The 54576-nt window shown below is 39.1% G+C and overlaps 2 protein-coding genes across 7 annotated transcripts; one reads left to right on the forward strand and one right to left on the reverse strand.

Annotated features, from left to right (window-relative positions):
* The first annotated feature begins 8057 nt into the window (after nt 1-8057).
* On the forward strand, nt 8058-21321 carry CMAS (cytidine monophosphate N-acetylneuraminic acid synthetase). The gene is given in 9 exon segments (XM_080596873.1): nt 8058-8316; nt 11695-11837; nt 12040-12195; nt 14701-14834; nt 16112-16206; nt 16993-17164; nt 19007-19157; nt 19891-20117; nt 20119-21321. Coding segments are annotated over 9 exon segments (1281 nt in total). The 5' UTR covers nt 8058-8155; the 3' UTR covers nt 20161-21321.
* A 2239-nt stretch (nt 21322-23560) lies between these two features.
* LOC308197050 (sulfotransferase 6B1-like) lies at nt 23561-47013 on the reverse strand. 6 transcript variants are annotated; one of them, XR_013952542.1, is made up of 7 exons: nt 41012-47013; nt 39971-40155; nt 38866-38992; nt 35909-36003; nt 34665-34851; nt 29419-32685; nt 23561-28315 (listed from the first exon to the last, which is right to left on the reverse strand). XR_013952542.1 is itself a non-coding variant. In XM_080596905.1 (7 exons), the coding sequence occupies exons 2-7, from the start codon at nt 41154-41156 to the stop codon at nt 32567-32569; spliced, it is 858 nt and encodes a 285-aa protein (XP_080453031.1). In that variant the 5' UTR covers nt 41157-41177; nt 41273-47013; the 3' UTR covers nt 23561-32566. The 6 variants fall into 6 exon arrangements, 3 of the variants coding, with proteins under 3 accessions (XP_080453031.1, XP_080453032.1, XP_080453030.1); XR_013952543.1 differs by having other exon boundaries at nt 23561-27660; nt 27836-32685; XR_013952544.1 differs by having other exon boundaries at nt 23561-27660; nt 27749-32685.
* Between the last annotated feature and the right edge of the window lie 7563 nt (nt 47014-54576).

A 54576-nucleotide genomic window follows, 5' to 3' on the forward strand; every position in this document is an offset into this window, starting at 1 on the left:
ATTCCATCTCTGATGATGATTTTCTCAGCTGGTTTTACTTGCTTCTACACGGCATGGTGTTAATGCTGTTATAATAATGTCACTAGATGGCACTGTTCCCACCAGATGCGACTGCTGCTTTGCGTTCTCAATTGGGTTACACAGGGTCGTGACAGGCTCTATGACAGGAGCAGTTTCAGGAGACATAGCAGAGTATGAGCTATAAGAATCTATAATTAAATCTACTCTGTTAGATAGAGGAAAGTATAAGTTGCTCAAGACTAGATACAAATAAAGCAAGCTATGTTCAGATTATCGATCACGGTTTCAAATAATGGATTTCTCCTCTGCTGAGAAGGAATACGCAAAAGCACTGCACTTGGTAGACCAAAAACATTAGCGGCAGTCAGAGATGGTCAGTGTCAGACAAGAAGGAGGAAATATACACACATTCCTGTGTTTCAAGTGGAAGAATTTGTTAATGTGTAAAATAAACATGTATTTCATAAATAGTTTTGACATATATTGTAGGCAAACAGAGGCTGTAGATTGAGGATGTTTATGGACTCAGGCAGATAAACTGTTTAATGACCCAGCGCACAGATAAAATGAGTGAGTGGGCTGCTAAAGTCGGAGAGATTTGTAACAAAAAAATTTTAAGAGTGTTATGAACACAGTATGAATGGAAACATATGTTTGTGAGAGCACCAGATGAGACAGCAGAGGAAGGAGTAAAGGAATAGACTGTACTGATAATGAAGAACACAATTCCCTGGACACTGCTCCCAGAACAGTGTTCTCAGCAGTAAAATTGAGTAATGTGATGTTTAGGTCAAGCCCAAAAGGCCTGCACTCTGATAAGGACTCAGCACAGATAACTTGGCAGCAGAAGATGCTGCCTTCTAACAACAGGAAGATGGCAACAAGGTTCCATGATATGACATATAGCATTCCTTTTCCTGTTGGCCCATCAGAAAAAGAGAGGTACATTTCAAACAAACAAGAAAAAATGTGCAAAAGCAGCAACTTTGCCTAAGATTTATGGAGACTAGAGTAAGAAAAGTCCTGAAACAAAAGACCACCCTATAACAAGTACTGGTTCCTAAAGGATATGAAAGATCTGTCAAAAAACAAGCTCACTATTGTCAATCAGAGAAATGATGAATATTTGACAGCCAGTGTCCCTTGTTGGCTGTGTTGCACACAAGTGGTCCTTAAGAGTGCTTGTGAGTGAAATCTCTGAGGGAAAGATAGTGCATAACATCAATTTATATAGAAGCACAGAATCTCCGAAGTTGGTAGGGACCCACAAGGATCATGGATTCCAACTCCTGGCTCCACAGAGGACCACCCAAAACTAGACCCTATGTCTGAGAGCGTTGTCCAAATGCTTTTTGAATTCTGGCAGGCTTGGTGCTGTGACCACTGCCCTGGGGAGCCTGTCTAGTGCCCGACCACCCTCTGGGTGCAGAACCTTTCCTTAACACCCAGCCTGACCGTCCCCTGTCACAGCTCCATGCCATTCCCTCGAGCCCTGTTGCTGTCCCCGGAGAAAATACTTACATAGAGATTTTGTAAGCAAATATAAAATTTTCATTTTTTCCAAGAGCTTGCATTGAATTTTGTTATGCTGAATTTTCTTACAACAGCTTTTACTTGTATTCCCATGTCCCTTGATTCCCTCATGTCTTTCAGTTCCTCTCTATGGCAATCTTCTCTGAGACTTCTAGATAATAGAAGGTGTGAGGTTCTTCTCTTCCCATTTTCTTGGTTAGATTGCCTTCATTGCAAGTTATAATTTTTATAAAATAAAAAGAAAGGGGGCTGGAAGGGAACTAAAGAGACCATTCAAAGAGTGCAGATTGTCCCCCTCTACTCTGCCCTTGTGAGGCCCCACCTGGAGTACTGCGTCCAGGCCTGGGGCCCCCAGCACCAGAAGGAGTGGGGCTGTTAGAGTGAGTCCAGAGGAGGGCCACAAAGATGATCAAGGGGCTGGAGTACCTCTCCTATGAAGAAAGGCTGAGAGAGCTGCCTACAGAAGAGAAGGCTCTGGGGTGACCTCATTGCAACCTTTCAATACTTAAAGGGGTCTTATAAAAGGGATGGAGAAGGACTCTGCTTGGGTAGATAATGACAGGACAAGGGGGAATGGTTTTGAAGTAAAAGAGGGGAGATTTAGATTAGAGGTTACGAGGAAATTTTTCACTCAGAGGGTGGTGAGGCACTGGCACAGGTTGCCCAGAGATGCTGTGGATGCCCCATCCCTGGAGGTGTTCAAGACCAGATTAGATGGGGCCCTGAGCAACCTGGTCTATAGTGCGTGGTGTTCCTGACCATGGAAGGGGGGCTGGAACTTGATCTTTAAGGTCCCTTCCAACCCAAGCCATTCTATGATTCTATGATTTGACATATAATATTTGTTAGATCATTAAGTGAATATTTAAGTCATCCGTTGTAATCCAAAGCAATGGCAACTGTGCCTAGAGCAAATCCTAACACTGTGTCAGTGTTGGCTGCCAATGAGGGAGACGTGACATCACAGAATCATAGAATTAGAATCATTTAGGTTGGAAAAGACCTCTAAGACCAACAAGTCCAACATCCTCCCTAAGCAATGTATTAGACTGTAATTTTCCTTCCAATTATGATTTCTTATAATTAGCCTGAATGACCAGTGATATACCTCAAGCTTATAACTTCTCATCCTAAATATGCTAACGTGGCAAAGAATTTTTCTTTTTCCTTGCAGCAGTCTTTTACTTATTTCAGGCCTACCGCCATGCCTCCTCTCAATTTCTCCTTTTGATTAAAGATCTCCATCTCCCTCACCATTTCTTCACAATTTCAGGCTACAAAGGAAAACCATGCAGGATTTTCAATCCTTTTCAGCTACCCTTCCACAGGCTAGGTGATAGAGTTGTAAGAACAATAGGCTAGAAAGAATCACCTGGGCATGCATGTGATAGTTGCTTAGTTCAAAAAGTCTCAAAATGCCAAACCATGACATTTTCTGACATTGTAACAAGACACAAGAGTTAGAGTGAAAAGAGTGAAAGTCACCAACAATAGGAAAAAATACCATTTGTGTACTTTAAAGGACATTTAAGTCTTTACGTTTGAAGAGTTTAGGGAGGGCCATAACTAAACTATACTACAGAATAAAATAAAATAAAATAAAATAAAATAAAATAAAATAAAATAAAATAAAATAAAATAAAATAAAATAAAATAAAATAAAATAAAATAAAATAAAATAAGATAAAACAAAACAAAACAAAACAAAACAAAATAAAATAAAATAAAATAAAATAAAATAAAAACAACATCAACGAACCAATTTAACAAAGATCTTTACAAGTCTCAATTAGAGGAAAATTTCTTTCTGCCTGCACATCTGGCCATGAGCTTAATCTCGCCTATACAATCAGGACACACTAACCTGGCATCTGAAAAAGCTAAGTATCATGGGATAATGAGCATCACTAAAACTCATTTTCCAGCTGAGGCAACCTTCTGATGTACCCTTTGTAGAGAGCAATTCAAAGTTTAGGTGCTTTCGAGCATTCTTTAAAGATACCTTTTGAAGGATACTTGAAATTATGGTGGTTTTTTTTTGGCCATACAAAGAAGGTATATATCTGAGGTATGCAGCCTGCTAGTTTATTGCCTCAGTTAGAGGCCCGGATTTAGGCAGGGTGAATCTAAGTCACAAAACTGAAAAATAAGTGTAAGTACAAACATCTGCAACATAAAAGATTTGATTTGCAAAATGGTTTGGGTTCTCTTAAAGTAAAAATTAAATATAAATTAGTGTTGTTATTACAATAATTAATATTCATAGGCAGGCAGGTAGCATCAACACCATTTGTCAAATAACGTAATAGTCATAGCAACGATAATGAAAAAGTCAAAGCAATAACAATGAAGACTTCACTTAAGCATTTTGAAATTACTGTTAATTATACACATTTCAGGTCTCTCTGATTTCTTCTGTGTACATCAGATGGCCATAGGGAACCTAATCCACCTAGCCAGTATTTAATTAAACACAGTGCATTTCAGTATGCTGCAGCAGAGTAATTTGCTCCGTTTTCTCTTCAGAAAGTCTAAGTAATACACCAAGTCAAGTGTAAGCTCCGAGCAATTGTATTCCTTTCAGTCTGTTTTTCAGAGGTGACTTAGAGAACTCTTAGACCCCTGAGAGTTGGCTTTTTTAATAAACACATGTTAATAGTTATTTATCTAGCTCTTATGTATGGACAGCCCAAAACTTTCATGAAACTTCCAATAGCAAGAACAGGGGATTTGCTCGTCATCCTGTGGCCCATTTCTTACTTCCTTTGCAGTGTTTTGACCCTAGCATTAGTGATTGACTCCACAGACTCCACTGGAGGTATCCACAGTTCAGTGCAGGGAAGGCAAGATCTGAGCCTCTCAGCTTTCCTGTACCTGAGAAAGGCAAAGAAAGAGTAACTTCCAGATGACCCAGATGTAGCAGAATCTCCCCAAATCTCTGTCAGAGATTTCCAATACATGCTTTCATTGAGTCTTTGTGATCTGTTTCTGTAGTACTCATTAAGTTAGGTATGTCCCAGAAAAAATAGGAGCCTGCAATTGGAGCCACCTGCACGGATCATTTTGGGGCCCTACTGACATAAACAGAACTACACTTCATGCACACAAATTTACTCCTGACCCCAGTTAGGTCAATGGCAGTCTTACCATTGTTATTAAGGAGTCAGGCTTTCACCAACATACCACAAAGGCTCTGACTCACGAAGCTCCTATGTAAGCTTCAGAGAACCACTGTTAGACACTTTTCCCATCTTACAGACTAAGAACAGTGTTGCAATCACTGTGAACAGACTCATGACTGGCAATTCAGAAGATGGAGGGCAAGGTAGATGTCACAACTGGCCGTTCAGAGGATGTTAGTTTGAATGCAGACCCCGGCACTCATTAGGATGAGGTTTCTTGTTCAGCCATGCTTGACACACGTTGTTTTTAACAGTTACATACTGCATAACAAAGTATTGCCCTAAACACCCAAGAGATTAATAGCCATTGTGCTAAGGTCCACAACGTACTGCCTGTTAGTAGACCATAACCTTTGAACAGTGATCACAGTAACAGCTCGGCACAGATCTACCTAATACCTTCAATTTTGTTCATTTGTCTCCCTGCTCTTGCACAGACATGAATGAACGGACTTCTTTCTTGAGCAAAACTACAGTGTGATAGTTTATAGCAACTGAACTATGGCCAGAAAGGAAATTTGCAGATTTTATTATCCCCAGTGGAATAGCATGACATGGAACATGCTTTTAAAATAGATTTATTCCCCCTACTTTTGCTAGCTTATCAGTATTTCCTTGAAATGAGCCAGTTCGGGGCTCATTGTTCAAGGATAGTTGGACATGATAGGAGTAGGGGTGGGCAGGCTGTACAGTCACAAGACCATAACCACATCATGTGATGTGGGAATATGTGCTGCACTAGCTAGCAGTAATGGGAGAGCTGAAACCCTTTCCTCCATTCTGGGAAACCTGTGCCTGCAGGACATTTCATGATTACATAAAACAGAGTACATGCTCCAAAGAAACAGAAAGCATAGCATTGTATTCTTTGTTTTGTTCTCCACTGCTCTATTATTAGAATAGCAAATGTTCTTATCTCAGAGTGCTATAACCCACACAGTCCCTTCAGGAGCAAGATGCCAGTACAAATACAGAAGAAACAAGTCAAAATGTATTTAGGTTAGTAATATATACTCAGACTACCTCAGAGTTTCTTCTCTGGATACTAAATCAGCTGTCTGACGAAATCTCAGTGTTATCAAGCTCATAAAGCATAAAATGCCACATATGTTAAAAATGGGGGGGAAAGGAATAGCCTGGAAACTATCCACGTCTGCTTTAGCAAGTAGTGTGACACAGTAATAGTTTGTGCTTTGAGATTCAGTTCAGAAGTGTACTCTTGTTTTGAACAAAAATGTTGATATAGATGCATTTGGACCATTAGTCTAACAATCAATAATAGCTTAATTGGAACAAGTCAAATAATTATAAATTAAATCTACAAAACTAGGCTTGTGGCTACAGGAGGATGGATATCTTTAGTTAAATGTCATGACAATGTCGTACATGCCTTTCACATAAACTAGGGGAACATGGTTTACATGAAAATATTTTAAGGTGGGGACAGAACTGGTTGCTGTAGGAACAAATGCAAGATACTGCATTTGGGCAGGTATTGCCAGATGCAAAGACACAGCTTGGAAGCATCTGGCTATGTATCAGCTCTTGCAGGAGCAAAACTTAGGCCAAAGTGAATCACTGGCTGAATTACGTCAATATTGTGCAAGAAAAGGAAAACTAGAGATGTACAAATGGGAATACAACCTTCAAGGTACATGAGGTACTGGTACTTTTGCTTCTCTCACTTGCAGTGTTCTGTTTAATTTTGAGTCCTACATTATAAGCATTCTTGAGGAGAATAATGGGGATGTTCAGAAGCCTGAAGATTTGAACTAGGTGAAGGTAACTTGCTCCTAAAAAGGAAAAGTCTAAGAATTGAGATGGTGCCTATTTTCAAATATGCATATGCCTGCTAGAAAGATAGGAAATAAAACCGTTCTGAATATCTGTTCTAGATAAGACAGGAATTAATGGGCTAACATTGCAGAAAGGAAGATTCAGTAAAGATTAGGAAAAGCTTTGCTATCATATGTTTCTCAAGATTGCCTGGAGTACTGATAGTCTAAAAGACTGGGTTAGGTACATGTCTATGAAGAAGGACAACGGTATTTAAGATATCAACTTGAGGACCATTCCAGCCCCATGAGTAAAAGACATGCTTTTGGTGTGAAGGGAAAAAATGCAAACAGGTTTTAATTATGTACAGACCTGTAATAAAAATTCTTACTAGATGCACCCCATCTAGAAAATCTATGATGTGTGCTAGATCTTCTAATGTCATTTATTTTCTTTGTAAATAAAAGGTGAACCCAAATCAGCTCCCTGTTTAGGATATCCCTGGACTATGAGAAAGTACCAAACTGAATTATGAAGTTCAAATATCTTCGTTGTTAAATCATTCAATTTTCACAATGGGATGAACCAAAAGACAAATCTTTTCAACCTATTCCTACTTAACGTGTATGCATTTTGATTATTGTAGCAGCTATCTAAGAAGCTCAGAAAGAGATTTAATATAGCATATGATCTCTTTGCTGTGTTTCTTTGAACAGATGTCCTCTTCAGAAAGAACAAAACCCCAGTGATTATTCTTTTTTAATGTTTTCCTAGAGCTGAATATAACTGGGAGTGTTTCCCCTGGCAGCGGTAGACAAGCTCCATCTGCTCTGCGAGACATCTCAGATAACCTGGGGACAACTCCAGCAAAATGTGGGACACGTTCCCGTGATGGACTGAGAACGCGAGTCTCCAGGACTGACTTTATAATGCTGCTCAAAAGCCTCTACTTCCTATTTTCCAGATTGTATTAAAAAGCAATTTCCTCTGTGGCCTTATAGCATTGGTAGTGCATCACTTTATTTTATCCATCCGGTTTCTATAGGTGAGTTCTTAGAACTCGGGGTGCGTTTTCATGCTTAACGTGGTTTTTAGCAGGTGGAAAACAGAAGCGAGGAGTAGTTTATGTTCTCATGTGAAAAGGCTCCGGTGTGATTACTCTGCCCTCTGCCGGCGCTCTCCCCACGGGAAGGACGTGAAAGTTTTGAGGATTTACGCTGGCAGCTGACGGAAAACTACTGAATCCAGCCAGCTGGGGTCCACGCGGCACTCCTGCCACGGGCTACAGGGCGTGCTCAGCTCCAGGCTGCGAGGGCAGCGGGGCTCAACAGCTGAAAGCCACGTCCTGCGTGCTGACGAGGAACCCAGCCACACCTTCATCTGGCTGTTTTCTTTTTGTTGTTGGTTTCCCTTTTTTTTTTTTTTTTACGTGCAGGAAATACTGAACAGAGAAAACTGGCTACATTTCATACATTGAGACAAGACGCCCCTGCGCGGTTCACCACGCCCTATCCCACCCTCCATACCACCTCCCAGCCTCCCTCACGTCCTCGCCCAACGGCCGCCCCCCTCCCGCACACGCAGGCGCGGAGCAGGACTACACTTCCCATCATGCACGCGCGGTAGCGGGAAGGGCGCCCGACATGGAGGCGGGCGAGGTGCGGCCGCGCGCCCACCTGGCCGCGCTGGTGCTGGCGCGTGGCGGCAGCAAGGGGATCCCGCTGAAGAACATCAAGCTGCTGGCGGGCGTGCCGCTCGTCGGGTGGGTGCTGCGCGCCGCGCTGGACGCCGGCGTCTTCCACAGGTGCGCATGCGCACTCCGCACCCCTCCCCCGGGTGTGTGAGGGTGGGCTGGGGCCGTTACCTGCGGCGCGGGGGCCGTTTCCCGAAGGCAGGGTCGGTACCCACGGGGTGCTGTGCCCTCGGGACCCAGCGTGGGGCTGGGGGGGTTGGGGAGCCGGGAGCAGGAAGGGTGTCAGGGGTGGGGGCCTGCAGCCCGGCAGGGCATCCGTTCCCGAGGCTGGTTGCTCTCGTGGTGACAGAACTGCGACATCTCAAGTGGTGTTTGTGGTCCTGCAGGGTGTCCTAGCGCTGCGCGTGCCCAAAAAATGTTGCTCAGTTTTCCTTGTGCCTTCCTGCTATGTGTGTGAAGACAGCAATAAAATCATCCCCCTGCTTGCGCTGTGTAAGGCTGAGGGAGCGTGCTTTTGTTAGCCTCTCCAAGTCCCCAGAACCGTGGAGGCAGAGAAAGCCCCAGAATTGCCAAAGAGAAGGAAATAATTGTGTGCTCAGAAGCAGGAGCTCACCTTGTGGCAAAGTGTGTGAAACTTTGGCAGCAACGATTAGTCACATAGAAACAAACAGGTCAGTTGTGCTAAGAACATGGGCATTGCAAATTTCTTCCATTCTACCAGAAGAAACGTGAGAATTTTCCTCACACATACTAGTAACTGTAATCAAAACTAGTGCATGGTTAGGATACTCTTGGTACATAGCACACTTAGGTGCAACTTCCTGGTACAAACCTGCTGTGTGTTATGTTAACAGCAGGGACTTGAATCTCAGGTTTTATAGTAAAGTGTACAAATGTAGCCTGACTAGATTCAGAGCTGGAAGTATGCACGAATCTTCTGTATCCCATAGCTACTGTAGTATTATCCCATAAAATCTTACCATGTTCTGAAAAGTACAGTAAGCATCTGTGGCTTTATTTTTAATAAAGAAACAGTTAAAACATTTCAGACCTAGATCATTGATAATAACTTCATGCAGGTGAATCCATATTGTTTAACGACCTGTTATGAATATGAGGGTTTGAGTGACCTCCTCTTTTCTACTTGAATTTTCCTGACAGGAGTGAGGCATAACAGGTGTGTTAGATGGAAGTGTGATGGGTTTTCCAGTCCCCTTTGAAGCAGCTGTGCTGACAGTGTACACATTACACAGCAAAACACTGTTAGTCAAATGGGTAGAGTATGTTTAAACTAGCCATCCTGAAGCAGTTTACGGAAAATACGTCTTCCGCATTCATTTACATGGGTGTGACTTGACGTTGCTGTCACTGTCATACACAGATTCTGATGATCTCATGATGTCTTTGAGTGGAAAAATTTAACTAAAGCACCACTTGCTATGTGCAGTGCACTGAGAATGCCATTATTGCTGAGAAAATAAAGGTTTTTTTCATTTTTGTTTCTGCATCTCCCATGCTTTTTTGTCATAATGATGGCAGCAGCCACCATACAGTATTTAGGCAGTGTTTACCTTCACATAATACTCGGACTTTGTCCTTCCTTTTGTAAATGTTTATTATCTCTGATGCACAACAGTCTTGCCTTGCTAGTATTGAAAGTTTTCAGTGCCACAACACACACGGTTGTGACTCGAACAGTTCTTTCCCTGGGGTTGTATGGAGCCTAACCGATAGATTTTAAAATGCTTGCAGAATAAGCTATTTGTCTAACTGAGTGGCATTTTTACTTATTGTTAGCCTTGTTTCTGAACTCTGCAGTGATTTTGAATACATCATTCAAACTAGTCATAATACAATGATCTTTTAGCATGCCTAACATTGTGGCATGCTGGCAGTAGATTTTTTTCTAGCTACAACTTTGAATTTTATGTTGCTTAAGATACCTACATATGTGGTTTCTACGATTCTATGATTCTGTGATTACATATGCATCATGAAAGTGTGTGACTGACAGATCAGGAGTGGTGCCATATGGAAGTGATCCGCATTACAAGTTCTTACAGATGATACAGTAAAGATATGAAAGCAGTCTGGGGGATGAACTGTTGTCTGGCATCAGTGCCTCAAAGAAGAAAAAGGTCATCAAAATAAATGTGAGAGCAGGTAGCATGTAGTAATGTTCACATTTTATTGTGTTTTAAGGCTAAATGGGACCATTTTGATCACCCAGTCTGGCCAACAAGGTGCTAGTCAGCCATCCTCAAGTAATTTCTTTATCAAACCCATAATTCTTTTCTGGCTGGGTAACCACCTTCTCCAAAGAAATCCAATTTTGAATTAGACTAGAGGAAGCAGGGTAAATTGTCATGGCATCAACACATCATTTATACATATTGCCCACTGTCTTTATCTTTATGTGGAGTATAGAAGCTATACAGAATAGGCAAGCAGGAGAAGAAAAAAAAGTTGCCTGCTGGGTTTGTTGTTGATCTCTGATTTAGAGAGAGACCTCAATCAGCACAGTTTGTACCCACTCGTCCCAGCTGTGCAGCCCCCACCGCCCCTGGAGGTTTCTTCTGGCTGGCTGGTGCTGCATCTTGCCTGAGGAGAAGGGCAATGGGGGGCACCCTTGGTAGCAAGACCCATGTCCCAGCAAGAAGTTTAGGGAATTGCTGGAGCCATTTGCAAGTTCCCTTGAAAAAAATGCTTCCAGTAGACACAAAGGATGTGATTTTTATCCCTCTCCTAACAAACAGTACATTCCAACCCCACAGCAGAGAGGCTTGAAGCACAAGTAGTATAAAATTGGTACATAGGTTCAAAGACCATTAAGTATGCTTTTGCTAATAAATGCATGCTAATCCTCATCATTTGCATTCACAGGTTTGTCTACCAACAAATACAACTTAATGGTCATGTATGTTCCACATTTTTCATTTTCTAGGAGCCACAGAGGATGTGAATCTATTACAGCTTTCACCTGGAGGGTTCAGGCTGTTAGCTTAAGATACTAAGACTTATGAATTTAGCTTTGGAAGTCCCTGGTTTCATCTGCTTTGTGTGTCAGAGGAGATGGCAGGCTGAACACAAACATGATGATGAATGAGATTTAATGTACGAGAATATTTGCAGAAAGCAAAAGCCCGAGTAAAGGAATACAAGAACCGTTCCCGTAGCTGTCTTTGGTGATCTGTTGCACTATTCTCTGTGATTCTGTGGTAGATCAGGCACCCTATAGAATTAAATTGAATTGCAACCCAGGCTTGAGATTTTACAATCTAATGAATGTGTGTGTGTTTTATCCCTGTTGTTGAAAGTGCTTTGTTGGACTGACAAGTAGTTTTACCACACAAATAAAAGAACTAGTTCCTTTCATTGCCAGGTATAGTACAGGGAGTTGTTCAGGTTAGCAGATTACAGCAGACAAGTGGACAGTGCTGGGTGTTGTTTTGTATGTAATCATTCATTTCTGTCACTGTCTGCCAACAGTGTGTGGGTTTCTACAGACCACGATGAAATCGAGAAGGTTGCAAAGCAGTTTGGCGCCCAAGTTCATCGTCGAAGCCCTGAAGTATCTCAAGACTCCTCTACTTCTCTAGAAGCTATCAGAGAGTTTCTTAATCATCATCAGGGTAAATCAGTAATGAAACACGCTGAGCTTTTATGTTGTAGCCCCGTAAGGATGATGCACTAGTGTTTAGAAAAATAAGTAAATCCTACAGTGAGTTAAAGCTGGAAGGATTCTCCTTTTGTGGCATCCACTCATACCACACTTTGGGGTTGTATGTATTAAAATACTCATTGTTTCATAAATGTTTCTTTATTTTTCTTTAGAGGTCGATATTGTAGGAAATATTCAAGCAACATCTCCCTGTTTACATCCCAGTGATCTTATAAAAGTGGCAGATCTGATCCAGAAAGAGGGCTTTGATTCTGTCTTCTCTGTTGTAAGACGGCATCAATTTAGGTGGAGCGAGGTAAAAAAAGGAGGTAATATTTATCTGTTTCTGGTTAAAGTTAAAATTAATCAAAGTTTTATTTATTCAAATGTTTAATGTTTGTACCCATGACGTTTATATCTGGAAGGGCCTTTAGAGACGTAGGCTGGCTTCTTTGAAAGGTTTAAGATCGCTTAAGATTCCTTTTAAGTAGTGCTGTTTTAATATTACTGATCATTGCTCAGCCAATCTTAAGATGCTGAAAATGAAAATACTATTATCATGTCAAGGCTCAAAAAATAACTTCCCCAAACTTTACATGTTAACGTCTGCTTGGTGGGTATTGATGTTTTGTGGACATGACACTGAGGTCCTGTCTTAACTAGGGAATTGTTTAGTCTTACCGTGTAATAGCTAATAAGTAGCAAATAATGTGAGCTAAATCTTAGTCAAGACTGGATGGCAACCTGGTAGCTTGGAGGCTTAGGGTTGTTTTCAGCTTGCCAAATTGTCAGCTGACTCAAGTGAGATTGCAAACTGCCTTTGATTCTTAAGGACTGAACTCAAGTAGCTCATACAGAAAAATACAACTATTTTTCCTAGAGAAATTATTCCTCTTTCCAAGATGACTCAGGACTGACCTTTACTTACAAAGCTTATATGTTATCATAGCTAGATAAGTACCTTCTGTGCTTGTACTAAGAACTATTCCCCACATTGCTTTTATTTCTGTGATTAAAGTAGAAATGTTTCCTTCCCTTTTTTGCACAAAATGGTTAGTTCAGATACTGTCACATCATTATTTTTATTTTCTAAAAACAAATGTTACTCAGATATTAACATTATTCTGTTGAGATCTAAAATGTTTCAGATGTAATTTTTAGTGAGTTTACAAAGTGTCATACTGTAAAAGAGAATGTGAAGTAGATGAATGTTGATACTGGAGGTAAGTTGGAATAAAAATTAGGCCTTTGTTTAGAATAAACACATGACATGAACATATTCCTTTTTCCTCATAAGAGGAGGAAAATTTATTGATAATATGTAAGAGGAATATCAAAATCATGGATGGAAGTATAGGATTCTGTGGTTTGTATTTTAGATGACTAGGTGAAAGTCCACTTCATGTCTTGAGATGCTAGATGGACATCTGAAAATCTAAATCTAATTTGGATGTACCATGTGGCTTTGAAATGAAGGTGTGCCACCACTTCTCCATAGGTATTTGATAACCTGTATCGACCTCTGTAAATAACATCTATCCTCAAACTGTTCCAATAAAAAAGCCTCGAGGCCTACCTAAAAGAGCAAATTGCTCTTTAGTGCAAAATGACACCTGAAGTCTTTTAATGTAGCAAAAGATAAAGAATTACTCAACTGCAAGGCATACATATGAGGAGAACAAGCTAAAAATTTTGAAAACATTCACAACTTAAGGGTAAAAGCAGCTTGCCTTTCAGAAACACTGTTTCAGGTAACACCAATTTGCCTGAGTAGAATCCAGTTTAGTATTGTGCTGTTCTCAGACTAATTTAAAATCCTGAATGCATTAGAAGATTTTTGTACCTCTTCCTGTGTATTTCAGTTGTTCTTTCAGCATTGAGGTTTAATATTAATGTACCCTGAAAGAGACAGATGTCTTCCCGTGCTTAGGAATGTTTACTTCATTGAGCACAAAGTTGTATTGTATTTATTAAACACTAAGTTTATATATATGAAAGTTTCAGGATGTTTTCGGTTTTTGAGAATACCCTATAACTTCTTCATGGGATAGTGAGACCTGATGAATTTTAGCTGCTTTGTGCATGTGAATTGGGGTGGCTTAAAAACAGAAGTCTCTGGTCGCTGGTTCAGTTTCTGCTAACGGTATGAGATCTTACGGGATCTTGCTTGTTCAAAGGCACTGTTCTGTTTATTTGTGGACACTGATTAAACCATATAAGAATTGTTAATATTATGTATATCTCTAAATAGGAAGTATTTTGGGGAAGTACCGAGATATTTCCACAGGCAAAATTTCTTCTATGTTCGTTTTTCACCTTTCATATTTCAAGACGGTCCTCTCAGCTCTCCGTTCTTTTAGGGCATTTTGGTTTTTAGGTGTATGTAGCTGAATGTTTTTTTGTGTTTAGCCTCACTGCAATCTAAACCCCTTCCTATTGTGTACTAGGAGATAGATTATGGAAGGGATATGGTATTTTCTTCACACTAGCAAGGACACTCTAGAAGAATATCCCCTTACTACTTTTAGAAATCAGTTTGGGAGATAATGACATCTCAGGATTTTTTTAATATATATTTTTTTTATGTTGGAAAGTAGAACTTTCTTTTCCTCTGCTAGAAATGCAGGACGGTTCTCCACTTTGTTACCCACAGTTCCAAAAAAGAGTAAGCAATTCAGTGATTCTTTATAAAGCTAAACAATTAGAGATAATAATGAAAGAAGATGGTGAATGAACCTTAATTTTTCAACAGAAAGCTGTTTTACAGGAAGTTATTATGTGATTTTGAACAGGGATTCTGGAAAACTTATTTTGGCATTTCTGTCTGTTAACAGAAAATAAAATGACAGAGCCCCAAAACCTGAATCCAGCAAAACGGTACCGGAGGCAAGATTGGCCTGGGGAGCTGTATGAAAATGGATCATTTTATTTTGCAAAGAGGCATTTGATTGAGAAGGGCTACTTGCAGGTTAGTGCTTTTTTTTTTTTTTTTTTTTTTTTACGGCTGTTTAAAAAAAAATGCATCTTTTACTCTTGTCACGGAGTGTTTTGAATTCAATGATGTATTTCAGTTTCTGATGCCATCAGTATCTACTAACAGCACTTTGACTTCAGGACAGTTAGCATATCATTTGTAACTTAAGAGAGCTGGTTGTAGTTAGGGCAGTACCAGTTACAGCCTCCTTCAAAACAAATTTGTACAAATAATATTGAACAGTATATACTTATAAGCCTAAAATCCTGAGTTTCACGTAAATTTACTGCTATGTAAGTGCATACCTTATAGTTCAGTTTAGTGTTACTGAGGGTGTAAAACTGACCTGCAGTGCCACAGGCTTCTCATATAATCTGTAAGCTTGCATTCTTGGCAACTTTAGACCTTTTGCCTTATGCCTATTTTGTGCTGTAGTTTAAACAGTCTTTTTCCCTTTCCTGATGTTTGTGTCCTTGTGTAGTAATACAGAGCAAATATATTTACTTCAGCTTTAATTTTGTCTATAAAAATAGTCTCTTAACTTTCTCATGCAAGATAAGTTTGCCATCTTACAGATAATTTCCAATATTTGTCATCAGAACTGGAAAAAAGCCTAATGTAGATATTTCCACTTTTGTGATATGAATACCATACTAGTTATGTCAGAATACTAGATTCTTAGCTCTTTTGCAGATACATTACTAATCTAGAGGTAATAGCTTTAGTTCTCTATGCTTTGGATAGACACATGCAGTGCTGGATAGTGCTGTGAGAACTTACAGGCATTGATGTGAAGTTGTACAGTTGTGCTGAATTACACATTTTTTGAAAGTAGGCCACTAACTCTCTGAGGATCAGGGCTTTTAGGTTTTTTTAAATTACACTGGGTTTTGGTGGATGTTTTTCCAGTTGAGGTGAAGTCTTTGCGTAGACAGAAAGCAAAAAATAAACATACATGTATTGATTCAGTGCTAAGGTATTACTGCTTTACTGCATTAAAAGACCTATTGAATCAGTATGACCTAATGAATACTGTCTTTATTGCACACTTCCTCTAGTTGTGCAAGGAAGATACTAACTGTGGCTTATATAAAGTTTCAAATGCTTGGTTCTGTGTAACTGACAAAATACTGTTGTTGATGGCTCACTAGCATCTGAGCTAGTCAGCGTGACTTCCATGTAACCAACTTTCATTACATGATACTAAATTGTAGAGTTTTGTAGCTTTATTAACCCAAGCAGAAAATTGTAATGGGTTCTATTTTATCTAGGGTGGTAAAATGGCCTACTATGAAATGCGTGCTGAGCATAGTGTGGATATTGATATAGACATTGACTGGCCTATTGCAGAGCAAAGAGTACTGAGGTAAAAGCAAGTCTGGTTCCTTCCTTTCTGTAATATCGGTCATTATTTCAAAGAATGATCATGTGAATTTATAAAGTAGTTTTTTTTAACTTACAATTTCAGAAATTAATCAAAATCAAATATAATTGAATAATTTTATTTCCATCCATCATTTTTTCTTTCTTTCTTGAAATCATCTGAATTACCTTTGTGCTGTTTGTATGTGTTTCTTGTTTGCTAGTTCACTTAAGTTCAGCCTGGGAAAAGGGAGATTGTAAGCCTCGCTATACCATAGCAATGTGTTAGTGTCATTTCTGGCCTTTTTAGCTGAGTTGTCTTAGGTTTCCGCAGTCTAGATCATGCTTACTAATTCACATGACTAAGAGTGCTCCAAGTAGAAGGCATGAGTTGATTACATCTTGCCTGCTGCCTTTTCTTTGCAGCTATTCTGTATCTCTACAAATAAATAGCAGCTGTGAATGGAATGTGTTTACTGTACCTTTTTCATCCTTTACTCCATTTTATTTTTTTCCACCATAAGTGTTAATACAACTTAAGCTTTTGTGCTAGGGAAATGAATGCCATCCTAATTTTTAAGTGGGTGACATAACTGAGCTGTCTTGGATGGCTTTATTTTTTTTCATTGAAGGAGAATCTATTTGGAGAGTGAAGGTAATGAGAAAAGACGTTAGGGAAAAAAGGAATTTCAAAGCTAATTCGTCTGTGTGAAGGTCACAATTGTATTTGAAATGTTTGTTTTCAGAGTGTGCAAAAACTTCCATCTAAAAAGATAACTTCTTTGTCTAGCTTTGGGTATTTCGGCAAGGAACCATTAAAGGAAGTGAAGCTATTGGTTTGCAGTATTGATGGATGCCTGACAAATGGTCGCATTTATGTCACAGAAGATCAGAAGGAAATGGTCTCCTACGATTATAGAGATATTGTTGGTATCAATCTGCTAAAGAAAAGGGGAATCGAGGTAAGTGTTGTTCTAAAGCATGATGCTTTATTTATGATGTGATCGAGCAGCATGATACACTGGTTCAGGGTTGGGGCAAACACTTTTCGGAGTCTGTAGAGTAAAATAAATGTGTTTTGATAAACTGATCCATCTCATTCATATCAGCTATGGCATCTTTCTCTTTTTTTCCTGGAAAAATGTGGAAAGAAATTTGTATGGTGTTTTGCTAGCACCAGTCATATTGTGTGCTCTTTAGTCTACATACACATTAGCTAGCAGTCAGTTTCTTGTTTATTGTGACATGTCTCTGCTGTATAAAATGTATGTTTTTGCAAAAGCTTTACCAAGCAGGGATATGTTGTTATCTCTTAGCTATCTAAGAAGGATACCCAGGCAAATTACTTGGCTCATCCTAGATGAGCCATTTTTGTGGCAGAGGGGAAATTAAACCCCAATCACTTTTGTCCACATAGTTGCTTTAACTGTAACTTACGTGCTCCTAAGTTGTAAGAATTCAAATGAAAAAACTTAAATAACACAGACTGTAATATGGATGCTTTCCTGAATTATTATTACTAAATTCTGCTGAACAGAATATTTGCTTGCATTATGTAAAATTAGCCTTCCTGTTATTTTCTCTTTGTGCTGTTGCTTTTGAAGTAGCTAGAAGAATTTCTTGGGGTAAGAACTAAGTCTTGGGGTAAGAACTAAGTACAGATTTGGACTTCATTCAGAGAGCCTTATCCAAGTCCTGTTGCAGATAGAGATGGGCATGGATAAGACAAAGGTAGTTAAACCCTGAGTAGTTTGTTGCAGATTCATTTTGGAGTCTGTTGTAGGTTTTCTGTTGTTGTTGTAACAGGTTAGGCAAGACATTCTTGATATATTTAGGTGCAGCTGGTGCTGCCTTGGGGCAGTGAAATGGAGTAGGTGTTTTTTCAAAACTTCCTCAGCTTCGTTTTCTGTGAGGCAGAAGGGAGGAAGCTTGTAATTGTTTTGTTGCCTCTGGGTGCCCATTCTCATACTTATATGACTTGGAATTTATTATTAAAAACCTCTTGGGCTTTGTGCCGCACTTGCTGTATTTCTAGTGCGTGGTTCTGGTGTACTCTTGCTTTGTGCACTGTTCCCATTCATTCTGTGCTTAATACCAAATACTTGTTAGCATTTAACAGCAATTAACAACAACAAAGATAATCTTGCCCACAACTTGGGCAGAAAACATGGAGTAGCTGTGTCTGAGATCTTTAAAAATCCTGCTGCAGTAATCTGGTTTTAGCGTACATTGTACATCATTTCTAAATTTAAAATTTGGAATGAACTTCCAGAGATTAATGTACCATGCCACTTCTGTCTGTTTAGTGGTCTCTTGACACTCTGAAGTCCTACTGTAACTAATGTGGTAACGTTATTAGGCAGAGGGATCAGGAAAAATACTTAAAAATATTCTACTTCTACAAAAACTGCAGAAACTTTCCTTGGAAATTCTTTTATTCCCTGCTTTGGCTTAGCTTAGATGTTACTGCATTAGATAGTGAGCGTGGCACTGTACCGTGATTTGCAGTATTTTTATTTGGTACATGTTGCTTTTAAAAAGATAAATGTAAACTTGTGTTTTGTGAAGCTCAAGGAAGCCTACAGTTTGTTTCACTTTCCCAAAGCAACTTGTATTTCAAGATTGTAATGTGTTTTTGGACACAAATTACTTCCACTCTGAGTTCTGAACAAAGAAACCAGTCATGCAACACTCTTCTGATATCTGAGAAAGCTTACATCTGAAACATCTACTCTCTTTTTGTAAATCAACTTAAATGGCTTTTTTTCCTTGTGTATAGAATTTATTCTAACTTGATTTAATAGGTTCGACTCATCTCTGAAAGAGATTGTTCAAAAACCCTGCCAGCCATGCAGCTGGGATGTGTAGCAGAAGTTAATGCAACAAATAAATTACAAGTCCTGGAAGACTGGCAAAAATGCATTGGCTTGGGCTGGAAAGAAGTTGCTTACTTAGGTCAGTTTCTTTTTTCTTTTTTTTTTTTTTCTTTTTTTGGTAGTAAAATTTCATGTAGCATACGCATGCAAACTTCGTAGCACTGCTCATCTTCAAAATCACTTTGCCCGTTGCTAATACACTAACCATAGTGGGATTAGAGTACAAATTACAATACAAAATCACCAAAAGCAAATACATATTTGAAGTCCTGTTAGGGTACAATCTAAATATTAAATGCAATGATGAATGAGTGTCTACTTTGGTAAGTAATGTTTTAGCTATTTTTGTAATGTGATTTAGAAAATCTTTTGATATTGAACAAGTAAACAGTTGCGGTTCACGCTTTTGAATTGATTCTGGTTCATTTCAGATTAATATTGTAGAGTTATATATTCTGAAATAGAAACAAAAATCAGCCAGAATTAAAACTGAAAGCTATGTAATCTTGTACAAAATTACTTTTCAGTGGTAACGTAGGTCCTGCAAATGCTTACTCAGCTGCTCAAATAATTTCACTCATCTTAATAGTACCATTCTTTTGCCTGAATATTATGTATAAAGTATGGTCAGTGTTTACATGTCACTGGGATTTTCTAAGAATACATATGCAAAGTGCTGTTGAGCTTCTCAGATGAAAATTGTGGCAAGAATAGAAATTCTAAAAACTATTAATAAGTATGTGGAAAAATGATGATTTTGCTCAGTTTTTTCCCTTTGTGGTATTTTTATATCTCTCATTTTTTCTCAATAGGAAATGAAGAGTCTGATGTGGAATGCTTGAAGAAAGCTGGCATGAGTGGTGTGCCTGCTGATGCTTGTGCAGTTGCTCAGAAGGCTGCTGGTTACATTTGTAAAAGCCATGGTGGTTGTGGAGCTGTCCGGGAGTTTGCAGAACACATATTCCTGTTGTTAGAAAAAGTGAACTCTGCAAGAAAGCAAATGGAAGATGTGAATTCAGCAGGACAGGATACAGGGGGAAAATGAGAGCAGCAGAAGTGGAAATAAGGAACTACTTAAATAACACCGCAGTCATTCTTCCCCGCTTTTCATCTTCTCCATTCCCCCCTCAGTAAGCCTGTATCTCAATGGATGGCTGCCTTTCAAATTGTACACCACTGTAGAGTTAAAAGGATGTCTCCCTCTAATTTAAGATTCCATTCTGATTAAGTGCTAGTATCCGTGATTGTATTCATGATTATTTTAAAAGCCAGTTAAGTGCAATGGAAGGAATACTAGAAAAAGTAGTGTCTTGTAAATCTACTCTAAATCATTACACTTGTCCAAAAGGAATGATGTATCTTTATTTCATAATACAAATATTTTCAGGGAATGGTGATTTTTTTTATGATTTGTGGATATGTAATTCAGACTTCCAAAAAATTTGTTCTGTCAGTTGTGCAGTTATTTACATTTCCTCTATCTTCTATATGATATTGCAGTTGTGGGCTAGCTTTTCATGAGACACTTCTCTAGGAAGGAAGAGTTTTAGCATATGATGGAGAAGTTGGGTGTAAAATAACTACCAAACATTTTCCTATATTTTGAAAAGTTTAGTTACTGTAAAGCCAACTAATACTAACACTAACTAACAAAAGCATTTAAGCATGTGTTCAATTTTGAGATAAGTAATTAAGCAGCATTTGGAATTATGCCATCATAACCTTTGAATCTGTTTATACTGGGTTTTATTTAAGTGCTTAAATTAACATACCTAAATGCTTTGCCAAATTTAGAACTAAATCTCCCATTAACTTTGAAATTTTTCCTTTGCAGAAACTCTGTTTCTTTCTATGAAGTCTTTATTACAATTACTAATGTGTTAAAAGGAAAAAAAAAAGTAAAGAAAATGTTCTTTAATGTTTATTGTATGGAAAAGGAATTGCTGTGGAAGAAAAAATCATAGTTGACATTTCCACAAATTTTTATGTAAAATATGTATTCAGATTATTTTTAGCATGTTAATTTAAAGTTGGTGTATATGTGTGTTTGTATTTATGTAAAATACAACTTTTCCCATTGTGATTTGAAGAATTCAATGAACTGTAAACACTTGTATAACTGACACTAAAAATATGCATCTGTTTTCAATCCTAGTATTTACCAGTGAGTCAGGTTCAGCCTTGAGTTATGCTAAAAAATAAAATAAAAAAATAATGGCAGTGGCACAAAGGCAGTTATTACAGAGATGAATAGTAATGGTTTGTCATTTTATTTTATGACTCTCAACATAAAATTTTCTGTATCTTTTCCCGTTATAAGATCTACTGTTTTACTGCTCTCTGATTAACTTTGTGTTGACTTCCCTTTACAAAGCAAAGTTTTAAATTTGAAATTGTTTTACTGCCTTTAGTAGTAAGGTTAACAGGTGAACAGTTGAAGGTGAATTAGCTGCACTAGTCCCCTCTTAAATTATCGTCCAAATATTTCTTTCATTGAGGTTTTAGGGTTCTGCATGAGATAAATTCCATGGATAACAAGAGCTATTTTGGACAGAACGATGAACTTTGTTATAGGTAGATAAATCATTTTACTCATATAAACTATGTGATAAATTGCAGAAGTCCAGATTTTTTTGAACAATTCAATTTTAATAATGTCATTTAAAATTGGCCAAGTTTTTAGTTACTCTACCTTGTCACGGTCAAGTAACTTGCGAACTTTGGTTTCAGGAGCAGTTTCCTGTGAATAGACAGGCTTAGGGAAATTGTGATGAACTTGATTTCTATTCCTTTTATGTTAGAAAACGCAAAAATATGAGTAAGTGCAACTCTAATAGAAATATGAGCTGTTGATACTATTGCCAGGGTTACTGTTTGAATCAGGAACTCTTGTAATGTTTCAGCTACTTGCTGAATGTTCTGCAAATGCAGTGGGTGTACCCTAAACCTCTACATGTATCAAAAATAAATGCAGAAACTTTAATGTGAGTGTTCATAAGGGGCAGAAAGAAAGGGTAGCTGATACATGTTTTCACTTAGACAAATTCTTGTTAGAAAAATCTGGTATAATCTTACGTCAGACTTGTCAAATGACAATGAATGATGAACTCTACAGACAGTTTGCAAAATAAAGGCTGTCGGAGAATATGGGAAATTCACAATCTATTGCCTGAAAGATTCAGTTTTGTATTGCTCACACTGCAAGGGAAATCCTGACTATAAAACTACAGAATCTTGAGGGATGCCTCCATTGCTCTTCATGATTTTACAGAAGCTCTTCAATCATATGGAGGATTTAGTGGTCACAGAGGGGCAGAGACAGTGAGGATGAATGTAACGGTCACCATAAAGGTGAAATCCTGGATCCTGGTCAAGCTTGAAAAGTGTAGTATCTTTTGCCAACTACTGTTTCACTACATACAGCAGTGAACTACTGTTCACTGCTCGAGCAAGTCCAGAGAAGGGTGACCAAGCTGGTGAGGGGTCTGGAGAACAAGTCTTACGAGGAGCGGCTGAAGGAGCTGGGCTTGTTCAGCCTGGAGAAGAGGAGGCTCAGGGGCGACCTTATCGCTCTCTACAGTTACCTTAAAGGAGGCTGTAAAGAGGTAGGGGTTGGTCTGTTCTCCCACGTGCCTGGTGACGGGACGAGGGGGAATGGGCGAAAGTTGCGACAGGGGAGTTTTAGGTTGGATGTTAGGAAGTACTTCTTTACCAAAAGGGTTATTAAGCATTGGAATGGGCTGCCCAGGGAGGTGGTGGAGTCGCCATCCCTGGAGGTCTTTAAAAGACATTTAGATGTAGAGCTTAGCGATATGGTTTAGTGGAGTACTTAGTGTTAGGTCGGAGGTTGGACTCGATGATCTTGAGGTCTCTTCCAACCTAGAAATCTGTGATACTGTGTGATACATATCCGGCACCACAATTGCCTTTCATTAAAGGTGTGTAGTTCACTCAGACAAATTTCAGTGGTCATTTTTGTTATAGTGGGCTAACTTGGGAATAGTGCTACTCGGTCACAGAACTTGAAAAAATGTGCAGATTTGTTTCTCAAGTTTTTTTTTTTGCTGTTTGTTTGTTTTTTAAACATGTCAGCCTGTTATGAAAGTATTTCCCAAAAAGCTAATATGGGCTGTTTATCATAATTTTGTGAAACTGAAAAAGGAAAACTACATAATTTATATAAACCTATCTTAAAATATAGCTGGTTAACTGAAATTTGCAATAATCAATTTTCTTTAGCCTTTTAGATAGCGAATGGTTATGGAGTGATTTGTCATGCATTTGCATACGGTAAATGGTATGCTTCCAAGTTCCTGTGCCACATGAATGGAATATATCCCATGAACTTAGACAGATGTAATCAATGCCTAAGTTACTCATAAGGTGCACAATCAGTTGCCCAACATCTTTGCCCTGATCTTCTGTTGGAGACAGATCTTCAGTGTTTGTGTGTGTGGTTGTCCTCTGTTAAATAAATTTCTCCTTCACTTGCATGTGTTTCCTATTTTCAAATAGTCCAAGTTCAGATTTTCACAGTGCTGTGTGATTTGTGCCTGTGTCTGTGAAAGGCTGGATTCATTCCTTTCAGTTTTCTGATCTGTCAGAGCTAGCCCAGTATTTCTACATCAGGATCATCTTGTAAATTGAGCAGAATGTACAGAGGATTTTCTGACAGGATGTTCTCAGAGAAAATTCCAGTTTTGGGTAGGTCTCAAGAACTCTGCTGTTCTTGACAGTTTGGTGGCTCTTGCCAAGAGTATTGAGAAGAAGGGAGAAGGAAGGACAGTAACACATTGTCATTATGTTTGTTAACCTCTGCAGAAGGGGTAGGAGTTAAACCTTCACCTACTTCTAGCTCCATTAAGTCATTTTTACCTAATCTGTCCTGTTCAATATATGTTTCTCTCAAGTTCTGTGCCATTTCCTGTAGGGTGATCCAATGTGTTCTGACCTTAGTTCATTTCAGATCGATATGAATCTCATAAAACTTGGCTTTGTGAGTTCTGAGGTACTTTATAATGCTTGGTGATTTTATGTTCTTAATGCTTTTTAAGCACATATTAGTTAACTTGCATTTCCAGTGTCCAGCTGAGACGGCTTTTTCAAAAATTTGTATTTTCAATTAATATTCTCTAAAAACATGATTTCTTATTTCCAGAAATACTCCAAATTAGTCTAGTTACAATGCATTATGCCCATCAGGAGTAATTATCTTAAATGTCAATGTTGCAAGAGCAATAATAAAATATGTCCAGTGGAACAAAATCACTCTATTATGCATGAACTCATTGCATAAATGAGCTAAAAAAACTTGTCAGTAACACACTTGTCTGAAAATTTGTTGGACAGTGGGTTTGGTTCTCCTTGCTCTTGGATGGGTTTGTCTATCCCCATTTGTCATCCTAGGTATATTTATATATGTGGGCAACCTAAGAAAGGTTGCCATTATCTTACTTTTGCAGAAGGAAAGATTTTTGGTGTGTTTATAAAAAAATGTGTTAAAGGGAATGAGCAGTGAGCAATAAAGAGGGAATGATACCAAGGTATTCAAGTTAGTAAAGAGCAGGATGATGAAACTGAATAGAGAAATATAATGGGATAGCTGTTAGAAAAACAATCCTAATTTCATGTATAAAAATATCCATTTATACTGAGGGGTTATGATCAAAGAAAATACCTATTGTTTAGAAGTGTATACTAACAGATAAAAAAGCAACCAAATTTTGGGAGTGATTAGGAAAATGGTATAGGACAAAAAGGATAAGAGTCATTATTCCACTGTATTAATCAGTGATTTTTATGTATCTTGAATACTGGGTGTTTTGTTTCTTACATATTAAAAAAGCTGTAAAACTCTAAAGGCTTGTAGGAGGATAAGACAGGTGGGGAAAGGAAGAAATCAGCTTTTGTGTGAGCAATAGCCAAGTAAGAATTCTTCATTTTGGAAGGATGACTGAAGAGAGTTGTGTTACATATCCATAAAATTAAGAGGAACAGGGAGCTAGGGAAAGACAACTGAAGAAATGAGCAATGACTAAAAGCAGATGTCTAAGGAATATAAATTTGCCATGTTGTGTTTGACAACTCTTTCTGTTTTCCTGTGACCGCCAAACATCTATGACTCATGGATTTCTGAAGCTGGATGTGGCTTTCAGAGATTTAGTAAGCCTTGGGACGCTTAAAACAGCCTTTGTCCATGTGTTCCATGGGTCTGACATCTGTTATGTTTCCTCTGGTTCTGAACCTTTTTTCTTTGTGTGGAAGACTCCCAAGTGCATTTTTATGCTTAATTCACAATATGTATCCGTGGTTCATTCTAAAATAACTGTGTATCTCTAACACAGTAAAGGAACAAAACATGGCATTGCTATTACTATCAGGAATTCATCATTTAATCGTCAAAACAACTCACTGAAAATAAGGCAAAAGTGAGCACAGAAGCTATGTAAGAACATAGTGACATCAGCTAAATTGGGATCCATCAGTCACAGATATTCATGGTAAATTGCATAGGGAATTCTCAAACAAAATGCAATTGGACGATGGAATAATATTCAGGTGAGTATCATGTGCTTGTCCTGCTTGTTTACATACTCTTGCAGACAAATTTCTGGTCTCAACTGGCATACATCTGAGCTCGTGTGCTTACTCTTACACTGAAGTTACATGTGGAGATAGTGAAAGGTTTTGTCCTCCGAGAAACTAAAGTTGTAGTTGCACAACCATTTTTCATTGACTGTACAGCCCATTAAAAAGTTTGATAACTCTTATTTCCCACCTTTTTTTCTTTATTACATCTTGTTCACATCAACACAGTGTCAGCTTGGAAGGGGATGCATCGCCTTCTGGTCAGCAATGCCCAACTGTAAAGAACAATCACTGTAAAGAACAACAAGCTAGCTGTATCTGTGCTTTGAAGTGTATCTGTGCTGCAGTTTACTGATGCACGTGCCAAGAAGCAGGGGAACTCGCTCTAGGCTGCTTCAGCTAAACTGCTGTCTGAGCTTGGATAGCAGTGATATGTGAGCTAGCTTTATACTGCACTTCATTCACCTGCCGATGAGTCCTTGTCATGGTTTTGGCAGGGACAGAGTTCATAGAGGCTCACACAATGCCGTGTTTTGGATTTGTGATGAAAACAGTGATGATAACAGGGGGATGTTTCAGCTGCTGCAGAGCAGGGCTCACACAGAGCCAAGGCCTTTTCAGCTCCTTGCGCTGCCCTGCCAGCGGGGAGGCTGGGGGTGCACCAGAAGCTGGCTGGGGGCACAGCCAGCACAGGCGTCCCAACTGGCCAGAGGGACATCACGCTCAGCAATAAAACTGGTATAAAGAAGGAGGAAGGAGGGAGGACATTCGGGGGTGATGGGGCTTGTCTTCCCCAGGGACCGCTCTGCATGCTGAGCCCTGCTCTCCTGGAGGGGGCTGAACTCCTGCCTGCCCCTGGGAAGCACCAACTGAATCCCTCGCTTTGCTTTGCTGGTGTGTCCGGCTTGTTCTTTGCCCAGTGAGCTGTCTTTATCTCAGCCTAGGAGTTCCCATACTTTCACCTCTCCAGTTCTCTCTCCATCCCACCTGGGGAGAATGAGCGAGAGGCTGGATTGTGCTCAGCTGCCTGCTGGGGTTAAACCACAACAGTCCTGCTATGGCACTTTTTCCTATTGTAATGTAGGTAAATCCTTAATTTAGCTGGCAGGCAATGCTGTAGACTAATTAAATTCCTCATGCCTCCTAAAGAGGTAGGCAAGTAACTGCAGTTTGAGCAGTGTACTGATACCTACCAGGCTGTTAGATTAGGTCTAAGTAGTTTACCAAGGTCTTAAACGACAAATAACAGACACCAGTTGTCCTTTTTTATAATGAAAGACCTTGCAGACAGAAAAGGAAAACCTGCTTTTATTGCTCCTGGCCCTTAATATTTGCTTACATATCTGCAGCGTGTCATCCCCCCACCATTCCGTCTTTGTGTCTGCTCATAAATTCTCAGTGGTGCAGGCTGGTCATCCCCAGATCCTGGCAGATGCTGGTAATCAGAAATGAAGGACGTTTTAAGCAGACTGTGCACAAGGACTGTAATTAGGTACCTGGAAAACAGGCCTGTTCCCCTCAAGCCTCTGTCTGATTCTCTTCACAGCCCATTTCTGCTTTTGAGCTTCAGAACATCCTGTGAAAATGAACACTCAATTCTGGTGCAGAGCTTCGCAGCTCAGACACTGCAGTCAGTGTATGTACATGAGGAACAAACATTTATGTTCCTTGCCGCTTCCCTGTTTACCAGCAGAGAGCAGACAGGTCTCTGGCACTCAGGGTTTGCAGTCGGTTCCCAAGACCGCCATTTCTCCACTTAGCGTTGGCCTGTGGGACCGATTTCGACAGAATCCAAAAAGAGGCATGGCAAAGCAATTTGTGCCTTCCTGCTTTTCTGTCGCTGTTTCTCACTCGAGCAGCTGTCAGAGGTTCTTGCTCGCTCTGTCTGGGCCACAAGGTGCCGCCACTCTTCTATGCTTGGCCTGGTGGAAGCGGCTTCCTAGGGAGCCACACAGCCCCGCCATGTTTCACTCTCCTTTAGTACAGTTCGTCCCCTGTGGCATGCAAGACAGGCAAACAGAGTTAGGGGAAAAAGAGGACTATCTTCTATCAAAGTTAATAGAAAAGTCACCGCAGAATCACCTCTTGCGGTTGCTGGTCTCTTCAAAAATGAAGCCAATTGTGGACACCTGTGAGGCTGGAACTGGTGGGAGTGACACAGCCACTTACCGTCCTTTTCTCCCTCTCTGAACATCATCTTGCAGCAATCACCTTCATCCCCACAAGCCTTTCTGTCAGGCTTGATTCCTCCCTTCCCGTTCCCACTGGGTCTTCACAGCAGGAGCATCACTGGCTCTTTGTCTGTGATTTGTGACTGTCTCTCCTCTCCTGTCGGCTGACAGTGAAGAAAACCCTATGGAAATTCCTCCTGGTCCTCAATGTTTTCTCTTCTAGGTGACAGATGAATACATGTAAGCCCTCATGTTCATCTCTTGAGCACTTCTGCTGTATTTAGACCCAGTGCACAAACCCACCAACTGATCTCCAGCCCTTCTCTCCACTCCCACTCTTCCCATTCAAACCCCCACCTTTCCTCAGGCTCACTTGCCTTTTGTACAAGATGTTCCTGAAGCTATTCCAGGAGATTCCTCACCAGACACTGTTTTCCTCCAAGAAACTGCTTTAGGCATCAAACTCCTCGTATCAGATCTAATGTGAATGAAAGTCAGGCAGCACAAGCAGCTCTTTTTGAGAACTACTTTGAAAGATGTGATGTTTCTAAGGAAAATGTCTTTGAAGCAAGGCATGGAATCCATGTGTTCTTCTCCCTCTTAAGTGTTTTAGTCATTCAAATACTCTTGCTCTCATTTTCACCTGACCCAAAGGCCAGGTAAGTATGAGGTAGCAAGCAAAGCAGGCTAACTTTGACAAGAGCAGGTAAAATCTTCACAACACAGCTCTAATGGCATAAATTTTTAATGCTGTCCTCACTAATTAAATCAGTCTTGAGAATCAGTCTTCTCTGGTGAAATATATTACCAGAATAGGAAGCAATATTGTACCCATTTACTGTAACAGAGATTGCACAGGGTTTTGTTTCTTCCAGATCTAGTATTGCTGTGGTCTAGGTACATTTTGGATCAGTATTTTCCTATTTCTCTCTTTTTCCAAAAGTTTTAAATTACATAGGGGAAAAGAAAAAAGCACAGAACAGAACAGAAAGAAAAGAAAGGAAAAGAAAAAAAGAAGAGAAAAGAGAAAAGAAGAGAAAAGAAAAAAGAAGAGAAAAGAAGAGAAAAGAAGAGAAGAGAAGAGAAGAGAAGAGAAAAGAAAAGAAAAGAAAAGAAAAGAAAAGAAAAGAAAAGAAAAGAAAAGAGAAGAGAAGAGAAGAGAAGAGAAGAGAAGAGAAGAGAAGAGAAGAGAAGAGAAGAGAAGAGAAGAGAAGAGAAGAGAAGAGAAGAGAAGAGAAGAGAAGAGAAGAGAAAAGAAAAGAAAAAAAAGAAAAGAAAAGAAAAGAAAAGAAAAGAAAAGAAAAGAAAAGAAAAGAAAAGAAAAGAAAAGAAAAGAAAAGAAAAGAAAAGAAAAGAAAAGAAAAGAAAAGAAAAGAAAAGAAAAGAAAAGAAAAGAAAAAAGAAAAGAAGAGAAAAGAGAAAAGAAAAGAGAAAGAAAGAAAGGCAGGAAGGCAGGGAAGGCAGGCAGAAAGAAAGAAAGAAGGAAAGAAAGAAAGAGAAAGAAAGAAAAAGAAGGAGAAAGAAAAAAAAGAAAAAGAAAAAGAAAAACAAATGGAAGAGAATTTTTTTACAGCATCTTACTATGGACGTTTTGAAGATTTTAGAACATCTCCACAGCTGGCCAAAATGCCCTGTGGAACCAGATTGACGATTCCTTGAAAAATTCAGTTTGAATCTCTCTTGATGGTGGTGGGATGCTACAGCCATAGGAAGAGGAGTGGGAATAGCAGCACAGTGGGAAGAGCAAGAAGAAAGAGGATGTAAAGAAATGGTAGGCATAGCAACTGCTGGCAGACCCTGGTTACCAGTAGCTACAAACACATGCCCCCATCCTTCGGTAAGTGCCCAGCCTAATATTCCAGACCTCTGACACAGGCCAGCTTTGCTACACTGCACAAGGCAGCCTGTTATGCCTGGGGATGACCTGCTAAGCAGTAGTTCTACCAGCAGAAGCAGCTTGCTTTCTTAGGCTATCACTCATGGCCAGCTAGCTGTTGCACTCTACATCAAGGCTGGCTGCATTGTCTGACTTGAGTAATGCCATAATTAAAGCACCTGGAGATGAAAAGTGTTGTAAAAGTATAAGGTATGACTGAAAGAAACTTAATTTTGAATGTCCATTTAACTGCAATGCAATGCTGGAGGTCAGACAGCTGGCAAACTACTCATTACCTTCTGTGCTAATGGCATTCCTTCAGCCAGTTCAGGGCTATATGCTTTGACTCCCTCGCTGATCCATGTGTTGTGTTCACATATCATTTCTTCATGCACAGTTTGATATGCTGAGCACACATACAAATGCTGTGTAAAACAGTTCAAATTAGTGTGCCTCCCGCTGCCTTGTTCTGCCAGCCTAAACTGAAAGACTTCCTTCTCTTTTCTGTTGCTTTCCTTCCCTTCAGTTAATTGTGTGACATGGTGTTTGGATTTTCTTGCTTCTCCTTTTCAGATCTTGAATTTAGATAGGGGGAAGGCTTTTTTGGGCCTTTGTCTGTGACTGAGCAGTTCTGCTAACAGTGCTATTCCCATTACATTTTTGGGGGCTTCTTTTAGGACCTTGCATAGCACCTTTAGATAGAATTGCCTAACTCAGTTAATAAACTTACTTGCAACATTCATTTGCCCAAGGACCATTTGTTGTTGTTGTGTGCTTTGTTGTTTGTTTTGTTTTGTTTTGTTTTCCATAGTCAAAGGGATGGAAAGTGTATATCTTTAAGTAAAGTGTTCAAGCATCTTCATTAACTGATCTCTTGCCACTCATTTATACTGGAAGAAGGACACCTGAAAGGCATCCACAGACAACAATGATTCATGGCATTTTAGAGTGAGAAAGATTTTAGTGTCAGAGGAGCAAAGCAACACAAACGTCCGGTTTCCAAAAGGTTGATTTGCATAAAACAGTGCTCAGAGCAGCATCTCTCTTGATTTGGGTTGAATTGGTAAATGGCAAGAGACTGCTGTTGCATAGGCTTTTCTCTTACATCCTCAGCATGTAACTTCCTGTATCATTTGTGCAGATGCACAAACAGTTGGCACTGATGTCAGCTTGCAGAAGGTATCAAACAAAAGGGCTGTGTAGCTAGTGTGGCTGGAGAGAGCATCTATATTCACTATCAATAAGGTCATATCACGACTTTTCAGAAACAGCTCACCCAGAGAATGAGCTTGCCTTACAGACGTGCCTGCAAAACACACAGGGATCACAGAAGAGCAACAGTGCTTGTCTGCATTAGTTTATTTTCAGTCAGTTTTTGCTGTTTTCTCTGCCTGTTGATGTGTTGTAATTATGTGGTTGGGAAAAACTAGTTCAAGAGAAGAGTACTTAATGCTAGCCTGCAAGGCAAATTGAAGGTGTGGACAGAAAACACATCATGCAGTGAATCAGAAGAAATATCTTCACTGTGTTCCTAGAACAGTCCCTAGGATGTGAACATGGACAGGTAGTTCTTAGAAAACCTGTCTTATCAGAGCAGGGTAAATACGTCTCACTCAGATTAAACTGTCTCCAAGTACTGGTTTGTTTGCTACACTGGAACTGTTGAATTCTATTGCACAAGGGCTGTGAAGTTAAATGGAAACTCAAAACACTGGAAATAGGAATTTTGCAGGGAGAAAGTCAAATGAAAAAAACTTTTATAGTTTCTCAACATATGGTACAGAAATCTGAATGGATTTATATCACTTACATTTAAAATACAAATATTATACAATACAACCCAGAAATAAATTACAACAAAATCTATACATTGTGAAAGAAAGAAAGAAAGAAAGAAAGAAAGAAAGAAAGAAAGAAAGAAAGAAAGAAAGAAAGAAAGAAAGAAAGAAAAAGAAACAAAGAAGGAAAGAAGGAAAGAAAGAAAATTTTACAAACAAACCTCACTGCAAATCTTCAAATGTACTGCTACAGTTTTCAATTTCAGTATCGATAATAAAGTCTGATAAGACAGGCACTTTCCAAATCATGGTAGATGAGAATGGGTTGAATCTGAAGTCAAGTCTTTGGTCATTTTCTTATGATGTGTTTTTAGATTTTTTAAATATACAGTGTATTATTGGATTTATTTTTTTTCTTAACATGTTATCATAGAAAGGTTTGGGTTGGAAGGGGCCTTAAAGACCATCCAGTTCCAACCCCCCTGCCATGGGCAGGGATGCCACCAACTAGACCAGGTTGCCCAAAGCCCCATCCAGCCTGATCTTGAACACCTCCACGGATGGGACATTCACAGCTAGGCAACCTGTGCCTGTGCCTCTCCACCCTCTGAGTGAAGAAAACATCTCGGGTAAGAACATCTTAGGTAAAATTCCTAAACCAGATCTAAGAATTCCATTCATATCACTCTAGAGCAAAATAAAGTAACAATAAATAAATGATAAAGTAGATTTGGTTGTAGAAAAATTAGTCTGACACCTAACTGTAAAACAACATAAATCTGCCCTCTGATACTGGAGTTCAGTCCTGCCCTCAAACCTCCGTCTCACAATCCTTCTTCACACTTTTACTGTTTGACTAGGTGAAATGTAAGGCTGATACCTGAGGTAAATTTATGTAAACAAGCTAAATGAACGTGATCAGTCAGTGCTGCTTCCATCTTCAAGGTATCAGTTCCAAGAGCAGTGCTGAACTGTTTTTAACTTTTACAGTCTATTAGCCCCCATCCAGAATTTCCCACCAGTTGCTCTCTCTGTATTTGTAATTTGATAATTGAGTATTGTTCTGCCTGTGGAATCAGAATTCATAGGTGAGACTTTTTGCCATTTTGCTGAGCTTCATTTTCTCATTAAATATTTCCTCAAACTTTAAGTTCTGTTTCGGAGTGAAATGGTTCTTCCAATCACCAACAATACCTAGAAGAGCAGGAGCAGAAAAATAAGATTGAGGCTAGCAATATATAGTGCTGAAAACATTTTAAAGGCAGACCAGTTTTATTAATGCTGCAGATGGCATAAATTATTACTGTGTCATCAACCATAGTCTCTGTAATAGGTCATAATCATTGTATCAGTCTGGTGAGACTCTGATGGAAACAGCTGAATCATCATCCATAAAGGCTATTAACGCCTCAGACTGTTTCTCATTGTGTGTCACCTGACAATGCCAACAACACTAAGTGGTACATGAAGAGTAGCAGGTTTCCAAGATGGAAATAGAGCTCTTGGTCATCTTGGCAGAGAGGCATCTTGCCTCACCTAGGTGTTTGTAGTTAAAGGTCTCCATTTAAGCTCTTTCAAAGTCAGTAGAGGGAAGTGTTTGCTTCCTGGCTGAAATTCATCTCATCCTAGTCAACATCTAAAACTCATCAAATGAGTTGTGCCGAAAAGGCAGCTACGTCTCTCTACCAAGTAAAGAAGACTCATAAAAAAGGAAACCAGAGTGACTTGATCACATGAATCCCACCCTCACACCTGCTCCTAATTTTTAGGGCTTTCTACAGATGAGATGTCCCACCACTTACGAGGTCAGTTAACTACTTCTGGGTGACCATGCACATTCGTGTTCTATTGAATGTGTCTATGCAAGTGTTTCAACAGTTATCCAAGTCATCAGAAGTTTGAGCAAACATGATTTTTGTTTGTTTTTTTTTGTTTGTTTTTTAACTGGTATATTTCAATGAGAAAATGCTCAAAATTTCCCCTCATGTGCACCCTCTAAAGAAGTGTACATCATCTCAAGGCACTTGACTAAATAGTATTCTGGATAGCAAGGAAAAGAAAAGAATGCCTGAATAATAATAATAATAATAATTATATATATATATGCATATACACAAAAGTCTACTGTAAGCTGGTTGAAGTTTGCTAAAACCTCTGGATTTGCATAGAAACTACTTGGAAATAAAAATGTTGAAATTCTTCAAGTTTTTCAGCATAGATTTGTCAAAAATCACTGACTTAGAAAGCTATATCTGTTTTTGTTGTTGCAGGTTGTTTTGGTTTGGTTTGGTTTGGTTTTTTTCCTGACATTGTATTCTGGCATTTACTTCAGCTCATTGGTAAAAACATTCTGCTGAATTAGTGAAATGTAGTTTCCCTATTTATAATTGAGAACAAGTTTTTCTTAATTGAAATAACCCTAATTTTTGAATTGTGAATGATTGCTCAAAAAATAATTAAAAATAATGAAAATCCATCTAAACATGATGGCTTTGATTTTGTTATTATTCTAATCTGAAGAAGCTTCCGAAACATCAGTAACAAGAAAACAGCTCCTTGAGGTATTTTTAAATCACATTCAAGCTAAGTACTGTTGAAGATTTTAGTGCAGATTCCAGTTTGGCCAAGGCCTTAATGCGACCTCTTAGGTCACCCGGTGGTTGAGTCATCCATTCTTTTGCTGTCATCGTCAGCATATTTCTTTTTGGGAACATTTCAGTAAGATAACAGGGAGTACAGAGGATAAAGGCTACCAGCAGACTCCTTCAGAAGGAATGTGTCTAGCTCTTTTCCACTCTTGCAAACTAAATGACCTTCACTGGTGATTTGAGAGGAGACTCTGGGGCTTGTGAGAGACTGAGTGTAAACTTTTAGATACAAATAGGCAGATAAACAGCAATGTTTCATGAAGTTTTCCTTTCAGCTGCAAAGCTCATATGGAGCAACAGTTAAACTGTTGTTTAAGACCCTTTCATGTTTTTCTAGCATATGCATGCATTTGCAACCAGAGAACTTAGAAAGTGTTTTTTAAGGGGGCTTCAGATTGGAAAATCCTGTTACTGCTTCCTAGGGTGGACCCAAAACATCATCAGAGGCAGGGAGAGACACAGGCTGCTGCCTCTGAATAGGTCCTGGTTGGTGCTGCTCTATTAAGCCAGGAACAGTGAATTTACCTTTTCTGAAAATCAGCTTCCTGTTGGATGTCAGGGCACAGACAGTGTGACTGGGGTCACTGTTTTCTTTTTCAGTGTCGTTTTTCATCTCTGAGAAGGATGACTTCTTGCAGATGTCTTGGATATTATCATCACTGATGTCTATGTCCAGGAACACACTGATTTCCTTCACAATCTTAGGGAGATCCTGAGATACAAGAAGAATAAGCTTTTTAAATTACTGAGCTGATTATCAGACTTTCAGTTAATATGGAAATTATTATTTGTATTACATAACAGGTTTGTCCCATTTATTTGCTTTCTAGCAAAGCTAAACAAATCTTTGGACTGTATACATGACAGATACGGTAAACCTGATTCCACTCTTATTCATACTCACAGAAATGAGTAAATGCCCTCTATGTGCAATCATATAGAATTACATGGCCAGGTAAACTCCCAGTTTGTTTTTCTGTTTCTCAGAATGATTTCACTGGGAACAGAAATACTCAAAGGAGTATTTCTCTGTGTAAGGAGTTTATTTTGTTGGAGGTGCCTTATCTAGAGATCTCACAAGTGATTCCAGATCCAAAATGGGCTTGGAATTCCTCATAGTGGAATTGCCAAAAATAAACAGAACTATTTTAATGGAAACACTGGAAAAAAAAAGTGTTTGCTTCGTAACAAAATAATAATTCTCTGAAAGCTAAAGTATATTTGGTATTAGAGGTTTTGTTGTTGTTTAAGAATAGCAAAGCTCTTTCTGCATAATAATTTCCCTTTGTCAAATCTTTTTTTCCTACCTCCACCCCCAGCCTCTAATTTTCTTCTTTACTGGGCACACTGTTCCCACTGACCATGAGTAGTTCTGTTGTTTTATATCACTTTCTGAAAATTTCACCTGAAATGTCAGGCATAACAGGTTAAAGTGTGGACCTCAATAGATGTTCTTGGTTAATTTTTCTATAGGACCAAGGACCAGGAATTTAAAATTCTTTCTGTAGCTGGGGAAAATCACGTAATATATGTCCCACTCCTGCATCTATGAAATGCAACACTCACACAATTTAAGACTTGCATAACTTGTGTAGTCTGAATTATTTAATTATTTATGTGTTTCAAGACAAAAAGTCCTATGCAAATATAAAATATGCCCATTCATATTTTCTTATTCATTCCTCTTCATTAGAATTTGCTACTTGATATTTTAGTTATGTCAATTTAAAAGTAAAGCATTCTGAAATAAGAACAGAGAGCATATTTACCTTCTTCATGTCTTCATAGAACAAAAACAGGATATTTTTGTCATTTTTATGTTCTTCCCAACTTAGGAAATGATCAAACCAAGATCCACAGACAACTGAAAAGAAAACCCGTATAGATTCATATAACTTTGATTCATAAATAACTCTGTATCTCACACACTTAGGGGAATGATCCCTTCTTGGTATGTACCCCATATTCCTTTAAATCTGATTCAATTCTCTCTGTGAAGTGACTCAAGTTTACCATCCAAAAATGTTACCATTCCTGTTGGACTTTGTTTTTGTAAAAGAGATGCAGAAACTTTTCTGAGATATAATTCTCTAGGGGAAAGAGTCTCCAAATCTAGGAATAGGCCAGTAAAGAAAGAAAATGTATGGGCACAATGAGATCCGAGTATCTGAGCAAATATCTGCATGTTCATGGTCACAGACGTAAAGACTAGGAAAATAAGCTAGGAAATAAATGTATCATAAATATAAATATTACACTAGAGAATAAAATAAAGAGTCTGTTAAATGGCACACACTGTTGCTAGCTCTATTTTGTCCCAGTAGAGGAGAAATTTATATACTTTAAAAAGTCAAGGAAGAGTTGATTAAATGAAGGAGTTACTATAGAAATACATCATTCAGCCAACTACACAGGTAACCTACAGTTTTATAATTGACTTACAGTACTTCTTTTGTCTAAATGCTCCTTTTGCTGAACTACAGGAGGACAGCTAAACTTGAGTTTTATTTTAAAAGAAAAGCAGTTCTGACCCTTCTGGTTGAAAGACAAGATTGACAGCTGAGTTGAAAGCATCCTCCAGGCCATTAAGAAAGGGATAGACAGAGCAGTCACATCCAGCCTTCTCCGTAACTTTGACCTTGCTTTATGCTGCTACCAGAAAGGTATAATATTTTAATGTTGTAAAGGGCATCATTTTGGTTATAAACCTCAGGATGTATTTAGGTATTTTGCTGAATGCTCCAGTCTGTAGCCACCTCGTACATGTAAAATGCTGTCTAACTGCAGGGCACATGTGCACCACAGTGTCCAATTAAAGCCTGCTTAGCCACACCAGGAATGTGGCCAACAAATGCACCTGCTTTACCCCAGCCCACATCTGTGCAAGAAATGGACAGATCTCCAGAATTCCACTGTCTACACATAAATTTGGAATTTCCACTGCTTTTCTTTCCTGTTTCTAGCAGGGGAAGAACATATTCATCAAGGTAGGTATCCAAAGAACCATTTTTTTTCCATTTAAAATAAAAATAAAAATTGAAAAATAAAAATTGGAAAAAAATAATAATAATAAAAAAAAGGACAGTGATAACAGTGATGACTTTTAGGTCCTGTAAGCTCTTAGACTAGATCATCATTGTCTCAGCTGTCCCCAAGTCCTTTAGTTCTTTCTCTGTGGGTTTTTGCTATATGAGTGAGCAATCCTGTTTCCAATAGCTGAAAGTCAGTGACCCTTTTGGCTCTGGGGGTATAGCAAACAGTCTTGGAGACTCTAGTGACGGCATAAGTTGTCTCTGGGTGTCCTTGCCCTTGTTCTCAACTGAAAGAACTCTGCAAGAGTAGTACAGGATCTGAACCAAGCAGCACAAACATCATACATTTCTATTAAGAGCAAAAATGACAACCTCTCTCCCAGTATCACCTCTCAGATAAATTTCTTCTGTAACCAACATAATTATCTTCTTATGCCATGCATAAGCATGCAGGAAACAGCAGAAGGCTACTAGTTTACAGACAAATGGGAGATGTTTTAAAATTTGAGACAATCCTCTTTTCTTTTTTCACTGTTGAATGTTCAGAGATGTTACTAAACAAGACAAGATCCTGCACATCATTTATTCATGTGCCTTAGGGCTGCTCTGAATGAGGAACACAAGATCTACAAGGCAGAAGAAAATTCAAACTGACTTCTGGAGCTTTGATGTAAGCTCATGGTGACTGCACTGGCACTTTTCTTTCAAATTTTTCAAGGCCGTCTATCATTGTTGCTGTTATCATCATTGTGGTTGTATAGCAGGAGCAAGTCCTCAAAGGAGTAATAAAACACTAAAAATGGGAGTGGATACCTGGAACACAGTCCTCCTGTCAGCTTCCATGCCACCACTGCCATTCACACAAATCTCACTCATGTGTCACTCACCTTGGTCTTTGGACCCCACGACTAAGACAACAACCAGGCAGAGTGTGTGCAAGGGCACTTAGTGTGTGCAGGGGCACTTTGTGAAAGCACCTAGACTTCTTTTGAAGGACCACACAAGTCTACTTTCAAGATCAGAAAAGGCAGTAAGCCTGCAAGCGTGGCTCTCCGTGCAGCCTGGGGACGGTCTCCCTCTGTGCTGCCCACCTTTTGGCAGGGCAGTGGACCTCTGCTCTCTGGGCACCTTCAGACAGTGTCTACCCCACCAGACTGCCCACCAAGGACAGGAGGTGGCTGCAGTGATCCCAGCTGCCTTTTTGTCTGCTTGGAAGGAGCTGTGTGCACATTCCTTTGCTATCAAGGTTTAAACATGAGTTCTTGGTGTGAAGCGGGCTATTAGCATGGCTCACGAAGCAAGGTCGGAAATGTTTTACTACAGGGAAACCTGCATCATAACCAACAAATTGTTGGGGTTTTCAGAGTGTGTGTGGGAAGAGATGAAACCTGCAACTTGGCTATGAGAATATGTTTTTAACAGATGTGCCGGAGGACAGCAACCTGCAAAGAACAGTTGTGCTGAAAGAATGCAACGACTTTTCAAAATGTCTCCTCACAGGGCTGAAGACAGCATCTTATTATTTGTTCTTGTTTGGTTTAGCATTAGAATTTACCTTGAAAAAATAATAAATCTAAGGCTATATAAATTAGGAGTTCAACAAGGAGTTTTCACACAGTTTGCATTTGTTAACACTTTCTGTGCATGATCAGATAATAAAAACTGCAGGGATAAAACATAACACTTATCCTTACCGTCTCCTTCTAAGAACAAGTCAAAGAAAGCAGTCCAGGTATCAACAGTGGGAAGGTGTGGATTCTCTCTGTAGTAATGATACATAGAAACTGCAGTATCTTTTGGATTTCTGCTGATGTAGATCATCTGTAAATGAAGATGATATGGTTATTAGTGATAATGTTATTCCTTTATTTTAGAGGAGCTGTGTGCATAAATGTGGCATTTTCACAGGCAGTTTGCAGTGTCAAAACCCTTTCCTTTAGTATTCTTCCGTTGGACACCATGTCATAAGGACAGAAATGCATTTGTCCCTTTTTAGGCAGAAGAGAGCAGTGGTCAGCAAACAAAACCTTGTGGGCAGAGGTGTGTTTCCTACAGGTGGGTAATGTTTACATTTTGTGAAAGAGGCTGGTTCGTTTTAACTCATGAGTTAAACTACCTCATATATCTGATATATATGAAACTGTTTACTTCTTAACATTTACAGGACAGCTGCAAATGTTAATTTTGGCCTTTCACTGAAATTAGTGTTGTCCCAAAAGTCTGTATCTATGTAATCCTGAAACTCTGAACTTATAACATAAAATTTGAAGCCCAGAGCTGATTATTTATAGACCTTCCACATCAGCATGGGTTGACCCCCAAACTGACCTGAATCCTCCTCCTACATTTGAATTCACCTCTGTTTGGCACTATTTCAATATAGGGTCTTGAAAAAGCTTCAATAGGAGGGGCAGGGTACCTTCACCCTCAGAACATTCCATAAATACCCCAGATAACTGCTTTCTAAACAAACCCTCCAGTCACTAGGAAATGGAGCCATGATACACACACACCACCCTCCAGTCCCTAATAATATTGAAAGATCCTAGTATTGCATTTTTTGTGGTGCCTAACATACAAATCACCCAGTGGGAACAGTAGGGCAGGAGCAGAACCCAGTTTTTAGCCCAAGCCTCTGCTCATGCTGCCTTCAACTGCTGGTTAGCTGTGTCTCCAAAATTCACAGCAAACCACTTCTGGAAACTGTAAGTCATTTAATATCGTTTAAGGATTAACAAGACAAACTAGATTCCTAATAGACACAAAATATCTTACTGCTTTTATAAATTTTTGCCTTACCTTGCAGTTTTTATTCTTAAAATTTGAAGGCAACATGTTGTAGTCCAAGTGCGTTGGGATGATCCTCTTTGATGAGAGTTTATTCAGTTCCTCCAGTCTGGAAACATCTCCATATTCAATGGGAGATGTTAGTGTAATTGGAGTATTGTAAAGCTTTGTTATAACTCCTGCCAGCCAGTGTGTGCCTTCAGAAAATTATTTTTAAGGAGAAAAAAAAAAAAAAAAAAGAATGAAAGAAAAGAAGGAAGATTTGTTACTGAGAAGATACATGAAACATGCAGTTTGTGTATGGGAACAGCTTTCTAGCACACACAGAAAACCACCTTCTAAAAAACACCTCAGAACTTCTACACCTCCAGATTCAAGAAACTACGTAACTGTATAATCTCATTGGCTCTAGATGTATAAATACTGAAAAAAATAGTGTTGTTGCTGAAGTACAAAGTAACTCTATGCAAAGTGTTAATATTTGTATTGAAACAAATTCATTAGCTAACCTATAAAATTCAGACTGCTTGTCAGCAGGTGGTTATATTGTTTTTATTATTTATTTTAGAATAATCTGTTTTGTTTTGTTCTGTATTCTTATAGTAAATTGAGTCTATATATTTGGAAAGTAACTGAGCTCCCTCTTTGGTATGTGTGTGAGACAGAGCCTGGGTGAGAGGGAAGAAGAAATGAATAAATCTGCAGGCAAGGGCCATACAAATAACCTAATTCAACTCTTGCCTTGTTCATAATTAAATGTAGGAAGTCCTCTGGCACATCCTTCAAGTATATATTTTGCTTATAAGAAAGAAATATCTATTTGCTTTCCAGTATGAAAACACCTGAGATTATTTTCAATTAAAGAATCAAAATTTAGACAAATGATTTGTATTTTGGGGGTAATTTAAACACTTCCTGAGAGAATAACAGTCTCACATATTCAAACATCCTTCCCTGTTTCTTGCACACGGGTATTTCACAACTAAGTTAAGCAGAGAACACAAAACAAACAATTGAAACGTCTTGCAATTAACATCTAAAAGTAGAACTTACCAGATTTGGGATAGGAACCCAAAAGGACATCATCTTCCCTAGCATCAAAAGTATCCAAGGATTTTAAGAGTTCTAGAGAAGACCTGGTGGTAAAGGGAATCCCCTTAAACATATGAATTAGTTCTGTCTCACTGGGGTTGGACATGTTTGCTTAAGTCTTCGATTCCTGCAAATCAGATACCAGCGAAATGACAGGAGGATTTAAGAGTCACCTCTAAGTTAGATGGTTTGAAGTAACAAACTGAAACCAGCAATACAAACCTCATGCTTTTATACTTTGTTGTGCATGATGAAGTCCCTATCAGGTATCGATTTTTCTAGTTAGCTGATAAAGGAAACTGAAATGTTAGAGGTAATTTCATAAATAATTGAAATGCAGAGTCATCAAAAATGTGTATCATTTGTCGTTTATTAGCTTTCCAGATAAAGAAAGGGGGTGATAGTTAAAGTATAGTAATTGTGGAAAATGCCAAGACTGACCATTTTGTGTTGCCATAAAATTTGCTTAGTGTGATTATTGAACAAGTTATACTTCCATGGAAGCAGTATCTTATTTTATGTGATTGAAATATTTTGGATTTTCATTTTATGAAATATGCAGTGGCCTGAGTGTTCAAAAGTGCAAGCTGATTCCCAATGCTTCAATTATGTGATGTCAAGAAAACAGTTTTCAAAACATTTCAGAATTTCAGCCTGAGGCTTCTTAAAAACAGAGGAACTTCTGAAGCACAATCATTTTTTTAAGCTGTCATCTATCTCCATAAGAGGAGTACAGAAAAAAAAATCACAAATTTTAAGCAGATATTTCACATTGGGTTGTATCCTACATGTTGCATGACTAGAAATGGTTGAAGATTTCAAAATCTTTCCACAGAAAATGCATAATCATAATATAATCATCATAATAATAATTTTTAAAAAAAGGCACTTGCAGGAAAGACATAGTTCTCAATTCATTGCCCATTATGAAATGTGTTTTTTGAAAAATTTTGAATCTGTAGAAATCACCATTAATGTTTTTCAACCTGAAATATAAGTGTATCATATTAAAATAAATAGCTCTGGTTTGAATCAAAATATTTTGAAATGCTTAATATCTCAATTTTCATTTCCATTGTCACTAACTGATTTTTTTTAGGGTGGTGTGATTCCAGAACCTTCAGACTTTGATTTTTCAGTGGTTTTTTTTTTTTCATCTAGGTCTCAAAATCTCATGGGATAAGAAAAACATTTGTAAACAGCGCTTCACTTATCTTTACATTCTTTTCCCCAGGCAGCCAGTGGCTTCATTATTCCTATTGAAAACCTCCTACAAGATATTCCAGTGAGGTCCTTCAGTGTATTCAAATTGACTTTAAAACCTGTATGCAAATCTTGTTTTAAAATAAAGTAGTCCTTTGGAAATTTCTCAAGGTCATGGTTTTTGTTTTATCATAAATAATAACATAGGCTTAGTCATAAGCTGACTACCAAAGGTACCTCCCATGATCCAGGGTAAGAAGTTAATGATGGAGATGTCCTTCCAGTACTTGACCTATTGAGATTACAGGCAAGGAGGAAGGACAGCTATCAGCTTCTGTACATGCTTGTTTCTAATACAATTTCCAGAAAAATCAGTATAATAGGAGTGATTTGTTTTTCTTTCTTGGCAGTATTGCCAGTCTACTAGTCAAAGAAATGTGAAGTCAGCAAGCCTTGATATTTTCAACTGTCTCATCTATAAAGCTGCCCTTAAACAGCTACAGCCTGAAAAATGTGCCCTTTGTCCTCAGAAAAGTCAGTTATGCAGGGCCAGGTGAGGATCAAAATCATGTCAAATACGCTCTGGGGGCATGTTTTCTATTACTAGCAATGAAGGGAGATGGGAATCATTCAGGAGGTAATTGAGTCAGTCTTTGGGACATCTCTAGCTAGCTGCTTTGAATATATACTTTTATTTCTGAGGAAGATGGAGCATTGGATGGGGCTCTGCATAACGTTTCTAGCTCTTTCTGCAGCAAAAAAAAAGAGGATACAAGAAACACAAGGACACTGATGCACAAGCAGAATTCGGAGGACCTCTTAGTAGTGACAAACTCAACATTTTTCTCTTTACTTCCCGATCTGAAGACCTAAGTTACCATTGTTTCATATTTTATGGGCTAATTCCTTGAAAAGTCTATCCTCTGTCAACAGATTTCATTTCAGGTACTTCAGGTGCACTAGCTATATCTGGAGACATAATGAATCCTGCTTCTGTGGGTTAGTCTGAATTTCAGAGAGATTTCAGAGGTTTGTTTTACAGTTGTGGTTCCAGCCATATGCATTTAGTGCAGGATGAGAGAACTATTACCCTGATGTAGCCAAAAAAAGTTCACTGTAAAATACATTGCATATTTACTATGCCTTGTCCCTTTCATTTCTTCATACATTCCTATTATCTTCTGAGTCAGCACATTTCCCTAATCTAATCACTTGGAGACTAATTAATCATTCACAAATGAAATGGCCAAGGTGTAAAACAGAAGCAATACAGTAGCAAGGAAAATTCCAATTCTATTACCTCATCTAAATTACTTCTTACACTAGCTTCTGTTTTCAGCACCCATAATGTAAATCCAGGGGAAGCAAACTGAAATTGCTGCTCCTTCTCACATCTTGTCTATGCTTGGAAAATAGGGCCTGTCCCTGAAAGAGTGCAGTATCCTGAACTGCAATGAGCTAAGGAAAAAGAGTACTCAGCTCCTTGCAGGACTGGGCACAAACTTCTGTTTTCAAAGTTAGCGTAGTAGAAAGGGTTTAAAGAACGCCATACCAAGTCCTCCAACCCACTTTTGCTGTCTCCTTTGTCTGTATTACAACACAGAACGTAGACTACAACTGACACGTTTTGAACCAGATAAACACAGGCATGGCAAGCTAATCCTGAAGAATTTCTGTCTCTGTTGCGTAGATCTCTGCCACAGGCTCTAAGGAACTGCTTTTAATAGCACGTTGTCCTTGTCTTGTTCTCTAGCCCTGCTATGGGTGCAGATGGAGCACACATTTTACCAGCAGGTTTCACAGAGATTTGCTAGCAGAAGAGCAATCTTGAAATTTCGAGTTTGGCTTTTCTCTCTGGTTTAAGGAAAATACCACTTGGTAGGTGGACACTGCATTTCTGGGCTGCTTCATTCCAGCTCCTTCTACCACTTTCTTACCTTCTCCCATCTGTATCCTTGCCCTGGTGAGTGACTGCTTTCTGAAGCCTTAAATAACTCAAATAAAATTGACTGTTTTGTAACTGTGTTTACTCTGTTACCTCCACTTCAGGTTCAACATTCTCTTCTCTGTTTGATGAAAGACAGTAGCATGTGCATCTCTTTCAGCTGCAGATTTCTCAAGTGAGGCGAATCACAGTAGTGTTCCCCACCAAACATATCTCAGGCAGCATGTACTAAAAGAAATAGTAACATTGTGGAAAACATGCAGTTAAATGTGTTGGTTACCTGAGTCAGACTCTGGAAGCACATCCACAGGGTTCTGAATGTTTTAGGTAGCAGTGTTGAGCATCAACTTTCTCATTTTTAAAATGCCCTAAATCCATCCAATATTTTAATCTTGTCATATTGAATAGCAAATGGAGAATTAAAAGCGACATTGCTTGTCATTGCATTTTGTTGCTCTAATTCTCTACCAGATGTACCAATCATTTGAAACTAGTAGGAATTTATGCCTGTAAAGATTGTCCCTGTGTATCTATGTAAAATTTGTACAAAGGCTCTGCAACAATGATGAAGAAATGAAATCTTCTAAGACTATTTAATTGCCGAAGGCAAACACAGCTGCTGGTCCTATGAATGCAAGGCTGACTTCCAACATAGAATTTCAGCTAGGGAATACACTGCTGTGGACAAACTACATAGTTCCATCTCCATCTTCTTCATAGTTCCATTTCCATTCATCTCCAGCTTATTTTCTGTACCTCCCCAATGATCTGAACCCCACAGTCATTTCTGTAGGGCTCACTATGTCCATTCTTTGCTTTCCCATATTGCAGAATTGCAATGAATGCCATCCCTACTTGTTTTGATGCTATAGCTTTTTTCTTTTAAACTTATAGTCAGTGACTATTCAATAGAGACAGCCTTTGAAATGTTAATTACAGTGTGAGTGTTTAAACTGACTGGGAAATTATGGCACCTCAGTGCCTAGCTGTCACCAGTTTAGGAAACAAAACCTGGTTCCACTTTCAAAGAAGTATTTGGGTGCAGAGTGGGCATAGGGCTGACCAGAGCACATCAGGACTGATGAGCTTTAGTCACTGACCATCAGTTTACTCTGAGATAATCCCAGCTGTCAAGAGGTATGGCTTAGCCAAAAGCACTTCACCCACATGGGCATTACATTGCTCTGCAATTCCAGCAGCAGATTCTCTGCCTGGTATGCCTTCTCACAGTGCCTGGACTCTTGCATGTGGGTAGAGAAGCCCTCCTTCATTCTCCCATAGTTCAATACTAATCATGTACAATGATTTAACAACTCTGATTTCAGAAGTTTGCTATCTGTAGTGGCTACACCCACATTTAGGTATATTGTGAAGAAGGTCAACCATTTGTGCAGAGTCATTTTTTTTTTTTACAGCATGTCAGATTATAAAGTTCACTGTCCTCCTTTGAACCTTTTCACAATGCGTCATTGCCCAAGGATATTCTGTGCCACAGCCGCAACTGATACAGCTAATAATAACAGGGCTGCCATCAGATCTATATCTTTTGGAGAGATTGCAGGCAAAAGCCATGGCTGCAAGGTGACAGCTACTACACCAGCTCCTGTCCTGCAATGGCATGTGATGGTTCACCTTCAAGGGGTAAACACATACACAACAAAGATAGGGGGAGAGGGCGGAGGGGCAAAAAAAAAAAAAAAACACAAAAAAAAAACACGAAAGAAAGAAAAGCAAATGAAGATTTGAACCTTCATTCCTTCATTGAGGTAATAGAGATGAAGCTGTGTAACATGCAGGGAGGCTCAGCCAGATGAATGGTCTCCCTGGCAAATATTTGTCTGTTAGGGTGGCTTTGAGAATTTCCCAGATCCCCAGGGTGACAGGAGAGGCCCTGGAGGTGTTGTTTATCTTCTGTTTATCTTTATTGTCATATCTAATATTCAGGCTTACTGGGGTAGGATTAAATAACAGAAACTGACGAGTCACCCTGTTACTGGTAGTACACACATTTATGTGATGCCAACTATTTCTGTTTTCATTTGTTAGCATAACTACAGAGAAACTTGCCTGATATTTGAAGTACACATTCAATAGTAGGTTAAAGTATTCTATAAGGAAACAGCAAAATTTCAGCAAAAAAGCCTTTGAGAGGTATGTCCTACAGAGATCAACACCCTGTGGAGCATCACTGCACACACGAAAACCAGAGCTAGGAGGACTGATGGCAAATGCTACCCTGTCAACTCACACACTGTCATTAAATCCAGCAGTTGAGAACCAGCAGCTGAGCTAACCACATCTATCTCAGTGAAGTCTTTTGGTCCAAAACTGGTGGGAGTGTACTAAGGGGATGAGGATACTCTTGTGTCTATATCTACAGGGAGACAGTGCTCCACAAGCAACCTGTTGCATCCTGTGCCAGCGCTCTGGTGGGTCCAACCCAAATGATCTGGGGATACAGAGGTAAGAAGCAGTGCAGTTTGCATCTGAGGGCATGGCCTGGAAACCTCAGGCTCATAAAATGCCAGAGGGAAGCACACCTTGGCCACTAGGGGCTGGAGTCCTCAAAGTCCCCATGCTGTGTGAGGAGTTTGCAGAGAGCGTCACTCAGGACATCTGACAGCCCCATTGCACCACGTCTCATTTGTCCATGTCCTCCTGGCAACCAAGGGCCAGCTGAAACATTGCAAGACAGCAGCATAAGTCTGGCTGTCAGTCTTGGCTTGGCTATCCCTCCATCCAGCCTACTGCGCAACTCCGCAAGCACCTGTCTTGTCCCAGGAGGAAGCCAGGCAGTGATCAACTGGTGCCAACCCCGGTGTTACCTCTCCCTGATCTAAGGAGGCTGCTCCATGGGCCTTTGAGCTGCACCCTATCAGTTAGGTGGTATCATTCATGCCGACAGCATGGAGACCTGATAGCCACCTTGCTGCTGGACCCATATCAGCAGTACAGACCTTATGTTGCAGCAAGGCTCCTATCTGTGGGTAAAAGGTCAGAGGAAACAGCAACCTGTTTCCAAGAATGGGCACCTCTATAGCGGCTGAGAGGAGCCTGTGATAAACACAAACACGACATGACTGGTTATCAAGGACTTGTTATTTTTTGACATGGTGGAGGATTGGGACTGTTTCCTCATGCCCAGTTGATTGGCAGCACCCATACCCAGTTACAAGCACACTCGTCACTCCCTTGTACAGCTTCAGACTCCTCACAGCACTGAGCTGAGCCCTACAGCCCTTCTGCAGTGCCCCCAGCCTAGCTTATTTTAAGGCTATGGCCAAAGTGTCACTTTCAGCTCACAGTCAGTTGCAAGTTATTAGACAGGAGCCATAAAATGCTGCAGGAAAAAACAGGGTGGTAGAAAGGAAGCTGAGCACCACAGGAGCTGCTCTGAAGAAAGGTGGCTGCTTCCCAGCCAGACAGTACAGCCTGGTAGTGCACAGAGCTGCTAGCTGCGCTTGGACAGGCACATTATTTGAAACGTAAAGAGAAGTTACCTGGCCACTTTTTGTAACAGATTTCTATCATTTGTGTTAGGAAGCTAAATGAGAATGCAGGCCAGATCCAGACCAGATAAGTGAAACACGTTTGGTGCTTATTCTTGCCTTTCATGTGTCTGCGTAGTAATCTGCAAACTTTTATATTTCTCCTCTGTTCTTATGAGTTTTTCATATATGAGATTTTCATACATGGCCATGTGTCATATGAACTATTTAAGCATAGACATTTTACAGAGGAAAGACTTTTATTTTTCTTTAAGCAGAGTATCCCTATTGCACTACAGTCCTCTCTGTTAGAGTCAGGACATGGTTAAGAACAACGGAAGAACAAATCGGTCATTCTCTGCCACATAGCGTTTAAGTCTTACTATTGGCTGTGGGGTAGACAACAAAAAAACTTTTTTGTGGTTCTGAAGGAAGCTTTTGAAACAGAAGCGTTACAGCTTCCTAGATCTTTTCCTGACACTGAGCAGAACTCATAATTCTCTCCTTCCATTACGCAAGATAAAGTTTTGTTTTACAGATTTAAAGGTACAAATGGCTCCATAGATCCTATAGTCTAACCACAAGTTTAACATATTGTCCAGTTTCACCCAGCTGTACCTGGTCAGATTTCAACAGCCTATTGCACACAGACATTTTTTCTGTCTAGTTTTGTTTGAAATCTTCATAAAACAAGCAACAGAGAAGTCACTTCAACCATTCATTTTCCAGTAGATAATCTCTGTCACTGTTATACCACTGTCTTACTGCTGACTTAGAAAATGAGTTTTTCCAAACATGAATAAAAACAACAAATCACTAATTTTATTTATTTATTTATTTATTTTACTGGTTTCTGGGAAGAGCTGAATTATAAATGGCTTAAAAACCTTCATCTTACCTGATTTTTCCATAGACACCATCACCCTAAGGACAAGTATTACAGAGTAGTCAGTGCAGAAGACTGAACAGGTTCCAGTCTCCTTGTTTTTTATTCCCATTATAACACTTTTACAATGCAGGGAGAAAGGAGGGGGATATCTGCTGAGGTGGGCAATGGGTAGTGAGCTACCAATTGCCCAGGTTCAGGGGCTAAATCTCTGTCATGCTCAGATATCCCAGGTGTGATCACTCCCGGTGGGCTCACACAGTGCACAAACTGGGACTTCAGCAGTCTGCCTCTGCTCCTGGGTGCTCACAGTCTATGCTGGGACTGCACCAAAACTGATGTGGAAAGCAAGCTGAATTTGACCAGTCTTGTTTTCTCTGCAAGCTGACATGAGCACAGTTGTAAGAGCTCTTTTCTCTAAGAGGCATTCAAAACTGGGACATTAGCTGAGTAAAATCAATCACAAGGTGGACCACATTTGTCTAGTTATTAGATTCTGTTTCTATATATATTCATTAATCCATATTTATAGAGTAACTGCGTACAGGTAACACAAATTACACTAGCTATTTTTTAAATTCAAGTTGCAGCAACTTTTTCCCTCAAAAATGAAGAAAAGAAAAATATTCCCCCTTCTTATCTGCATATGGAGTATTGGCAGACTGGGTTAAGTCCAGCAGAGGGCCTCCCAGATGACCAGGGATGGAGCATATGATGGACAAGGAGAGGCTGAGAGAGCTGAGTCTGTCCAGGCTAGAGAAAAGAAGGCTGAAGAGGAACTTCATTGCTGTTAGGCAACTAGTGGGTGTTTGTAGAGAAGATGAGGCCAAACTCTTCTCTAGAGGCGCACAGCAAAACAATGTGTGGCAACAAACACAGGCTGTGACAAAGGAGATTCCGGTTAGATATTTGGAAATTAAACATTGGAACAGGTCATCCAGAGAGGTTTTGAAGTCACCATCATTCAATGGATTCAACACTAGAGTGGACAAGGCTCTGAGCAAATTGATCCAGCTTAGCACTTTGCCTTTCTCTGAGCAGGGCTGCGAATAGATGCTCTCCTGAGTTCCTTTCCTACTTGAAGTGTTCTGGGGTTCTATATTTCAGAACTGAACAGTAGGGCCACTGTGCAAATATGAAGCTAATAGTTTCATCTGATGAATGATGTCTTTATATGCCTGGTGTCCTGTGAACAGCAAGAAAAAGTAGAAGAAAAACTTCCTTTAAAAGAATGGAGCTAAAATAGTGATGGGATAACTGCCAGTGCAAGATCATATCTTTCTGAATCATATCTTAAATGCAAAATTTCTACCTAAATAAGTAATAAAAGAACAGGCAGCAAAATCCAACTAGTGTTCTACCTAGGTCAGTCTTTTTTCTTCATTATCTACTACTTTTTATGAGGGTACCAGATAATCCCAAAAGTTGACTGATGAAGAGTGATGGTGTCTTCCATTCACCATTCATGAATGATAATTTTCTGCCCTGAAAATGCTGGGTAAGACCTCCAAGATCTTTGTAGCTTCTGGAATATAGCTGAGGAATCATATATTATTTGCAACCACATCAAAAAATCCATGGTCTAACAGAACTGAAATAGCTACCCTTGTTTTACATGGCTAGAGAATCAGAATCTGATCCAGACTAACTAGACTGATAACCTTTAGAGACTGTTAGGCCAACATCCACATCAAATTTTAAATTTGTGTATCCACATTAAGAGCTCCTTAGTGTCATCTAGGTCCCTAGGCTTAGTATTTTGCATTGGCTGGCTCTCTGTTTTCAGCGTTACCTTGCCAAAGTATAAAGTTTACTGTGATTAAAGTGTAATGTGGAGTGATTTATTAGCTCATTTTTTAAAATTTTATTTGACTCAGTAGGTTCCATACCACATCAAGGCATAGCCAGCTTCAGTAACTTCCATTCACAACAGCGTTTGTATTAACTAAGTGCATTATTTCTTCAGGTGAGCTTTAATCAGTCATCTTTTTCAAAATTCCCTCATCCTGGCAGGTTAGTAATAACATCATGAGCTATTTTATTTTTCTCTAAAGAAAAGCAAATGTTCCTGAAGACCAACAGGTTAAATGCAAAATCGAGCAAGTTAGTGCTAGCACTACAGATCTAGAATTCCAGCTACTTTTCACAGAATTGCCCTCAATTTCCTGCATTTTCTGATCATTATTTCTTATACTTGTGCCATTCTGTTATTATTACTAACAAAAAAAAAAAAAAAGATGAAAAAGTAGCTGGGTGAGGGATAAAAAGAAGTTAATGGAAGAGAAAGAATTCATGGTTCATTTCTGCACAATCAATTGCAGTGAAATTCCTAAAATGATCCTTTACATAAATAAAATAAAGAGAGCACATACAAATATCACAATCTAGACTCACATTTCTCCAAGAATTCAGGCATATCCAGCACTTTGGCTCAAACCCATATATTTATTTTAAAAATGTTTCTTCCTATCCTACATGATTGCAAGTGTATAGTACATTGTATCTTATTCAAAAAAGGGGAAATTCAGAAACTGGGAAATAGTACTGAGTTTAGTGGGAACAGTATGTTTATGCATGAATGAAGAATTTTTCATTATGAGGTCTGACTAATGAGACATATATATTTTTTTTTCAGAGTGGAAATAAAAATACTAAATGTTACAAGCTGCCAGAATATCACTGCAACAGTTCTTGATTGCTGAATACAAAAATGAAATAGTTATATGTATGCCTCATTAAATGTGTGTGCAGAAGTTGCATATGTATGGAAGATACGGCTTTAGAATGTGGAAATGAATATATGAATATATAAAATGAATACATGTAAGTGCAATCTCGATTTTCTTTTATTCTCAATATCACATGGATCTTCAAATGCATATTTATGATTTGTGCAAACATCTTACAAAGTTACTAAGTCTTTTCTTTTGGCTTGTAAAGCTATTTATCGTGCTTACAGTGAAATTTTAGCATCAGATTTCTGTCCTTGTTGTCAGACAGCATAATAAGCAATGTCTGCATCACTCTCATTTGATGTAGATATATTCAAATCTTCAGGTGATTTTTCCATTACTTTTGCTGCTTTTTTGGTAAAATGTGAAAGAGAAATGCATCAGAAAAACAATGCAGCCAGCCAAGAGCAAGCACCATAATGCAGAAGTAATGCTTATTTATTTTTAAGACTTAAGTCTAGAAGTGTACTTTTGATGCTGGGCAGTATGCCAGTGGTTAGTTTTAAGCAAGTAGATAACATTTTGATTGTTTTGAATTAATTTCTAATTATTAATTTCTAATTTAAGCGCAAAATTAGATTTGTGGCATTTACGTATTCACTTAGTGAACAGAAATCAGTTCTACCATTAGGGTATATTTCTATTGACCAGCAACAAACAGAGCTCAGCCTAATAGATATTCCACCAACAAAAAGGTCTCAGCCTAATAGCTATTCCTTCATTTATAAATACATAAATTAAGGTGTGGTAAACAATAGTGCTTGAATGCACTTCCTAATCTTCCTAATCAGTTTTGACCTTTACAATGTGAAGATCCTGATTTTAGATAACAATATAAATATTGAATCTGTTCATTCTCAGATTCATAGAATGATAGTAAAATGTGCTATTGTTTTCTGAATCTGAGCAAAGTCCTTCCTCTGTCTGAAGGTGCTACTAGGATGGGTATAGCAATTTATTTCCATGCTGTATCTTTACTGCAGAGGTAAGATGCAATATTACATGAATCTGCACATTAACAGGATGCAAATATGTATGTTGTGCACATGTCATTCCTCAAAGAGGGCACAGTTCAGATTATTCATCACAGTTTGTCGTTTTCTGCTACTGAAGGTTGGAATTTTACATTTTGAAAGTTGCTAGGCAGCACTGAGAAACCCTGACTCCACAGTGGTGGAATTTTCTGTTAGTGAACTTCTGAGATGGTTTCTACTACTTCCTATTATTCTTAACAGAAACATTTCCTAAGTCTGTGACCTTCTTGCTAGCTGTCAATATGAAGACTCGTTATGGCCACCTGATGCTGGCAGTACTATTGCAGTACACGGACAGACCTGAGCTTTGCATCCCAGTCTCAGTCTTACGTGTGGAGGAGCAAAAGGAGCAGCAAACTGTCTTGCCCCAAACCATGCAGCACCCAGCCAGGGTGGGGAATCTCAGGTTCTCTTCTCTCAAACCTTGTCCACTCTCAGGAAAAGAGGAGGGTGGGTCTGTGCAGAGACCTGAGCTCTGCAGTGCACGTGCTTCTGACTCAGATCTGATCTGCACTGGTGTAGCTTACAGCAGGGACAGGCTGATTTCAAGTCTAGATTCATATATCCCTGCAGGTACAGCCTTGGTCAATGCTCTCAGATCTCGACAGCATATCAGCTGGCATTCTGGTAGCTAACAGGGGGAAACTGGCATTTCTCTCTTGTTCTTCTCTAATTTCCCCTCAACATGTACTTCCCCTCATTCCCCTTCCAGCACTTCTTCCACCACTTACTTGTGATTGTATGCTGTTGAACTATTTGTAACATAAAGACAGAGAAAAAGCTGATCCTTGCTGGCTGACACTTCTCACTGCTCTGTAGGCACATCACTACTGGCAGTTTATCAGAGGACACCAAATCAAACCCGTAACTGCTACTTCATCTCCTGCTGACTTCATCTCTCTCACTCCTCTCGACACCTCTGAAAGATAAAAGAGCCTTTTTTCTTTTGTGAGGGAGGTAATGAGAGGTGCAAGACCCAAAGCTATACAAGGCAACGATAGCTTGGATGGAGGTCCTGGAGAGGTGTTCAGAACCCTGAGGCTAAGTCCTCCATGCTCCTATCTATAAGCTCTTATCTATAAACAGGTTCAGGGTAGGTGAAGACCTTCCCAGACTCAAGGCCAATTTCCCACATGCAGGCTGTGGGCTTCTCTTGACATCAGCATGCATGCTGTCAACAATGAAAGAAGATCTGTCTTTCCCCCTTCTAACCAGAAGATGTCCAGAGTTGAACACTAGCAGAATGAGTAGTTATGAGAGAATTATGAGTAGCAGAAGAGGACAGGAGAGTGGTTCAGCCATGCCTCTACCTTGGAAAGATACTTCCAGTCACTTTCTTCCACCTGAGACCCTCCCCACCAGCTCATGCAGCTCCCCTTCCATGTCCACCAGTATCTTTCCCTCACTCTCATTTCCACATTAATCTCATTCCTACTCTTCTCTTCTACCCTCTGTCTCTAATTACCTGCAGTCCTCATAACCTTCTGCTATTCTTCTCCCAAAGCCTTTGCAATTAATGTGCACAGGTGCAATTTTTATTCTTTAAAAAGTCCTTCAAACTTTACATATTTGAGGGCATCTGTACCTGGCAGCATTTCTTAGTCTCTTTCACAATACTGACAGAGACTGCTTGTGTCTCCTTTTCTGTTTCTACCTATCATGCTCAGGTTAATATTGTCCAAGTGTAGTTTGGATTTGATAACCCAACATAGCCCCTTGAACTAGTCAGTCTATATGGAAAACAGCCTTCCAGAAAAACATCTTAAAAAGTTTTGTTACGCATATGGAGTATGGTGCTTTGATATGTGAGCATTGCACACAGGCACATCCAGACAGCTTCAGTCTTTTTGCATGTTACTGTATTGGTACACAGAACCACACAGGAACTATGAAAATGATGAATGTCTAAGATTTGTGGAGTACTAAAAAACAAAACAAAACAAAACAAAAAACAGCAAGAATATATGAAACCCCTAATTTATGTAAGCAAATTTCAAGAGAAAGAAGTAACTAAATCACATAGAATTGACCTTTAAATCACATACTGATAAAAAATGATGCTCCACTGTGATACAGGGTCACAGTCAGGATGATTTTGTCCTTGAAAGAAGCAAGATACTTTTAGGATCTCTTTCTCATACAGAACCTAATCCATTGATCTAGGTTGATTATTTGAATTGTATCACCTCTATCCTGACATATCCAGGAGACCAGTCAGACCAAATCACAAGGAAGTCT

The sequence above is a fragment of the Anser brachyrhynchus genome (assembly GCF_964034855.1).
Source record: "Anser brachyrhynchus genome assembly, chromosome: 1".
NCBI lineage: Eukaryota > Metazoa > Chordata > Aves > Anseriformes > Anatidae > Anser > Anser brachyrhynchus.

Bases quoted from the DNA above. Each gene is read 5' to 3' on its own strand.
- LOC308197050 (XM_080596905.1), bottom strand. From the start codon at position 41,156: ATGTCCAACCCCAGTGAGACAGAACTAATTCATATGTTTAAGGGGATT. The intron at 40,156-41,011 runs GTAAGTTCTACT...AATTTTCTGAAG, and splicing joins GGGTTCCTATCCCAAATCTG to GCACACACTGGCTGGCAGGA. The intron at 36,004-38,865 runs GTAAGGATAAGT...TTTTCTTTTCAG, and splicing joins CTTGTTCTTAGAAGGAGACG to TTGTCTGTGGATCTTGGTTT.